At 40.0% G+C, this 63,119-nt stretch overlaps 1 protein-coding gene across 2 annotated transcripts; it reads right to left on the bottom strand.

Annotated features, from left to right (window-relative positions):
* Positions 1-9,884: 9,884 nt before the first annotated feature.
* LOC143032729 (uncharacterized) lies at positions 9,885-48,845 on the bottom strand. Of its 2 annotated transcripts, XM_076197664.1 has the most exons (18): positions 48,808-48,845; positions 45,611-45,705; positions 41,499-43,163; positions 39,475-39,658; positions 38,259-38,381; positions 37,881-38,121; positions 37,155-37,736; positions 35,145-35,302; positions 32,614-32,783; positions 24,877-25,172; positions 22,678-24,735; positions 21,241-21,337; positions 20,998-21,101; positions 18,417-18,587; positions 18,161-18,302; positions 17,084-17,257; positions 13,824-14,317; positions 9,885-13,545 (listed from the first exon to the last, which is right to left on the bottom strand). In XM_076197664.1, the coding sequence occupies exons 2-18, from the start codon at positions 45,700-45,702 to the stop codon at positions 13,355-13,357; spliced, it is 6,942 nt and encodes a 2,313-aa protein (XP_076053779.1). In that variant the 5' UTR covers positions 45,703-45,705; positions 48,808-48,845; the 3' UTR covers positions 9,885-13,354. The 2 variants fall into 2 exon arrangements, with proteins under 2 accessions (XP_076053779.1, XP_076053778.1); XM_076197663.1 differs by having other exon boundaries at positions 22,678-25,172.
* Between the last annotated feature and the right edge of the window lie 14,274 nt (positions 48,846-63,119).

Below are 63,119 nucleotides of genomic sequence, written 5' to 3'. Positions count from 1 at the left end.
AGCAACGGGTAGGCATCTCAAAGCTCTGGTTACTAGCGTCTTCATGGGATTTATTGAATCTGAGATTCTAAGTACTCGATGTCCCTCCCTATGTCTCCACCATGTTGACATCTCCGAACAGACCAAATACTTTCAGGAGCTGCAGGATCTAAATCAGCAATTCATTAATGACATGTGGAACATTTAAATTTACTACAGAAGAAAATAACGATGAGCGGCTTCCCTTTCTGAACATACTTGTTACGCTAAACATCCCAGGCTTCTGAACTATAGTGTACAAAAAACCCACAAGTACAAAACTCTGCATTAACGAAATCAGTGTCTCCTAGACCAATGTCTCTCAATCAGGGGTTCGCAAAACCTACAAAGGGGGCCGCAAGACGGGGAATTCAACATGTCAGAGTTGATTCTATCATGTTTTATTTTTTATATGATTCATGATACAATGTGTCTTAATCGACAGTTCCATTTTTCTAGCCTTTCCCTATCCAATTTCGTATTAAGGGGTCCCCTGAATATATAAGTGAATGTAAAGGGTCCACAAAGCTTGAAAGGTTAAGAAACACTACCTGGGCTCCACCACCATTGTCTATGCCAGGGGGACCATTACTCATTGTTTCTCCTCGAAGGACACTCACCTACAGCTAGGAAATCGTACTCAAATTCTTGTCAACAATGATTGCAACACTGACATATCCAGCATAAAAGAATAGATGAATGATATGCTCATCAAATGGAATCATCAAGCATTGCAACAAAAACACATGTCCGCAAGACAGACGAGAAAAGTACCAGTCACCATTGGGGTCTTATAGACCCCAACCAACGCTTCACCCTTAACATCTGCTGAAAAAAAAATCCAACTTCTGCTCCTTGAAAGACCCGCCGTGACCAAGACCCCCCCCCCCCCATGGAAGAAGACCATATCACCTATCACCACAGGTGCAATTGCGAGGAATGTAGACCCCACATTTACAGCATGGCAAGGGGAAAACTGAATAAACGGGTGATTTATCACCTACAATCCGGGGCTATCAAAATCATTATGTATTTTTCCCACTATACATTAGTCTCACCTCACACAGAGAAAATTAGTAGACGGTGCAATAATCACTGGCAGGGACCAAGACGCTTGCTGCCGTTAATTTTTAGAATCCTTATACATCGTAATGAAGCAACAATCCATTAACATACAAACCGAAATTTTCCAGATACTCCCTTCGCCAGAGAGAACCAAAATCGGCAACGACGTCGAGCTATCTCTGTTTGATATTTTCCGAGTACACTATTGTCAATGTTGAGAAACGCCAATAAGAGACGCCACCTCCTGGTCAAAATCACCTTTGAAGATGGAACGAGGGAGTTCCGAAACGCCACGTACATTTGGAGTGTTTCCGAAGAAAATTTACGAAGATTATCGATAAACTGAACACAGCAATGAAAACGTGAATACGGTTAAATAGGGCAGATAAAGCCAAAACATTTAATTTCGTATTCCCTTAGAACAATATACACAAATATATATGTACACACACAGACATACATTCAATTTATCAATCATAACTATTTCCATTTTAATTTCTTGCAAACAGAGCATGTAGCTCGATGTAACTAACAGAATTGGTTGGAGGTGTTGAAGAATATCATATAAAAAAAAAGATGGAACGAAAATATCGATTAATGGGATGAAGACAATTTGTAATAAGGTCAATACTGTTTCCCCACTTGTTCACAGAACCTTAGATGATTGAAAAAATGTGGTTCGTAGCCCAACCAAGATTCGGAGATACATTTTAGCAAAGGATGATAAAAAAGACGAACATACCGATCAACATGCTTCATAAATAATGTGTTTGCATCGCCAAATTTAGTGTTTAGATTAAGAATTGACATATCTAACAATATTTCCATCACATATTGCATCCCCATTAATGTGTCATATTTTTTACTCCGACTTTACTGACTGTAACTGCCTCTTTATTGATCAAATCTCTTGTCTACAGTTTATGTCTCTTCCTAGTGTCTGGTAGTGCAGGAGAATCCATAGTTCTGTGGAATAACGCGGATGAGACTGGACGATTACATTTTAAAGTCGAGTTGTCGTAACATTTGAGTACTGGCCTCCGCTTTTCTGCAACACAACCGTTCTCTTGTTGAATGAAGGTTTGCAACAAATCTGTTTCGGGAGCAAGTCTGTCCAGTATTTTTCCATTTATATTTTACGTCACTCCCGAAAGTCCGATTTCAATGATCCGCAGGTGTCCTTTAATTCTGTTGCCTCCACTGCAGAGCTTCCATTTTGACAATGTTCCTGTTTCGTGAGGAAATTGCAAAAGACAGTACCCTTTATCATATAAATCATCTACGATGTCTAAATATTCTGCCCTTTGTTTAGGCGGTTCTCATGATCCATCCTGATAGCCTTCTGGTCATTTGTAAAGCGGACATTTTTATGGGTGTCCTAAAAGGCATCTCTCATTAAATTAATTTCAATTAATGTTCCTACTTAGTACGGGCGATAACTCAAACTAACTCCGAAACTGCGCATTTACTCAAAATGCCATTTCCTGAATAAATACACCCATTATTTAGTTTATTGTGTTGCCATATTGTTCATTAAAAGTATTTTTATTTCTGTTGAAAGTTCCTGCACATAACTTCTTGAGAATCACTTTAAAACATCGAATCTATTCTGTATAACTGAATTTTTAGTACTTTAGACTGGAGTAATACCTATTTAAACAGCAATTTTGGTGCACTCACTCTCACACCAGATTCCGGCCAAGCTATCGCAGCCAAACTCGTACAGTGCTTTTTATCCACCTGTCCACTCCTTCAATAAGTATCCTAGCAGAAATACTTAGCCCCACCCACCAACGAATACCATGAGACATTGTGAAGCCGCCATCACAAGCCCTCGAAGTAAACAAACAACCTGCCTACAAACATTTTACTTGTAGGCAGGTTATTTGTTGTAATGGCGGCTTCACAAAGAGGTTAAAATCTCCTAGGATGCGCTGGGGGATGGGTCTAAGTGTTTCTGCAGGGATACTTACTGACGGAGGGTTAAAGAGAACAGGTGGTTATAGATCATTGTACCTAAGAGTTTGGCTGCAATAGCTTGCTGGGAATGTGGTGTGTGAATGGGTGGACCAAGATTGCCGTTTGAGTAGATATTACTCCAGATCTGATATGTAAAATATTAGAAATTAATGTTGTAAATTAAAATACATTAACGTAATATATTTTTTCTTGGTGGAAATAAAAGAAATGCTAAAAGTTATATACTATTTTAGAGCGACAACTCGGATGTTGGCGAGCTTCGAGACGCCATGTTTGTTTTTTGTTTGTTGTGGAAGACGAACTAACGGAAATCTAATAAAGTGGCCTATGCTAAATGCATACTCCATAGGAAATTATGTTAGGTTACAGTTTACACTAGACCACTTTATTAGACTCCCGTTAGTTCGTCCTCAACAACTAACAAGTTACCTGACTAGTACAGTGGTAACTCGCTGACCTCGTAATCACAGGGTAGGCAGATCGAGCCTCACCCGGGCCCGTGAACTTCAGCTGTTTATTGGAGAGGTTACTGCCTTGGCTGGACACCATGGTGGGGGGTTGAGGCTTGCCTCGGCAGACGGTCGGGGACCCGTCGTGGCGTCGGTTCGAACCCTCACAGCGGCGCAGAGGTTAGGAAAGGCATCCACTCTGAGTAATGGGCCCCCGACCGCTGTTCACCTCAGGACCTGAGTTGAATTGGACATCGCTGTGTGTGGGAGTGGGGGGTGGGGATGAGGGCTTGGGCGTCAGGGAGTCACTGCTTGAGTAGGCGGGAGTAAAAGTAGACGTGTGCAGAAGGATGTGTGGCAATTAGGCGGTTAGAGTGTGAGTGACAATTAGGCAGTTAGGGTATAGGTGGTGTAGCACGCAGTTGTTAGGAGTCTGGAGAGGAAGCTGGTATCTATTCACAAGAAGAAAGTCCGACATTGGATGAGTCTTTTTTTTTTTTTTGTGAGCTGAACGGGTCACAAGATATGTAGGCGCGTACCCTACATCATGGCGGAGACTGAGAATGTCGGCGGAGAATCCTTTTGGCTTGGATCTATAGGCATCAAGCCTTTCGACGGGAATGGAGACGTGGTGGCGTGGCTAAAGAAAGCAGAGTCGGTGGCTAAATTGAATGATGTCGGGAATGTGACGAGCTTTATAGCGCTCACTTTGAAAAGCGATGCATTAGTAATCTACCTCGAAATGCGGGAGGTCGATCAAAAGGACAGGGCGAAAATACATGCCAGGCTGAAAGAGGCTTTCGAGCAGAATATGTTCAGCACATGTAGTCAGTTATCCGAATTAAGATGGGCCGGCGAGCAAGTTGACGTATTTACTAGTGTATTGCGGAAGCTAGCAGGACTGGCTGGGTGGAAGGATGCGGGGTTGGAGTAGGCAGTTAAGTTAAAAAATGCATGGGTTTCCTGACAACATATCTGCGGAATTGCAGCAGATAACGGAAATCAAAACAGCAAGCATGGACACCTTGGTAGCACGTGCTAGAATTCTGACAAATGCGGGAAGAAGCAGGCACCTGGTTGTAACCACAGCTGAACGCCTTGTTGCAGCTTCAGCTGAACGACCGGCGGGCAACTTTGAACAGTATCGTTGGCACGAGACGCTTGACGGAAGGCAGAGAACATCGAGTGTTCAGGTGTGACTCTAGCAGACGCAGGGAGGTGCCAATGACGATGAGATGCTTCAACTGTGGGTGGAGGGGCCACTTTGCAAGGGACTGTGGAGAGATGTCAAGGCAGATACTATGTTTAGTGGATACTGGTTATTCGACCTTGATTGTAACGGCCGACTTAGCTGAAGGATTTAGAAGGGAAGATATACGTCTAGTGACAGTCGATGGAAAGGAAGCGAGATGTGAAAGCTCTTAGGAAGTCGAACCGGTGGTGGGGGACATCCCGTTAAAACTGAGGGTACTTGTCCTCAGAGCGATTATGGATGGAATTGGAGTGGTGGTAGGGATGGATGCAATCTGACAGCTGGGCGAAGTTAAGTTTATTGATGGGCAGGTGAAACTTGATTGGGCCAATGGCCAGAAGAACAGGAACCGCCGAGCGCCGGCAAGGGGCTTAGGAATGGCGGCGAGTAGAGAAGAGAGCAGTATTACTGTAGAGCGTGATCATGATGAGAGACGCTCGCGTGGGAGGCGCGTGACGAACAAAGTGGATAGAGCTTCGCCTTATATGATTGAGGATGAAGACTTTCTCGTTACATTCGATGGGGTCAGCTGGAAGGTGGAGTGCCATCTAAAGGGAGGAGTGCCTACATTGAGCAACAAAGTCGGTTACTGTGAACATGCCCTCAGAGAGGGAGTGCGAGAAGACTTTGATAAAAAAGTGCAGCGGTGGATTGAAGAAAGCATCCTGGGGCCTTGGAGGAATTCGGTGGAGAACGGAGTTTTGCCATTAATGGTGGTATTGCAGCCGACAAAGACTAAAGCTCGCCCCGTCCTTGACTTCAGGGAGTTGAATCCTTTTATGCGATGTCGCATGGGTGATGGTTTCGTGCACGTGTGTAGCGAGACTCTCCGTAGGTGGCGGCAGATGAGCGGGGTGTCGACAATTGTGGATCTCAGGGCGGCGTACCCGCAGGTTCATGTAGCAGAGAAGCTGTGGAGATACCAACTATTGAAATGTGTGTGTGTGGGGAGGGGGGACATATTGTTTCACCAAACTAGGATTTGGGCCATGCTCAGTCCCGCGGATTATGACGAGGATCTTGAAGACAGTGCTGAAGAAGGATGAAGTGATTGAGAAGGGTACGGATGATATTGATGATATAGTAGTAGACGACACCGTCGTGCTAACGTCAGAAGTAATAAAACACCTAGCACGATTTGGACTAGGGTCGAAGGAAAAGGAATCGATGGACGGAGGGACGGTGTTGGACTGCGGCTAGAGTGAAATGAAAGAGGAAACACCATGTTCAAGAGAGGCAATGATATCCCGGACGCAACGGACGAGATGAGCAGGAGAGAGCTCTTCTCCTTATATGGCTAACTGATTGGCCACTACCCGATAGCAGGATGGCTCCATGTAGCGTGCAGCTATAATAAGAGAAGGTCGGGAGGAGCGTGGGGAGACAAGGTTGATGAGGGAACGCTTGCAATGATTCGCAACGTCGCACAGCGATTGGGATGCGACGACCCAGTGAAAGGACAATGGAGTCCTCAGCAACTGGATAGAGGAGTGATATGGTGTGAAGCGAGCAGCATAGCCATCGGCCTGGTTCTGGAGACAGGAGGCGCGGCCGTTGCAGACGGAGCTTAGCAGCGAAAGAGGGATGATTGCCATTACATTAACGTGTCGGAGTTGGATGCTGTTGTAAAAGAGGTCATCCTGGCATTGAGATGGAGGCTGCGAGAGGTTGAAATCAGGATTGATTCAGCCACAGTGGCGGGATGGATCAACGCGATGCTGACCGCAAAGAAAAGTGTGGAGACAAAAGGAGCGGCAGAGGTTATTGTGAAACGGCGACTGGGGATCTTGAAGAAATTGCTAGACGAACTCAGTCTGAAGGTGAACGTAGTCAGAGTGCCATCGGGAGAGAACAAAGCGGATGGAATAACCAGGGTGAAGAAAGGTTGGTTGAAAGTGCCCGACGGACGGGCAAAGGAGACGGCCGAGGAGTGTGCAGCAGGATCACTGGTCGCAGAGTGTCCAGCAGGACCTATGGGCGCGGAGGAACTACACGGGGCACACCACCTTAGAGTTGACAGGTCACTGTTCTTGGCCAGGAGAATGAACCCGAATATCACGAGGAAGGAGGTTCAGCGATCTGTAAGATCAGTCGAATGACCCAGCTCCGAGACCGTATGATTTGGGAGAAATCAGCTTGAAGGAGAATTGGCGGAGATTAGCGGTTGACGTAACTCATTACCGAGGGGGTATGTACCTGTCAATAGTGGATTGTGGTCCTTGAACGTTTGACATCTAGAAGGAACTAAAGATAGAGACGGGAATTTAAATTGCGCGTGTGTTGAATGAGATATTTCTGTAAAGGGGGCCAATTGAGGAAGTGTTAATGGATAATGGCACCGCGTTTCGATCGCAAGTGCTGAAGGAAATGCTGGACAAGTGGAGCACAAAGCGCTTCTTTAGAGCTGCCTACAGGCCAAGTGGAAACGGGATAGTGGAGCGACATCACCTCACCATCAAGACCATCACCGAGAGGGCACTAATGTCGCCTGTGGAGGCAGTCTTCTGGTATAATATGTCTCCCAGGTCGGGACAAGATGAAAAGTAGGTCCCTCGGGCCATATTCAACTATGAGTGGCGACATTCAACCGTAACGCAGACACTGCCGACGAAAGTCGAGGAAGAAACTGGGTCGGTGCGAGTTGAGGTGTGGGTGAAACCACACGCTAACAAAAGTAGCTCGCAGTGGGTGAGGGGTGTTGTGACAGACGTGAATTCGCAGAGCAATGTTTCTATAAATGGAATGCCGGGGCATATCTTGGACCTACGTCGGATAGTTGACTGCGGAGAAAGCAACACAGAGAGCATCGGCATGGTAGCAGGAGACGCGACGCTAAGGCGACCGCAGCGAAACAGACGTCTTCCGGGATGGTTAGAGGACTATGACGTGGGAGATTGGGGAGATGAAGAATAGGATGATCTTGAGGGGTCAAGGGGTGGGTGTGGTGTGAACGTGATGGACAAATGTACGGAATGTGTGAGATGAAGGGGGAGACCGTTGGCGCCCCCGGGGGGCTCGGGCGTCAAAGAGTCAATGCTTGGGTAAGCGGGAGTGAAAGATGTGTGACAATTAGGAGGTTAGGGTGTAAGTGACAATTAGGCGGGTAGGGTGTAGGTAGTGTAGCACATAGTTGTTAGGAGCATGAAGAGGCTGGTCTCTATTCACAAGGACATCTGACATAGGGTGAGTAATTTTTTTTTTTTTTTTTTTTGTGAGCTGAAGAGGTCACAGTAATGTGCCTACCTTGAAACATGGAAGGTCTGAGTTTGATCCCTGATAAGTGCACAGCACCTTCATTCTTTCCAACCCCTCTTCCACAACGGAATACATCAGAGGTGATGTAGATCAGTGTTGCATATATATGCTAGGGCCTGATTAGTATGATCAAACTGGTGACACTGATTTCAGACTTCATTCACAACCACAGTCACTCCCATATTCCAGAAACTTCATCCGTACTTTTCAACATACAACCTTACCAAGCTGGATAAAGCCACTGTGGTGAGGTACAGAGGTTGTATGATGGCCAATCATTGCACACCAGAAACTTTAGGAACGGAGTACCACAGGGCTCAGTTCTATCCCCCCCCTCCATTCTGTAATCTATACATGTATGATATACCCACACCTGGCACCTCAGAAATACAAATAGCTTCTTACAGATGATATAACATTTACATGCACACATTGTAATGCAGACAAAGGTGCAGAAATACTACAACCCTACCTTGACACACACAGCACCTGGTTCACTAGAAATACTCAACATAGCACCAACCAAATCTACAGCCTCAATTCTCACCAATTGGACAGTGGGACACAAATGCATAACATGCCTCTTTATCAACAGCACACACACAAGCACCCAAGACTCATGGTGTAACATATGATACATCCATGTCATTCAAACAACATATCACAAACATAAGGACAAAATGCACACCTAGGCTTAACACGCTTAAATCAATTGCAGGAGCATTTGGACTAAACCAAGAAAATCTTCCTACAGTATACAAACAATGCATATGCTCAGTGATGAATTATGCAAACCCCACATGGGCCCCTAATCTCACTAAGACATACCACAACACTACAGACCATACAAAACAAAGCCCTATGGACAACTACAGCCTGCACAAATACAACAGCTACAGATCATTTACACCATAAAACATAAGTCCTCAAAGTGAAGGATCACCTAGACACAAGAGGCACTCAAACAATTGCTGCAGCCTCAACAAACACGGCACACCCAGAACACTACATAGAATACCCACATATGCCAAGAAACATCAAAACAACACCCAAATACCTATATCACACACAAATACTCTCTTCTCTTCCTCCACAACCATCAGCCTCCAGAAGCATATCAATAATCATATCACTCCCTGCTCCATCAACAAACTGAGAGACAATACTTTGCTGCATGCCAGACCCTGATTTCCCTCTGAAAGGACATGTCCACCTAGCCAGAATGATGTCTGGCCACCACCCAGCCCTTAAAAGCTACCAAAGATGAATGACCACATCCAGGATGCAACACTTCACCCCATACAATAAAACATCTTATGAAAGGATGCATTTTACACAATCACACATGCCAACAACACAATATACACTCTATAAGGGATCTGTGGGAAAACAAAGTTCCTCAAGGAGGCAGGACTGCTTTCAGTCTAGGAAACAACAAAAACAACAGCAGATATATCATCCCTCAGGGCAGTCCTGCAGTGATTTCGCCCCCCCCCCAAAAAAAAAAAAAAAAAAAATACATACATACATATACCAAGGCTTTTTCCCCCTTACAAGGGGGGTAGCCAAAAAGAAAAAGGCATAAAATCATTCCCACCCATTCCATCCCTGAACACACTCCACCCTCCCCTCTTATCTTAGCACCTCCTGAATGATGGGTCATCCCTGCACCTTGTCCACTGCCCTGGACATAAAAATTCAATTGGTGGTCAAATTTAAATCTCTTCTTTACTACTTCTATGGGACAATTTTGTATCCAAGTTTGAAAACAGTGGCTATTAGTGATGAAATATCATTCATTTGTGGTGCAATACAAAATTTCTAAGACAGATGAAAATAAATGGAAAATGATACTATTATTGCCTCTTATACGTATATTTTAACAAAATATAAAATATGAATTTATTTTCATGTACACTGATGCACATTTGCATAAACTTACAGAATTACCATTTAAATCTTTTGTTCACTTCTAATATAAAATTGTAATGATCAATGTATACCTCTGATTATAACTTCACCTATGTACTACAAAAATTGATATCCTAGCAAATAAGGAAGGCCTCACAAATTAAACTCTGTTACCAATGAATTTGTACACAGACTTATTAATATATGTCCATTCATATAAGAGCATTGTAGTCAATAATTTATGCCTTATATATTTCAAAGGTTATCTATAAAGACCTATTAAATTCTATAGGGCGGATGAACACTCGAATTACACAAGTAATAAAACATTATGTAAGATACGGTTCAGTGGTTTGCATCAACTACAGCATTGGTCAGTTTTCATTCTTAAGATTAAATGACCATTGACAGGTGACAGAACAAAAGGTAGGTTCTATTCTGATGTAAGCTACTTAACAATCCCTTACATATTTAAGTGATGAAATTATGAGAACAAGAATCCTATTCCCAAATTAATGGAAAAAGGGAATAATGAAGTCATGAAAAACTAGTGCTAAATTCTTATTTGTATGAGAAAAAATATTAAAGGATTAACCTATCAATGATAGTGAATAGTGTTTATGAAGAAAGATAAATATAAGTATACATGGGCCAAGATGGTTGGTGGGAGGGTAGGTAATTGAAAAGGCATTTATGGATTACATAGCGGTGCCCAAAAGGAGGACTGGAAGAGTTCTGAATATGTGTTCAAAGAGGGCAGTGGGTTGTCTGACCATTATTTGAAAGGGAAATCACAAGTGGAAATTATGTGGGAGTAGAAAAAAAGGGGAGGCAGGTGCTCAAAATGTGCAAAGATGGGTGTGAGATGAGGAAGGTGAGTGGGAATAGGAGGCAGTGAATGGTGGGATGAAGAGGTGAGGGCAGTGGTCTCAGAAAGAAGGCAGGTACACAACAAATTTTTGCAAAGGAGAAACAAGGAAGCATATGAGAGGTACGAGGGCAGCAAATTACAAAGTAAGACAGGCCAAGAGATAAGTAAATATGTGGATATATGAAAAATTTTGAGAAATAGGTTGAGTGAAGGAATAAAGTGCCTACATTACTTGCTGCATTGCTCTTGACCCAGGCAGTGGGCAAGGATGGCTCTTCATCCATAAGGAGCTAAGATAAAAGGTAAAAGAAATGGGCATTGGATGGGTGGAGGATGGATGCATGCTTTGGCTGGTTTCCTCTCTTATAAGAAGGAAAAAGCCTTTTGGTATATATATTATAGTATGGAGTGGAGACTTAGATTCTGATGGAGGCTGAACATCCAAAATGTGTTTGAAAAGTATGGTAGGTATTATGAGGCTGGACAGGGTACAAAATGTGAAAGGCATAGACTGGGATCAAAAGTGATTTGTCAGACTGTGTAGATCAAAGAGTGCTGAGATAGTTAGGGCAAAAATAATGTAAGAAGTGGATGAAGTGAACCAAAGAGGAAGACCAAGAATGAGGTGAATGGATGTGGCAAGGGTGGCAGAGGATGCAAGAGGAATATGTCAACCAATGAAGTGTGATGTGAATGGGAAACACGTGTAAATGAATGAAGATTTGATATGGTTCAAAGGGATGTCTTTGTCTATACCATAAATTATTCCCAGTGAACGAGAAGAGGCATTGCCATGTAATAAAGTGATGGGAGTAATGCAGCTTTGGTGGCTATGCTCTTAAAGCAGTGTCTTGGAGCACTGGCTTTTTATGTATCAAGTGATGTGATGAGGGCCAAAGATGACCCTTCATTCATGAGATGTTCAGATGGGAAGGATGAGTAACATATGTATATTGCATGAATGTTGAATGGGAGTAAGGTAGGTATATACTTTGACTTGGCCACCATATGCTTATAATGGGGAAAAGGTCTTTTGGTACATATGTAATCTATCAATGCATAGTAATTGTTTCCAACTTAATGTGAACAAGTCTTTTTACCACTGCGGTTTTTTCGATACAATATGAATGAAGTATATAGCAGACCATCTTGGATCATGTTAAAATGAATATGAACCAAATCTGAACTGTTCTAGGTTGGCCTGATGAAAGGCAGGATCACTCAAGTCAGGTCACCATCCTGTAGCCAGACACACAAGGGCAGCACAGTATACCTAAATGTCTAAATCAAAGGGGTGGATGTGGTGTTCCTAAGTATACTTTTCTTACAGGTAAAAATATGTTATTTTCAATACCATACCTTTACAATTTCTATGTCCAACAAACTTTAACAAATAATCATAACTACCTGAGCAGGATCCAATGACAGGTACCTGCATGAGGTGATCCTGAGGAATGGATACCTGTCATATCCCTGTTGCCCATCTTAACCCTGAGGGACTTACACACAAGTCTCCAGAGTGGGCCGAAGAATTCTCTTTATAAACTTTAACTGTGTTTACTCCATCTTTTCACAAAAGGAGAGCTGTAAACTGGTGACTTCTCCCTTCCCACTACAACAAACCAATGACAAAAACAGTCCTACACTAACATAGACCCAAGTTTCTTTCCAGAAATCTAAGGGAGGGTTTGAGGACCACTGCCAAGTATTGTGGGTTTACAGTGACACCTTAGGCAAAAGTTATTATTAATACCTGAGCAATTAATGCCCCGTTACTCTGAATTGTTCCGTGACAGGTGTCTGATCTACTGTCCAAATACACTTGACTGTCCCAGAGTTTGGCAGAGTGTAGTAAGCTTTCGTCTCAAAGAGCTGTTTCAGCACCAGAGAATGATAGAAACCAGCTCAAAATCATCACTTAATTTGGTAACTTTCTCAAAAAACGAAGTGCATTTATAAGGCTTGTGTCAACTGAAAGTATCTTCCCTTCCATATGGGATGGATAGATATAGATAGATTATCTCCGTGTTGAAATACCTCTGCTCCCCAAATATCTTCTATTTATTTCATGCTTCACTTGTCTGATGTTTTACACATCCTATGATCCTACCTTTCCCATTATGAAGATGGTCCTCCTTGATGACCATCCTGTAAGACCACCATATATATATAGGTGCCCATCACTAGTCCCTCTTGCTGGCTGACCAATATGCATGGCAACATAAAAAGTGAAGTCCTTTTGCTAACCCATTACAACTAATGAACTACATTGACAAAAAAAACAGCATGGCTACTTTCCTTTTTCCAGTCCTTGTCTGTAAGTGCCATTTATAGTACAAGAAATGGGGATACACATGTTGCATGGAATCATAAACCCTCTTATGTGGTCTGTTTGCCAAATCTATTGTGCAACATTTAATTTACCACATTCTAATAATCCTGGATATATTACAAAAATCATTCAATTTAAAGACTATATCTAACATAAAAAAAATGCCTCTAGTTAACGGAGAAACACCACAAATTATGTACAAAGTAGGTAAACACATTGTTTCAAGTGTTGTTAGCATTTTGCTTCAAGTGTTCATAGTAAAGACCGATGAATTCAACTTGGTCCATGACTTTCAAGAGGTTGGATACAGTGTGCCTCCTTGCTGTATGATCCATCTGCATCATTAATTCATAATTTGTTGACACATTTGACAACAAATCAAGGCACTTACATATCTCTCCACTTGCATTAACTGGAAAAGAAAATAATTTTCTCAGCATTGTTTAAGTAGTTTATAATCTATCTATTTACCACCATGGGCTTCTTTCCCCTTCTGAGGGAGGTAGATGTCAAAGAATTTTATCATAAACTTGGAACTTTTCCAATTCTATAATACAATATCTTAATTAAAAAATTTATAAGGAAAAAATTACTTGGTAATTTTAAATCTTGGAAAAATTAACATCTACGCAAGTACAACAAGGTTGTTTATATATATCACCTTTAAGTGAAGTTCTACAAATGGCATACCTCTGCTTTCTGCTTCATGTGATGGCATAAGGCTGGAAAGAGCTTCATCTGACAAACTCTTATCTTCAATGCTCTTATCCTTGTTCTGCACAGAATTGCTAAAGGTTGCAGTTTCAGCTTGAAGTCTTTCTGATCTGTGCGTTGCGTTTTCATTTTCACATCCTTCCGACACATTAGTCACTTTTTTACCTTCTTCCGACTTGCTACTTTCATGTACTTGCACCTTTCTCTCTCTGTTACTTGTCTCCTGTACACCTATTTCTTCTGTTATGTTAATTACATCTTGGGTGTCTTTTGATAGGAGCTTTTCTAAACCAACTGGTATATCCTGATTTGGCTCATCCTCAATATTTATTGTATCATTTCCTCCTTTCAGATTTTCATTTTCTTTCACCTCCATCTTGGAAGATGTGGCATTGTTCTCATTTTCTGGCACATCCAGTCCACTAGACAGTTGAATTACATTTTCTTTGTGTAAATTCGTTCCATCCACACTGCAAAACAAAGACAATGCTGTAGTTCCAAAAACACTTGCTATTACTGTAGTTATATCTAAAACAATTTTTTTCCATATTTCTCAATCTCATACATACATATACCAAAGGCTTTTCCCCCCTTATAAGGGAGGTAGCCAAAAAACAAAGGCATAAAAACCACTCCCACCCATTCCATCCCTATCACACTCCACCCACTTCCCTCCCTCTTTATCTTGACACCTCCTGGATGATGGGTCATCCCTGCATCTTGTCCACTGCTCTGGGTCAAAAGCAGTGTTGCAAGACACAACACATCCACAGGAAGGCTGCTTTATCAAAATTGGTGACCCCCTCTCTCCGTCCCCTCATGCAGAAAAGGAGAAGACAGGGAGAATTCCCTTTGGGCTGTGTCAAATTTTTCTCACACATACTACCTTTCCCCCCCACACCCATTCCACCTCATGGATCACATCATCTATATACAACCATTCTCCATTCACCCCTATCTTCTGTCCTCTCCTGTCCTTCCTCAACAGACATTCCCCTATTCCCCAAAGCTATTCACTAAACTCAGGTATATATTTTACTCTGGTATATAAAACAATTTTATTCAGCTTACTGAGCATCAATAAAGCAAAGGGTATAAGCCTATCTAAACTACCCCTTTTGCTAAAATAACATATTCATTTGGATTTTACTCTGGTTTGTGCCATACAATTCGATTCAAATCAGGGAACATAAGAAAATAGGTATAATACATATATACATGTACATACACACATGTACATACTGACTAAGAGGTGATCTACTGACTATATATAGAATCATGAAAGGAATTGGAAATCCTTGACAGAAAAGATTGACTAAAAAATGACAATAGAAAAACAAGAGGTCATGAAAAGAAACTCAAAAAGGACAACTATAGAAGAGATAGGAAAAAGAATAGCTTCCCACACAGAATGCTGGATATATGGAATAACTTAAATGAAAAAAGTGTGTGCAAACTATTCACGATTTTAAGAATAAACTTGATGCTGAAAGATACAAAGACGGGTCACCATGAGCATAGCTCCCTTGTATAATACAAATAGGTAAATACACACACAATCCTCTAGCGAGTTTCCCTTTTCACCCATTCGTACCCCTCTCATACCAGATCCTTATCCTGATCTACTACCCCCCGTGTAGGGGGGAAAAAGCCTTTGGTATATGTATGTACCTCTTTCATTGTAAACTTGAAATTATCCCACTCCTTACACTGGCAAACTCGTTGGAAAAGTGAAAAAACAATCACAACAGAAGACATACAACATGACCAAAATACAACACATAAAACTCATTCAAGGTAGCAAAATGGGTGAATAGCAAGAAAAGGGATGCAATGGGCATGTTTATTAGTTCCTCTAATTTTCTACTGCCTGCCAATGCAAACAAAAAGTATATATAAATGTACTGTGTACTTCTGTTTGCATTCAAAATATAAACATTTCAATTTGGAGTAGCTAATGCAAATCCTTCAACTCATCACATAAGGAGATCTTACAATATGTTCCCCTCCTCATATTCCTACATACTGGTGACAGAAACAGTCCCACACTTATACAGCACTATAAAGTTTCTTCCTAGAGATCTATGGAATGGGTGAAGGACTATTGCCAGCTGCTATGGGACTGGGGATTTATAATCAGCATTGAAGAAGAGCAGGATGTCTGTTGAGCAAGGAATAGATAAGGCAGAAGATATGGGTCAGTAGAGAATAGTTGTGTATGGATGATGCTGTCATGCATGGAAGGGGATGGGAGTTAAGGGAGTGGTTATGTGAGTGTTATTTTGACACAGCCTGAAGGGATTTCTCCCTGTCTTCTCTTTTTCTGCACAAGGGAACAAGGTGGTTTTTTTTTTTTGCCAATTAAATGAAGTGGCCTGCTGTGGTTGTACTGTGTCTTGCTGCATTGCTTCTGACCCAGGGCAGTGGGCAAGATACAGGGATGACCCATCATCCAGGAGGAGCCATGAGGGAGGGGTGTTGAATGGGAGTGGAGTGAGTGGGGATGAAATGGGTGGGCGTGGAATCATGTCTTAAGATTTTGATCACCTCCCTTGTAAGGGGGGGAAAAGCCCTTGGTAAATGTATGTATGAATGTATTCCTTCTCTTTACCACTGACTTTTGTCAGCAGATGATGATCTGAAAAATTCCCTCCTACTCTCTTCAACATTGTCAAAACCTGTGTCTCTCTTGTCAGATTTCGATCAACCATACTTCTTATATCTCTAAAGCTTTAATGCCCATCCCAAAGTTACCTGTTGTTGGTCAATGAACACAATGAAGAAATTATATACCAATCTGGGGTGATTAGGATGAATGAGTACAGAGAGGAAGAGAGAGAGAGAGAGAGAGAGAGAGAGAGAGAGAGAGAGAAATTCCTCATTGTTTAAGTAGGAGTGAGAGGCATTAGTGTGACGGGAGTATACCAATGGCTATCCACTCCCACCCATTTCATCCCCATCACCAACCCTCCTCCCTCTTTTCTTGGCTCCTCCTGGATGACAGGTCATCCCTGCATCTCACCCAGTGCCCTGGGTCAGAGGCAATGTAACAAGACAGCACATTCACAGCAAGGCTGCTTCATTTAATCGGCAACCACCCCCCCTCTCCGTCCACTCATGCAGAAAGAGAAGACCGGGAGAAATCCCTTCAGGCTGCGTCAAAATATCATTCCCACATATAGCATATACAAAAGAAAGAAAACAAATAAAAGAAACTTCTTAGGCTAAATACGTACTCCATCAAATTTCTTTCACTATTTTCACTTCTAAATTTCTCCAGAGCTCTTTGGGTGGCTGGCACTTTTGGTGTACGGACAGGTAAGCTGACCACATCTGCTTCTGTCAGCTCACAAAACTTCCCAACTGTAGTGATACCACGCTGCTGCAACAGAAATATCAGCCCCTCCACTCTGAAAAAATACAACGCAAAAATTCTTAATTTTCTGAATGAGATGAAAGGATGGAGTGAATGGGGCCTTGGGTACAAGAGGAATGTCTGCTGAGCAGATAAGGGAGAAGGAAAGACTGAGGTGAATGGAGAATGGATGATAAATGGGTGTGACCCAAAGTTATGTTTCCTCATCTTTTCTATTTATGTGAGAGGGGAGGCTACCCCCCCCTGGTGTAAGGGGGAAAAAAACCTTTGGTATGTGAGAGGGGACAAGGAGGGAGGGCCACCATGAAACTGAATGAAGTGGTGGGGGCAAACTAGCTTGGGCTGTTGGGCTCTGCTCTGGATGTACTGTGCCTTCTTGCACTGCCTCTGACACAGGCAGTGAACAGTGGGGGCAGGGATAGCCTTTCATCCACAAAGAGCTAAGATGTGAGAGAAGCAAATGTGTGTTGGATGGGTGGTTCATCCATTGGCTGGCTACCTTCCTTATAAGGGGAAGTAGCTCTTTGATATATAGATAAAAGTATAACTGTTAAATCTATCAATCAATCAACCTGTTGGCCCTGGTCTCTCTTGCAGTAGCCCTGCAGCCTCCAGGAAATCAGCAACTGCCTCTGGGTGGAACCACAAGTCATTTTGAGAAGTGATATTGCATTGTCTGGGTATTGTTAGTGTGGTGCTGCTGTGTCCAGCCTGCAAGAGGCTGCACCAATTGCTTCAAAGATGGTGAGAAGAAGAGGCTGCCTCCCCTCTAAAAGAATTCATCTCTCAAAATCCATCTAAGTAGCAACAAATAGACAAAACTTATCCCCACTTTCCCAAAGAGATGTGGCCCTGAGGGGCCAGCACCTGGTCTTCTGACTGAGCCAGATAAAGAGATAGAGAATGGAGGAGGGATTGATAAATTAGAGTTGCTTACAGGGAAGGTGAGGTCAGATGCGATGCCAACAAATCAATGGGCTCCTGACAGCCAACCAATGAACTACAGATAGGCTGACTGCACTTGATGGATGGTGACGTATCTTGATCTTGGGAGTCCATTTCCTCAGAAACTTGTTTACCTGAGAAATAAACAATAAACTGGTGAAGCCATGTATTACTGCAACACTTTAATACAAAAATATGTGTATAGTGCATAAATCGCAAGCTCTTCGTGTTTCCCTATCTCTACTTACTCTTCACTGCAATGGCTGCTGCTTTAGTCATGTCAAGCCTCTTTTGTGCACGCATGTGGAATTTGGGTGATGGTGGAATCTCTACTCTTTCTGATACTGGTGGGTCGGCAAAACTAACTCTTCTTCGTTTGCTTTGAGGCGGTGAGGGAGTTTCATTTCCAGTAGTTGTACCTTGGAAATTTGTATACACTAATTAATCGAGTCAAACATCAGTAATTACATAATGGAAAAAAATATTATACATATACCAAAGGCTTTTCCCCCTTGCGCAGGGGGTAGCCAAAAAGAAAAAGGCACAGAAATCACTCCCACCCATTTAATTTCCCATAAAAAAAATATATATACCTGTATATATATATATATATACATATAAAATAAATAAAATAATGATAGAATGATAAAATTATGGGGAAACAAAATCATAATATATAAAATCAATTAAAATTGATAAGGAACTTGGGTTAGAAGGTTATGTGGAACGTCTGATAATGGGAGAAGCAACTATAGTGGAGTGGCTAGTGAGACTGTTTAATGTGTGTAATGGAAGAAAGTATACTGATGAACTGGAGGAGTGCATTCACATTTCCACTAAATATAGGAAAAGGGGACAAGTATGAATGCAGTACTTTTAGAGGGATTGGTCTATATGGGGGGACAGAGAGGGGGGGTCGCCGATTTATTGAAGCGGCCTTGCTGTGGATGTGCTGTGTCCTGCGACACTGCTCCTGGACAGGGTGCAGGGATGACCCATCATCTAGGAGGTGCTAAGATGGGAGGGAGGGTGGAGGGGTGTGGAGTGTTTTCGGGGATGAAATGGGTGGGAATGTTTTTGTGCCTTGTCCTTTTTGGCTACCCCCCTGGTAAGGGGGAAAAAAGCCTTGGTATATGTATGTATGTATTAATGTTGAAGAATGAACGACAAAAAGAGTGGTAGGGTGGTGAGATAAATACCGCGAATTGTTGAAGTTTTAATTACTGACGTTTTGCTCTTAACAGAGCTTCTTCACACTCTGAAGAACCTCTGTTAAGAGCGGAATGTCAATAATTAAAACTTCAACAATTCTCGGTGTTTATCTCACCACCCTACCACTCATAGTCATTAATGTGTGAGGGAAAGTGTTAACTGGGAGGATAAGAAAGGGGAACTGAGGACTGTAAACTTCAATGGTGAGTGGTTGGAGGAAGTAGAGTTTGAGGTAGCATGTGGCAGTGAATGGTGTTGTGGTGAATTAAAGATCACCCCCCACATTAGCACCTCGTGGATGAAGATCCCTGTTCCTCACTACACTGTTCAGGTCAATGGCAATGCAGCAAGGCACATTTCCACAGTAAGGCCTGACAGCCAAAGCTGATTTATCCCAATTATTTCATTATATGGTGACCACTTCTCACCTCCTGAAGAAATATATTGAGCTGACAAGAAAAGGAGAGGAAAAATGAAAAATGAAAAAAAAAAAAAAAAAAAAAAAAAAAAAAAAAAAAAATATATATATATATATATATATATATATATATAGACTATATTATGACAAATACGACTGAAGGTGGAAGAAGCGGAGACTTTCATCAAACTCAAATATCCAAAAGGTCTCTTATGTAGGTTGAAAAAAGAAAGCCAAAGAAACAATTAACAAAAGTAAAGATAAAAATAAGAATGATAATAAATGTAATGATGAAACCAGATACATTACAGTACCAAACTCTAATGTCAATTCACACCTAGACACTTTTCTCCTAAAAGCGGGCATTAAAACCAGGATATCAGGTATCAAAGTAGGACATTTAGTAACACGTAGCTATAATAATCCCACTGACGAAAACAGTGTTGTTTATAAAATCCCGTGTAAAAGCTGTCCCTCTTCATATTTTGGTGAATCTGGTCGCAGACTTAATAAAAGGATAAATGAACATAACAATGATGTAAAAGCCCATAGAACATCTAACTCCATAGTAATGCATGTGGATAAACATGGCCACCTTCCAGACTGGAACAACACAAAACCGTATTAAATAAAGGATCATCCAAGAAACTAAGGAAGACAATTGAGGCAGCATACATTAACACTAATAACAACATAGATCATAGAGAAGGCTTTATATGTCTAGCAAAAGCCACAAGCTTATTAATAATAAAAGAATACGCAAATAAAATAGTAAGCTCTCCGAAGCGTCCCATGAGATGACCCGTCCATGTATAAAATCTCCTGTTATGTTTGAGTTGTTAGCTTTGTGATCAAGACCCTGCGGGTTGAAACGTTAAAGCATGAAATTCTCCCATTACTCCTCGTCTGCTTCTTCCACCTTCAGTCTTATATATATATATATATATATATATACATATATATGTACAACACTGAATGGGTCCCAGTGATTAGAGATACATTTTAACAACCACAATGCACTTTAATTCTAAGCCATCAACATCGGGAAAACCAATGGGGCCACATGCAGAAATTGAAATGTGGTACTGCCGAGGACTCAAACTCAGCGATCACATGACAAGTGCCTATATATATATATATATATATATATATCAATCAATAAATACAATTCCATTCTAAGAACTTTAAAATTTACTAACCAGCCTCCCCCTCTTCTTGTGCTCTCTTCTTGAGGATACTCGCACTTGGTGATGCACCAGGTGAAGGTCTGTGACGGACCCAAGGCCGTATATCTTGACCATCTCTGTAATCGTGTAAAGGATAAAAATTTATGGTAAGCTAAGAGTATAATCTTATGTCCTGACACTTCCTCAAAAGTCTTCTTTATCATATATAACAATAATTTTTAATACACTACAACCCAAGTAATTAAAAATTCGTACATATCAGTGAATTTTCTTTTCCGATTAGGTGGTGTGTTTGATGGAGAACTGTTCTTACTGCTGGGTGATCCTCTCAGAACATTCTTGTCTCCCTCATCTGCAAGATACGACAAACGCTACATACACATGTAGGCAATGATGACTGATGATTCAGTTTAATGTCATGAACTCCCTATCAGGTGGCTAGGATGGTGCCCCTTACTGAGGACGTTGTAGATTGAAATTAAATGAATCATGCCCTTGGTCCAACTCATTGAGAGCAGGGCTCGAACTGCCCTCTCACCCCAACCTCCACCTTAAGTAGTGATGTGACCCATTTGCTCATTGAGTATCAACCAATGTTGGTAAAATAATCAAATCCTAAATACCCTAAGCTCCTTTTATACAAAATGGTACTTTTTTTTTTATATTTTTACTATGGCTGCCACCAACCTATCTCATACAACTCCATGGCACTATCAGTAGTGAAGAGGCCTCAATTAACTCCTTTCATATCAATTAGTACTTTTCCTTTTATTCCTGGTTTACTCTCACATTTTTGTGGCAGTGAGAGAGAGAGAGAGACAGAGAGAGACAGAGAGAGAGAGAGAGAGAGAGAGAGAGAGAGAGAGAGAGAGAGTGCATGAGCATTAAGAAAAAACGAAATTGCTCTAGGGTTTCTTCCTTAACCATTTAAAATTACTCCATATCCATTTTTTACCTTCTCTCTTCCTTACTCAACAGCTATTCTTTTTACATGTACTGTATACACATACACTAAAAAGCCATTTCCCTTTTGTAAGGGGAATGGCCAAGTTGGAGCACACATCCATCCTACACCAAACTTATTGTCCCTCCTACCTTAGGCCGGCCACACATGTGCAGTTTAAACTGACAGTTACAATTGTTCAGTTGTAACTGTCAGTTGAAACTGCACGTGTGTGGGCATCTCAGTGATACTGAGATACCTACACACATGCAGTTTCAACTGACAGTTATAACTGAACAGTTGTAACTGTCAGTTTAAACTGCGCATGTGTGGCCGGCCTTAGCTCTTTGTGAACGAAGAATCATCCCTGTCCCCTGCCCACTGCTTTGGTCAGAGGCATAACAGGAAGCCACTGTACCTCCACAGTAGGGCCCAGTTGGTTTACCCCTACTGCTACAATTCCTGGCCAACCACCTCTCTGGCAAAAAATTACTGAGCAAACAAGAAGAAATCCCTTTGAGCCATATCATTTCCTCATCCATTTATCACTCTCCATTCACAACTATCTCTTGCCCTCTTTCTTCCCCGAGAGACAGGCATTTCTTACAACCAATACTCCATGAAAGTACTCATCTTAAAAAACACAGAATAAAAATATAATTAACAAATTACACTGTATTTTTCTCTACAATTTTTATGTTAATATTAGTTTACTTTCTATATCAAGAATATAAAAAACTACCACATACCTTTACTTGGCGAGTCTACCTCCTCTGCAGTTCCACGTTTTTTTATGTTTCTTTTTGCACATGCCACAAGCATAGCCGCTCTTGAGCCTACTAATTTCATGCCTCGTTTCTCATGTTCAGGAGTTCCCACAAGTGACGTAAATTTGGACTTTCCAGGTTTTTCTGGCGACTTTTCATCTTCTTTCTGCACTTGTATTGTAGTTTTTTGTGTAGCATTCTCTTGATTTGGTATTGATATCTCATCAGTCATCTCTATCTCATTCTTATTTCCTTCCTTATTACCAACTATATTTACAATCTTTTTGTCTTCATCTTCATGTAATACACTGCTTTCCTGTTCTTCACCACGGCAATCACTTTCACTACTTGTGATTTCAATAACACTGTCACATTCTTTCTCTTTCACATACACTTTTGAACCTGGGCTGGTCACCTGGCAATTATTTTCTTCATTTTGAGCCTCTTCCTTATTGGAAGTTGATTTTGCTGACTCCATGCATAACTTTCCTGTAACTATCTTTTCACACTCCAAAACTTCATCTGTAGATCTGCTTTCATTTTCTGAACTATTTTCATCACCTACATCTTTTCTGGTATAATTTTCCACATCATCTGGACCCTCATGCATGTTCACAATTTCAGCTGAAGTTGTACATGGTACTTCCACTCCTCTATCTTCCTCATATACAGTGTCTTCTGAAACTTCAGAACTTTCTGCTATACCTGTTCTTTCTTCTGTTATCACAGTCACGAAATCTGTGTTTACATTTCTTTCATTTATTTCAGTTGTATCATTATTATCTACTTCATTATCATCTTTTTCTTCATTTATCTCAGTCTCTGAAGTCAAGTTCTGTCTCTCAGTAGATTCAATTTGTTTGACTGCATCATGGAAAGGTTTGGATGAAACTTCATTTCCATCATGTGAATTTTTTTCAGGAGTTGGAGGCAATACTTCCACCTCCATTTCTACTTCTAATGCTGATCGATTTCCTTGTCCTAGAGAATTTAGCTCATTTACTTCACTCTGAACAGATTTAGTTCCAAATGAATCACTAATCTTTTTCTTAACATTTCTCTTCCCTTGCAGGTATGAAAGCTCCTCGTTTGATTCAAGTTCTTCATCTGTTCCCACATTCTCCTCCTCATCCTCTAAGTATTCTGCTTCAATACTATCATCTTTACTGCTTAGTTCTGTGTCAACTGAATCTGTGGATTTCGAACGTTTTTTATGAGGAATTTTTCCAGGAGGCGTCATTGGCTCAGGCATATCCTTATTTGGTGCAACAATCTTTCGTCCAGAGCGTGTGGTTTTTGGTGGAGTAACAGAACGTTCTTCACTTCTAAAACCATTCTGTGCTCTGTCTTTCAACTTCTTCTTTGCAAGAAAGGCTTCTTTACTATTTAGTTTTGTGTTGTATTTCATACTATTGCTATCATCACAAATTTCAAACAGCTGCTTTCTTTTCTTTTTGTTGGTTATGATTTCCTCATCTCCAGATAGCTCATGAATGGTACTGTCTGTTAAATCCTGAACTGTAGCAACTGATAAATCACTATGTGAACCATCACTGGGAATGGTAACATTATTTTCCATGTCTGAACTTTCATCAAAGAATGATTGACCATGTGAATCTTCATTTTTGCAAGTATATTTCTTGGAATCTTTTTTATTTTCCTCATCTGAGATGCTTACACATTTTTTTCGTGAATATGTTCTTGGGGTGTTGGATCTTGAAACATTAAACTGTGATTCTTCATCTTCTGAACCTGATATTTCTTCCTCAGGTTTTCTTCCTAAGTCTGCTAACTTGGATGGTGCATGAATTGAAAGTTGATTTTTTTTATCTTGCACAGCACTTGGAGAACCGCATGTTTCCCCTACCACAACACGATGATTTCTTAGCACTTTGGAATGTTTTTGGACAACTTTCTTCTCTTCTTCAACTTTTAAATCAAGTGTGGTTCTTGAATTTTTTCTAGTTCCTTTCAGTATCCTACGGACATCCTCAGCTGTTTTCTTGCAAGGGGTAGATCCCTTCCTCCTCCTACATTCATCTGTTGAGGATTCAACTGCATGTAATACCTCACAATTTACAACTGAAAACAATTTCTTAAATTCAATAGTGGTTTTTCTAAGTTCCTCATCCAATTCATCATTATCATACTCTGTGTTTCCACTGCTGTAGCGTTTCTTACCCTTCCTACCCTCTCCATCCTGACTGTTTGCTCCAGGGTCCTTGGCTGCAACTGCATTCACTTCCCCATTTTCATTCTCCTTGACCTTCAAAGAGCCCTCCATATCCATGCTGTCATCCAACAAAATCAACGACTTTTCTTTTTCCTTACCCATAACCACCTTCTTATTACCAACTTCACTTGTGGATTTGATTGGCAATTCTACTTTTGAGACATCTTTATTTTCATCATTAACTAATGACCTCTCAAATGACAGCTTCTCTAAATGTTTCTCATGGGACATGGAATTTCCTGAGCTGCATGCGAAAAAGAAAAAACACAAGAATCAATGCAAATATATATGTTAAACATAAAACCATAATACATATCTATCAAAGGTTCTTCCCCCCTTGCATGTCAACATTATGTCCTTTATTCTAGGTTACCATCATAACCTTACTCTTTGAAACATTAACTTTTAGATTCATCCAACAGCAGAACCTACCAAACTTGCCTCTGCCTTTGCTAACAAAAGTGTCATCTGCACACACAAAGCTGTTAAACTTCATTTTAGCCCATTTTCTTCCATCCACACTCCTTTAAACATTACTTTTTTATTCACCTCTAATTTCTCCATCCATGATTATGTTAAATAGCCAGTGACATTATAAACCCCTAACCCAAACATTTTGGTCTCCTTATTTGTCACTCTCACACAAGTTTTGCACCCATTATAAAAGCTCTTCTCCCAACTCCAGTCTCATGGTCTTCCAAACAAACTTCCAATCTATGCTATCATACACATTTTCCAGATTCACAGTTGTTGTTGTTGTTGTCGTTCCCTAAACTGTCTGTCCAAGCAGTCCTGTCTCCCCAAGGAATGCTACAGCCGAAACTGGGTTTTCCCACAAATCCTTTATAGAGTGTATGTTGTGTTTTTAGCGTGCATGATTGTGTATAATGCAGTCTTCCATTATGTGTTGTATGATATGGGGCAGCTGTTCACAATGTGGTCATCCAGCCTCTTCTGGTAGCTTAGAAGTGCTGGGTGGTGACCGCACTGCAGTCTGGCCAGGTGGACTCTGTCCTTTCGTGGGAGAGAGTTTTCAGAAGGGTGGATATCAGGGGTCTGGCATGCAGCAGTGTGTTGTCTTTCAGTGTGTTAATGGAGCGGTGAGTGATATGATTATGAATATGTTTCCGGAGGCTAGTATTTGGTGGTTGTGGAGGAAGAGAAGAGAGTATCTGTGTGTGATACAGGTCTTTGGGTGTTGTTTTAATGTTTCTTGGTGTGTGAGGGTGTTCTGCTATGTAGTGTAGCGGGTGTGATGTGTTTCTGGTGGCTGCAGCAAGTGTTTGTGTGCCTCTCATGTCAAGGTGGTCCTTGACTTTGAGGACTTTTGTTTCATGGTGTAAATGGTCTGTAGGTGTTGTATTTGTGCAGCCTGTAATTGTTTTTAGGGCTTTGTTTTGTATGATTTGAAGGGTGTTGTGGTGTCTCACTGAGATTAGGAGCCCATGTAGGACTCACATAATTCATCACTGAGTGTATGCATTGTTTGTATATTGTATTAGTTTCTTTGTTTTGTCCAAATGTTGTTCCAGTGATTGATTTAAGTGCGTTAAGTCTAGGTGTGCATTTATTTTTTATGTTTGTCATGTGTTGTTTGAAAGACATGGATGTATCGTATGTTACACCAAGAATTTTCGGTGTGTTTGTGTGTGGTATTACAGTGTTGTTGATGTAGAGATGAGGTATGTATTTGTGTTCTTTTGTCCAGTTGGTGAGAAGTGTTGCTGTAGATTTGGTTGGAGCTATTTTGAGTCTGTTTGTGATGAACCATGTGTTGAGTGTATCAAGGTATGGCTGGATTATTTCTGCAGCTTTGTCTGTGTTACGATGTGTGCATGTGATTGTTATGTCGTCTGCATAGGAAGAGATTTGTATTTCTGAGGTGTCTGGTGTGGGTTAATCATGCATGTATAGATTAAAGAGCGTGGGGGATAGAACAGAGCCCTGTGGTACTCCATTCTTAATGTTTCTGATGTGCGATGATTGGCCATTATATGACACATAAGCATTCCTACCTGCCAGATAATTGGCCAGCTATCTTTTGGTGTTATTGTGCATGTCTGTGTTATATATTTTATTTGTTAGGTTGTGGCGGGGGATAGCATCAAAAGCTTTACCAATGTCTAATGTTATAAGAAGTGTTCTGTGGTGGGGCCTATCTGAATTGATGCCATCTAAAATTCTTTGTGTGAGGTTTATCAGAAGAGTGTTGTGAGTGTTGTCAAACAGTGTTGTGAGTCAGCAAGGGGAATATGTGGTGTGACAAGTTGAAGTATTAAGCGTTCAATGACTTTAGAGGGGGTGCAGTGAAGTGTGATTGGGCGGTGCGATGTTGGGATTGTTGGGTCTTTGTTTGGTTTTGGAATGGTGATTATTTTACCATGCTTCCAGATGTCGGGTATAGTGTTGTGTGAATAGCTGTAGTTTGCAATGTTTGTGAGTGCGTGTATACCTTGTGGTCCAATGTGTTTTAGGTGGATGTTACTTATGTTATCAGGGCCACAGGCAGATGAGTGCTTGAGATTATGTATTATGTGTTTTGTCTGACTGTCTATGAAGGGTGTATAGTTTGAGTCTGTGGGAAAGTCTTTCTTACGTCGAATAGTGCGTCGGTCGTCAGGGTGAGAAGTGAGATGGCTTGTCTGTGCAAAATGATTTATGAGTGTGTTTGCTTGTTGTCTGTTTGAGGGTAGATTGTCTGTTGTTGTGATTATTGCTGTGTGAGAGCGTGTTGTGTTACTGTTGGATAGTGTAATGCTGTTGAGTGTTTTGTACAATTTGCTGGTGTTTGTTTTGTGATCAAGTGTATTGATAAAGTTTTGCCATTTTTGTTTTTTGTTCGTGTATTTTATTGGCAATCACAGTGTTTAGTGTTTGTATTTGGTCTGCTATGTTTTGAGGGATAGGTGTGAGGGTATTGTGTTTAAGTGTGTCTCGTTGTCTGATGAGGCCTTGGATTTCTGGTGTGAAGTTGGGGTTGTGTGATTTTCTGTTGTCTCTAGGGATGTATCTCTTGTCTGTGTTTTGTATGATTGTATTAAAAGTGTGCACAGCATTGTTTATGTTTGTGATTGGTGTACTGTTAAGTGTTTCAAAATGTTGTTCTGTCTCTTCAGTAAAAGCTTCCCAGTTAGCTCTCTTGTAATTGGTGTATGTGTGTCTGTGGCCAACTGGGGTGCATCTTGTTTTGGTGGTGATGATGATTGGAGGGTGGTCAGAACCAAGGGTTCCGACCACTCTCCATGATGTTCTTGGGGTTAGGTAGGGGGAGCAAAAGGTGATATCAGGAGAGGAGGGAGTGTAGAGGGCTTGGTGTGGGATATGTGTATGATTATGTGTGTTGTTCATGATAGTCAATGAGTCAAACTGAGTCTGTATATCAAGCCCTCTGTTTGTGTCAGGGTTGTCGACATACCAGGCAAACGACTTGGTGTTGAAGTCACCACCAATGATCAGGTTGGGGATTGAGGCTAGTTGGCTAAATTGAGGCCTGAAGGTGTTTGGAACTGTGGGGGATGATTGGGGGGGAATGTACATGTTAACTATTGTCAGTGTGGATTTGTTGCCTGTGCGAATTTGAATGGATTGGATTTCTGTAGTGTTATCTGTGGTAGGGAGGATAATTTTGGTTGTGGCACTTGTGTCCACAAAACAGATGGAGTGGTGGATCAGGGTGATGAGTCCACTGCCATTGCCGTCGGTCCGGTCTTGTCTGATGGTGGTGTAATTATGAAATGATGGTGTTTTGTGTGAGTGTCTTAGTTTTGTTTCTTGTATAATTGCAATGTGTATGTTGTGTTGTTTAAGAAAGTGTTCGAGTTCATGTTTTTTCGTGTTAATACCGTCAATGTTGTGTTGTAATATGTTGATGTCATGTGTTCTGTATGTGTTGTATGTTGCCATTTGGAGTTGAGGTTGGGGTGATGGGGAAGGTATAGGATCTGGGTTAGAGGGGGGGAAAGGAGAGATTGGGGACAAAGGAAGGGGAGTACTGATTGGGGATAAGGGCAAAGGGAAATTGGGAGTGGGTAAGGGTGCTGGCTGTGGTTGGGGAGGTGGGAGTGGGGTTACTGGAGGGCAGGTAGAACATGTCCAAGTGTTTGTGTATTGGTTTGTGTCAACAAGTGTTGTACAAGTGAGGTGGGCCCAGTTTTTGCACATATTCCACTGAACTGAGCCCTTTGTCTGTCTGCTTGAAGTAATGGGGTTAGAGCATGTTGGGCATGTGTATTTTGTGGTGGGCCCAGGATTGCTCTCTACATCTCCAGTTAAAAGTAGAAGAAGAGGGGTGATCGCCGGAAAATCACCCCTCAGTGCAGAAAAAATGTAACATTGCATGTTGAGAAAAAGGATTGTGGTACTCCCCAAGGCAGTCGTAGTTCCTCTTGGGGATTGGTGCCACCTGCGTAGAGCCGGTGGCCAGGGCTGGTTGCCGTCGTTTGGCCCCCAACTCTTGGGGTTGGGGGGTGGTCCCACGACGTAGACGCTGCGGCTCCAGGACCCAGATTCACAGTTGCATAACTTTCTCACAAGCCTTCTTGATGAAAATCTGATCTATGCAACCCTTATATATATATATATATAAATATATATATAGATAAATATATATATATACACACATATATATATATATACACACATATATATATACATACACACACATACACTTATATATACACAAACTAAATTGAGATAAGATAAACACAGGGGGACATTAAAAAAAAAAAAAAAAAAAAAAAAAAAAGATAATAAATAAATATCACAGTGGTGAATATCTGGAACAAACTGGATAAAACAATAGTGTGTGCAAAAACTATACACAAATTTAAGAGCAAAGTGGGAGGTGAGCCAGCTGTCATTTGTGGACGACACTGCGCTTGTGGCAGGATTGGAGGAGGGATTGAGGAAGTTGGTGACAGAGTTATGAGATGTACAAGGGGTGAAAGTGGCAGCAGACTGGAAGTGAGCATTAAGGGTGAGCGACTGGAGGAAGTGGATAGTTTTAGATACTTGGGCGCAAATGTGGCAGGAAAAGGTGGAGTGGAGGTGGAGGTAGAATGTAGACTGAGAGAAATGAGTAAATGCTTTGGTGGATTAAAAAGTGTAATGAGGATTAGACATTTGGGAATGGATGCTAAGAGGAGAATGTATGAAGGCGTGACAGTGCCAACAGCACTGTATGGAGCAGAAACATGGAACATAAAAGGGGAAGAGAGAAGGAGTTTGAATGTGTTTGAGATGAGGTGTCTGAGAAGTATGATGGGGGTTACTAGGCTAGATAGAGTGAGAAATGAGGAGGTGAGGAGGAGAACAGGGGTGGAAAGGGAGTTGGGAGATAGGGCTGATGAAAGAGTATTAGGATGGTTTGGACACATGGAAAGAATGAGTGAAGAAAGACTGGTAAAAGAGGTATGGAAGGCAGATGTGGAGGGAGTGAACACGAGGGGATGTCCTAGGATGAGGTGGATGGATGGGGTGAAGGGGGCTTTGGGGAAGAGGGGAATATCTGTTGAGGAAGGACGGGAGAGGACAGAAGATGGGTGAATGGAGAATGGTTGTATATGGATGATGTTATGATGCATGAGGTGGAATGGGTGGGGGGATAGGGGGTGAGGTAGTATGTGTGAGCAAAATTTGACGCAGCCTGAAGGGATTTCTCCCCGTCTTCTCCCTTTAACCTCTTCAATATGGGCCTTAAATCTCGCGGGCAGCAGCCGATACCAGCCGTACGACGTGTTGTAATAATACTCGCATCATAAAATATAGTCACCGCTTATATCGATCGTTCTCTCTTTCACCCGTGAATTTTGATAACCATAGAAAATGTGATTACAGACAGTTTAGAGAGTATGTCATTACGGAGGGGCAACTACAATAAATATAATCAAGACGCCGATATGGCAGCCTCGCGTATCCACTTGCTCCTCATGACGCCTACGTATGTGGCACCGTATGGAAGGGGTTAAGCATGGGGGGACGGAGAGAGGGGGTCGCCGATTTTAATGAAGCGGCCTTGCTGTGGATGTGCTGTGACTTGCGACACTGCCTCTGACCCAGGGCAGTGGACAAGGTGCAGGGATGACCCGTCATCCAGGAGGTGCTAAGATGGGAGGGAGGGTGGAGTGGAGTGGAGTGTATTTAGGGATGGAATGGGTGGGAATGATTTTATGCCTTTTTCTTTTTGGCTACCTCCCTTGTAAGGGGGAAAAAGCCTTGGTATATGTATGTATGTAAGAGCAAACTAGACACTGTGAAATACAAAGACAGGACACCATGAGCATAGCTCCCCTTCCCGTGAGATACAACTAGGTAGGTAAACATGCACACACACACACGTATACATATATAAAATAATAATAATAGTAATAATAATAAATAAAACAAAATAAATATAGTTTCTCTTCACCTCACAATCCTTTGTATTATAATTCTACCATACAGTACACACTTTACCTTTGATGATTAAAAGGCTAATGCCTCTACAGTTCTTACACTCAAGGTTGCAACTTGGTTGCCCTTGAAAACTGTCAATATGCAAGCCTTCTTCCAGTCTTCAGGCACTTTCTTCACAGCACACATTACACTCCCAAAACCAAATAAATAAAAGCACATGAAAAAATTGTATCTAAAAACTATATCCATTAATGGAGAGGCTGACATTACCTAATTCTATATTGATCTTAGTAGCTGGTCAGTACAATGAATGTTTGACAACTCATCACATGAAATACAGGTTGGGCATCACTAGTCTGGTATTTACTATTCCAACAGCTTCAATGGTTTGGGCCAGTGATTACTTTTCATGACTGCTGCTTGACTTAAAAAGAATTGTTGATGTTGCTACATTACCTTTGACTATCATTTTACTGCCTAATAGTAGGGCTGATGAAAGAGTATTGGGATGGTTTGGACACATGGAAAGATTGAGTGAAGAAAGATTAGTAAAAGAGTTGTGGAAGGCAGAGATGGATGGAGTGAACTTGAGGGGCCAATCAAGGGTAAGATGGCTGGGGTGAAAGGAGCTTTGAGCAAAAGGGGAATGTTGGTTGAGCAAGGGAGATGGCAGGAGATAGGGGTGAGTGAAGTATGGCTGTTTATAGATGATACTTTGATGTCAGGAAGGGAAGGGGTGGGGGTAGTAGGGAGTGGCTGAGAGTGAATTATATTTTGATACAGCACAAAGGGATTTTGCCCAGGCTTCTTTATTTTCTACAAGGGGGTGGAGCTGTGGATGTGCTGTGTCTTGCTGCATTGGTTCTGACCCAGGGCAGTGGGCAGGATACAGGGATGACCCGTCATCCATGAGGAGCTAAGATAAGAGGGAGGAAAGGGTGGTGGGTGGGAGTGGGTGAGTGCCTTTGGACTTGGCTGCCTTCCTTATAAGGAGGAAAAAATTCCTGGTTTACAGACATTTTCTTCTACCTATTTTATGAAACAGTAATAGTATTGTAGTATTATTTTACTAGTAGTATTAATTTAACCAAATAATTTTACACTCACAAACGCTTCCTGTATTTTTTTATTTTACCAGTCTTTCTTGGCTTGGAAATGTCCAAGTACTGGTCTAGTTCCATTCTTGCCACATTAGTGAGTCTCAACCTGCATTATATCTCTCACATGCATGGATAGAGCTTGACAAAAACAGTACATACTTGAAATAACTTTTCAAACATGCAGAAACTTACTCATCGGATGCCAGTGTTGTAAAGCCTTCTGGCAGTGTCATTTGTGATGCCTGCTGAGAAAGGTCTGAATATAGCGCAGGGATATCACTTCTCCTCTCTTTCATAACCTCAACCTGATGCTCAGTTAATACTCTACGGTTTACTTTGGGACTTTCGATCTTCACAAAGTCCTGAAATCAAAATAGGGTTGTATTAATATTTCATTGTAAAGCCCTACATTTAACTATCTATCCTGGAAACCAATGACCAGGACCTACATGAGGAGGTCTTGAGATTTGGATATCAAAGGATCATCTCCTTGTTGTCTGATTTCAAAACCTGTCAACACCCTTCCTTAGGAGCTAACACACTGTCTCCAGATCAGGCCCAAGATATCAACTTAGACAGTATTTTCCTCCTCCTTTTAATATTAGAAAAGCTAACAAATGATGACTGCTTCCATCCTCCTACTCGTACAAGCTAGTGATGAAACAGTACTACACTACTACAATAGACAATAGTACAACTCTTCTCCCCAGAAACTGATGAGAAACACTGGCTGAAGGTTTCCAGTTAGTAATCTTGAGGATGTTCACTGGGCAAGTGGGTTACAGTGTCATTACTTGTGATGGAGATCGAGGTGATGGTGGTTTGAACCCTGCCACAAGAAAGTTGGATTTCGGGGAAGGTTCATTGTATTCCAAACTACAAAGTACTCTTGATAGAGGGTGTTTGCAACATTAAACTGAATCATATCTCCGGGCAACACTAATCACTATCATTCATTCTTTCTAGCAATAACCAACTCCGCACTCTCAGTTCCACATATCTGTTAGCTTTTTGGCCCATTTTCACATTTAGTAATCTATTCATTCTTTTAACATCTGTAACTTTCTCCAAGAGGGTGGAGGGGAGTGGAGTGTGATAGGGATAAAATGGGTGGGAGTGGTTATTATGCCTTTGTTTTTTGGTTACCTCCCTTATAAGGGGGAAAAAAGGCTTTGGTATATGTATATAATTTTCTCCAAACACTTATCTCTAAAAACATTCACTATCTTTTTCACTCATTTTCCAAGTCTCTTTTAAACAACACTACTTCATAATTCTTTTGGCATTCATCCCTAAACATATATTTTTCATTACCTTTTTCATTCCACCCAGACATTTACTCACTTTCTTTACTACTCCTCCATTCATTGCCACATATAACCCCAGGTACTCCACTTTTTTGTCTTTTGTCTTTAGGATGTGTGCCCCGTGGGGCTACAGGGAGAAGGATGCCTAGTCCCTCTCCCCGTCCCTTTTTTCTCGCCTCTTACGATCCAAGTGGGAAACTTGGGATGAAATGGGTGGGGGTTGTTTTTATGCCTTCCCCTTTTTGGCTACCTCCCTTGTAAGGGGGAAAAAGCCTTGGTATATGTATGTATGTACTCCACTTTTTCAAGCCTTTCATGCTTTACACTCGCAAATAACCTGCGACCATCATAATCATTCCTTATACATATCACCAGTTATGCTCACAATCACATGTAACTTTCTTCTCTCACACAGGAACCTATGATGGGTTCCTGCATGAGGTTGGGAGCCATCTCCGTCACACATTTTCAAATCCCATCAACCACCTCACTTCCATTTGAAGGTGCAGCCCCAGAGTGCTGCTATTCAGTCATTGGACTGGGCCCAAGATCTCTCTTAGTCAACTTCATTTCCATCTTTAACCTCTTCAGTACAGGTCAAATTCTTGTGTGCAGCATCGGCTGCCTGATGTACAATGATTCGATGATGCATCACAATATTCGGATTATAAAATATAGTTACAGCTGTATTACTTGTTCTCTTTCATTCTGAATATTAATGGTTTAATAATATGGTACATTGCAAACTCCTCCCATTGGAAGGCTAGGATAGTGCCCCTTACAGAGGACTTTATAGCGTGGAATTTAATGAACCATGCCTTTGGTTCAACTTCGCTGGTGGCGGGTATCGAATCGCCATCCCCTCAACCTTTGCTGCAAATAACGACGCCCTAACCCGCAGAAAAGGCAATCAAGCCAGTTCACAGAATATGGGGGTCACTCAGCTACAACTACAAAATAAATATAATCAAGATGCCAACCCCAGCATTCTCATATACTCACTCTTGCCTTATGACACCTACATAGGCGTCATAGTATGGAAGGGGCTAAACACAAGGAGAGCTGACAAATGGTGACTACTCCCCTCAAACTACTTTCTGCCTGTGACACAGAAACAGTCCTACACCAATACAACAAAGACATTAGTCCAAAGTTTCTTTCTAGAGATCTATTAAAGTGCCTGAAGACCACCGACTGCTGCTGATGGGTTACAGGTTTCTTGTTGCCAAATCTAAAGCAACAACCAAACTGAAATCTCTCACATACCTTTCCAAACTCCATCATCAAGAACAACAATCTCTTGCCAAGAAACGTATGCTAAATCATGACTAAAAATAGAAAACCTAAAGGCCATATGAACATCTTGAAAGATAGAATCACTTAAATGTCTAATTATGCAAAAATATAAACTATTACCTCATCTTTCATATCCTCAAGGCTTAATTTTCTTCCTCCACTTTTTTCTCTTGAAACTGGAGTACCAAACTTGGGACTCTCTGCCTTAACAGTTCCGGAAAAATGCTTCTTCTGAGCCATAATTTTAGTTACACTGCTGTTATCTGGAAAACTTCCCACTGTGAAAGACAGAAAAAAGTAACATTAAAAATCCATAAACATACATATACCAAAGGCTTTTCCCCCCTTACAAGGGAGGTAGCCAAATATAACTTTAGAATAAATAGAAATTTTATTACATAACCCCATCATGCAAGATATCAGCCATGCTGAAAAATCCCTCTCACAACAAAAAAGCCACACTAGTACATTTAAATGCAGCCCACCATCCCACTGAATAGGCCCAGCCATTGAGTACTGTTAGGTTTTGATGATGTATATCTGAGACGGAGACGGAGAGGGGGGGGTCGCCGATTAAATGAAGCGGCCTTGCTGTGGATGTGCTGTGTCTTGCGACACTGCTTCTGACCCAGGGCGGTGGGCAGGGTGCAGGGATGACCCGTCATCCAGGAGGTGCTCAGATGAGAGGGAGGGGTGTGGAGTGTATGTAGGGATGAAATGGGTGGGAGTGTTTTTATGCCTTTCCCTTTTTGGCTACCCCCCTTGTAAGGGGGAAAAAGCCTTGGTATATGTATGTATGTATATCTGAGAAATGGTTCTTTTCAATGTTCATGCCACAGGTCACTCACTATTACTGGCCCCATTTAAAACCAAAATGGCTAAAAGATGATTCTCATGTCTATTTTGTAGAGCAAGTATCCATTGTTAGTCCCTATCAAAACGCATTAATTGCAAAAGGAATAGAAATAATAAATTTCTCTAAATTCTACCTATATATATAACATGAGCTTTTCCCCCCATAAGGGAGGTAAATTCAAATCTTAAATATACTTATATACTGGATAGCAATGTCTCAAATCCCACCTAACTTAAAAACCAGGTGATATAATGTATTTACAGATTTGACTAATACAACCAGTGGGGCTCCACCAAGGGCTGTTAAATGTACTGTATACATGGATGAAGTGGTACAGGAAGTTAAATGCATGTGTGATGGGCGGAGATTGTTAGTGAAACTGAAGGGAAGTGGGAGGTAAACCAGTTGTATCATGATGACACTGTGTGTGTGGTTTGATTTGAAGAGGATTTAAGGTAGTTAGTGACAGTAGGAAGTTGAAAGTAACTGCGAGTAAAAATAGGGTGATGAAATGTATTAGGGGTGAGAGTGGCAGTGTGTTTGAGGCAAGTAAATATCTAGTGGGAATGAAAAATGTCACGAAAAAATTGATATATGAGGATGGATGCAAATAAAATATGCCTACGATGCTGAGATGGAGGCAGAAAGGAGAAATTTAAATGTGTATGAGATGAAATGCTTCAGAAGTACAGATGGGGTTACAAGGATGGACAGTGTGAAATGAGGAGGTGAGGAGATCAGAGATGGAAAGGGAGCTGGGATATAGGGCTGATGAAAGAATACTGGGATGGCTTGAGCACATGGAGAGAATGAGTGAAGAAAGACTAGCAAATAGTGTTGAAGTCAGAAGTGGATGGAGTGAACTTTGGTGGGTGGGGGGACCAAGAATACGGTGGATGGATGGGATGAAGGAAGGAGATAGGTATGAGTGGAGAATGAACTACTAATTGAAACAGACTGAAGGGATTTCTCTTTGCCTTCTTTATTTACACATGAGGGGGCAAAGAGGGAGGGTTGCCATGTCAATGAAAATGGGGGTAAACAAACTTAGGCTGATGGGCACTGCTGTAGATGTGCTGTGCTATGTCTTGCTGCATTGCTTCTGACCCAGGGAGACAGACAGGCGTGGGATGGGTGCATGCCTTGGCTGGCTATCTCCCTTCTAAGGAAGGAAGGAAGAAAGAATGAGAGAAAGAAAAAAAGAAAGAAAGAAAGAAAAAAAAAAAAAAAAAAAAAAAAAATTGGTATATAGATAGACAACTGCAGTGGCTTACTTGGCAAGTTCTCATTTGGATCTTCATTACTGGAATCCTGTGTGTTGATGCTGGTGTCCATAATGCTTGCTGGTGGAAGTTCACAAACATGAAGAACTTCAAAGAGGTCTGCTGGAATCTTGTAACGGCTTGTAGCGAAAGTAGACAGCCACATTTGCTTGCCAGTTTGCTTTACAGCTTTGTTTGATGACATGAGGGCTGCTTTGAACAATGGAGCAAGCTGGTTCAGCTGTTCATTAGAATTTTTCTTTCCTAAGTGATTATTGATAAGGTGAGAGTAACTGGTCCACATGTCAATGAATTTCTTTTCTACACTTGTTCCAAACCTCGCAGCTGGGTTAACTTTCAGGACTGCAGTTATTGGTTCCACCATGATGTGAATCAAAGGTCCGATAACCTTGTTCAATTTTACATTATCAAAGATCTTCACAAGGGAATCACAGACCTTGCCAGCTGTCTGCTGTCGACTGGGTGATAGCAAACGACTAACGAGAGTTAGCAGCATTCCTAATACATTAATGCAACTAGTAAGATTATACATAGCACCTGGTTTCTTCTTGGGCTTGGCTGGACTTTGGATTTCTGTAATTACATAAATTAACATTTAAATATTATACCTTCCATCTAAGAAACATGCTTAAAATAACTTATGGAGTAAAAACATCTTCATAAAAACTATGCAAACAGAAGTAAAAATCAAGTAAAAGTAACCCATAACAAACTTACGTTTTGTGGATGACTTCCCAAGCTCTCCAAATCTAAAATTAATAATAATGCAGTGAAGAACAGATGCCAGCAAACCAAGTGAACCAGCATACATTTCTGGAGGTCCAACTGCATTGTCCCGAAGGAAATGCAAAAAGTTCAGCCCGACATACTCTGCTTCGCTATTTGGTTCAGCGGTACGAGCAAGGGGTGTGAGCTCAACAAACTTCGTCCATAACTCACACCAGAGCATTGCTATGTGCTGAACATTACATGAAAAACATCATATTAACATACATGATTAAACCTGTATATATATATCATTTCTTCCTATATGCTCTGTTACATCTAAACTATGAATTACTATTGATTAACCACATTATTTCTGTTCATACAAACCTGGAGTGAATGTTCCTCAACTTCTGCAAGACCGACAAAGGCATGTTTAATGGGAAAGAGCAATACAGCATACATACAGCTCCAGTCATGCTCGTTGCTATCGCCTTCATCAATTATCCGTGTCTGTTAGGAAATCAAAATTTGCATATAAATAATCATTTACAAAATAATGACAAACACATTTACAGGTAACTTTTGATATAAGTGACACATGCATATCTAGACATGTCATACAATACAATTCTTGCACAGTGTAATGTTAATTTTCCCATAAGAATACACATAAAGTATGAGGTAGGGTCAGTCAGTCAGTTGCCTCAGTTGGATAAAACCCATGGCTCTCAGCAGAAAGGGAGTTGGGTTTCCAAGTCACAAAAATAAAATCTTATATTACATAGATATTCTAATCATGACACCTTACAGAAACACATAAATAAAAATCACTACACATTACAGAAACATATAAACATCACTAATCAAAATACTTAAAAGCCAACAATTCTCTACTAAATCACATATCCATGACATATCGCTTGTTTGCGAAAACGTCGTCATAACTCAAAATATCGAATTTTTCAGGAGAGGCATTTTAAAGTTTCAAAACGCTCTCAATATTATAAAAAGCCCTCAAACACCATAGGTGGAAAAAATTTTGGAGCATCAAATACGCCTCTAAAGTTTATAGAAGTTGGAACAAGTTGGAACATGTAAGGTTATGTCGTTGGGACATTTAGCACTCCCTAGCGGTCAATTTTTGAGCTACAGATATGACACTGTTACCAAAAAAATCCGTGTTTGAAGATGAATATGTCTGTATAGATAACTCAAAAATTCAGTTTTTTGAGTTATGACGACGTTTTCGCAAACAAGCGATATGCCCAAAAGAGAAACCACCCCGGAAAATACAAGCCAAGGTCACACCCAGGACTAAAACAATATTGGCCTGGAAACAACAGAGGCCATGTACTCCAGATGAAGTTACTACACTGATGGCACAGAATATAGCCTTACACCACCCTTCACTATCCCTGTGTGATCTATGGACCAGGTTCCTCGTGTCCACATGTCTCTTGTTAGAAACATCTGAGGTTTGACTGAGGAACCTATTATTACTTTACAGATTATTCTGCTTCTAACTACATAACAGATCAAATGGTCTAAAGTCAGTAGGCTCTGTCATTGTAATGATCATCTGTAAATTACCCTTATTACTCACTTCAACAACATGGTGTATCAGTTCAGATGCAATGGCAGCCCAACACCTGCAGATAACCTTTGCTTTGGCATTTGACAGGTGAGCAACAGAACCCTCTAATTCAATAACCACACTATGCAGAAAGCGAAGTTTTCCGCTGGCAGGGTTGCTATTTTTCAAGATTTCTTCCCATATGCTAAAAAACCTGTGAAAACACAGCAGATGGCATTTATATAAAATTACATGCTGATATATAAAAGTTCTTCATACAGAACGTCAAATAATTATTTTCGTATGTAACATAAAATTCATAATAATCTATATATATATACAAAGGCTTCTTCCTCATTATAAGGGATGTAGCAAACCAAAACATGCATCCACCTTCCACCCATCCCACACCCATCCGCTTTCCTTTAAACCTCTTCAATACAAGCCAAATATTCATGTGTACATTAGCAGTCTGACGTAAGATGATGCATCACAATACGCACATTATAAAATATAGTTACAACTGTTATACTTGTTCTCTTTCACCCAGAATGTTTGTAACTACTGAAAAAGTGATCAAACTTGTTCACAGAATAGCAGGATCACTCAGCTACAACTACATACATACATATACCAAAGGCTTTTTCCCCCTTATAAGGGAGGTAGCCAAAAAGAAAAAGGCATAAAAACCATTCCCACCCACTCCATCCCTAATACACTCCACTCCCCCTACCCTTCCTCTTATCTTGGCACCTCCTGGATGACGGGTCATCCCTGCATCTACAACTACAAAACAAATATAATCAGGAAGCCAACACTGGCATCCTCACGTATCCACTCGCACCTCATAATCATATTCAAGGGGTCAGAAATGTCTTAATTCTTGTGGATGAATGACCATCCTTCCCCCCGCTGTCTGGGTCAGAAGCAATGCAGCAAGACAGAGCACCTCTACAGTAGGGCCTGACAGCTGAATCTGGTTTATTCCCACTATTTCATTTACATGTCAACCCTCGCTCATCACCTCAGGAACAAATATAAAAAATGTGAAGAATTTTTTTCAAGCTGCATCAGTTCATTCACAACCATTCTACACTCGCACTCATCTCCTACCTTATCAATTCCCTGTTCAACAGACACTCCCCTTTTACATAAGAATCCTTTCACCCCATCCATCCATCCCATTCTCAGTCTTTTCCTTAAGTTCACTCCATCTAACTCTATACTCCTCACTTTTTGTGCCTAGTCTTTCTTCACTCATCTTTTTCATATGCACAAACCATCCCAGTATTCTTTTATCAACCCTATCTGCCAGCTCCGCACTCTGCCTCACCTCTTCATTTCTCTCCCTATACATCCTTTCAAATGCCACCATACTTTTCGTACATTTAAATATCTTCTTTCTGCCTCCCTTAAATTCCAAGTCCCTTCTCCATACAGTGTCACAGGCACAATCACCCCTTCATATAGTCTTCTCTTAGGTGTCCATCCCTAGATACTTACTTCTCATGACATTTTTCATCTCCAAAGACATTTACTTGCTAGGGCCAGGTATCTGAATGTGGTGGTCCTGCACATTGGACAGCAAAGCGGCCTCAAAACCCGTCAACCCCTCACCTCCATCAGGAGGTGCAGCCCCGAGAGGCTGACACTAGGTCTCTAGATTGAGCTCATGTTCTCTATCAACTTCAACTGTATTTCTTGCATTTTTTCAAACATGGAGAGCTGACAACTGCTCTCCGCTCCCTACAACTTTCAGCCACTGACAAAGAAAGGGTCTCGTAGTGATACAACAGACAACAATTGAAAATGTCTTCCCAGAGAGATCTATAGAAGGTTTCAGGGACTGTTGCCAGACACTGTGAGGCTGGTTTTCCAATTGGTGCAACTCAATGCAACAATTAAACTGATTTCCTTACTTCCCTCACTCTAGTTTTTACCACCATCCCAACTTCTCCGTTCCCTACTACAATTAATCAATTCTTAGTTGCTTCAAGTTTCATTTAATGGAAGCCTTACAATCTACAAAAACTCACAAAATTGCTACTACTTACCCTTCTCTTTCAGTTGCCACATCAATGAAAATTGGTTGACAAAGCTGATGAATGATGTGGTTGCTTAGTGTTCCACTCATGATGTCTTGCAATTTTTTATTGGAGGCAATGTGATACTGCCGAGAATTGATGATGCTTCTCGGAAGGGCCAAGTTTCCCACTGTTACTATTTCAAAGAATTTATACACAAAGTAGCTCTGTGAATCTCCTATTTGACAGTGTGACTGCAATGTAGCCATCATGGTAAACATTTCCTTAATTGGCTCTATCATCTCTTTACGGGTCACATCCAAACTTTGGTAATGATGTAGTAAACATTGAAATATAAAGGCTCCAAGTCTGGCTTGTTTATCTTCTTTTGAGTTCAGCCTTGATATAGCTTCAAAAACACAGTGCAGCATCAAATGATAATTTTTAAGAAAAATTGATGATGAAATTACTGGTGTATCTAATGGTGCAATAACTGCCTGGGTTGATGTGGGTGGTTTAACCAAATTGGTACCTTTAGACAGAAGATTAGCCAACACTTCTGTACACAAGATATGAAGTCCACTGTACTTGCGACCAGGAGAGGATGCATTTCCAGACATGAGAAGAACTCTATCCATCCGACTTGCCATGGCATTATTAGCATGAGGACTACTTCCTGATCCAAAACAGAATCTGAGAAATGGTACCACCACCAACTCAAAATTTGAGGAGCACTTATCACGAAGCTTGTGTATAAAATGCCACCATGCCTTAAATTTAGCTCTTGCTGTTTCTTCTGTTCTTGCATTATTATTCTTGAATGGGGCAATCAGAAGCTTAAGCCTCTTAGGATTTGACAAAACATTTGGGTCCAGAGCAAAATTATCGATGAGTGCACCCCAGCAAGCAAATGCTTCCACTCTTATCTCTGGCTTTGTACTCTTGAAACCCTTTTCCACTACTTCTAGAAGTCCGTTTATAAGAGGAGTACCTTGGTGTAACTCTTTTCCTAACAATGCGATTATCAACTGCCACACTTCCAAGATATCTGCCTGATCGGCTAATATTATTTTCTTCATTTGAACATTATATTTAGATTTGAGATCTGGAATTAGATCCTTGATAATCTTCGAATCAAATGCTGATACGGAGTTTTCGTTAGAAAACAAGTTTTTCCCCCGCTGGATACACAAGAAAGCTGCTGCTCTTATTTTCTGCACTTCATGAAAGAGTTTGGGAAAGACTTCTCTGAACCAAATCTTAACATGAATTGCAATTTCATTTGGTACAATATCAATTAGGCCCAATAAGACATTTATAGATTCGTAAACAATTGAAGGAGACGACTGATCAGATGTAAGAGGAACCATGACGACCTGCAGTACTTCTTTTGTGTTTACTTCCAAAACTTTTTCACTGAATCTACTTAAACTGAGATTACGTAAAATAACGGCAAGCTGTTTCTTGTCTTGCACCTCATGTACACCCTTTAGCAAGTGGCCTAATGCCTCCTCCTGTTGTTCTTCATTCATGCCCTTTACAAATTCTGTAATTGACACCAAACATCCTAATGCCTCCATAGCTTCTGGTGATGTTTTGTCAGTCAAGTCTTTCCTGATGTTAGCTAAAAGAAGTTTAGTTAATCTGCAGCTTTCTGGTGAAGTCCAATCATGTTTCTGGTCAGTGTCGAGTGTTCTGAAACAAGAAAAACTTAATGAAGATATGGGAGAGAGAAATGAAAGAAAAATATGCCAAAGAAACCAAATGAGCCATGAAATAAAACCTTCTATGATGAACATTTGATTCTGTAAGGAAAACGAAACTAAATATAAAATTTGAATAAATACACAAGTAAATACACACAAAACATGAATTCATAATATGCATGTCAAAAATGAGGTGGATAGATGGGGTGAAGGGAGCTTTGAGTAAAGAGGAATGTCAGTTGAGCAGGAAGGCAGAAAGCAAGAGATGTGAGTGAGTGGAGAATGGTTGTGAATGCAATACAAATTGACTTGGCCTGTGGGAATTTCCCCTTGACTTCTCTATTTTTGAACGAGGGAAAGAAGAAGGAGGGCCACTGTTTAAGTGAAATAGCTGGCCTTATTGTGGATGTACTGTATCGTGCTGCACTGGTTCTGGGTACTTGGATGACCCTTCATCCATGAGGAGCTAAGATGAAAAGGAAATGGATGATGGATGGGAATGGGATGGGTGGGTGTTGGTGTCTCATGCCTTGGCTGGCTACCTGCTTACAATTGTGACAATTTACAAAAATAGTTGAAGTTGACAGAGGACTCTTGGAACTAGTTCAGAGACCAACTGCCAACCCCTAAGAACTGTATTGTCTGATGAAGGTGAGGGGGAGGGGGTTATTGGTTTTGAAAATGGGCAGCTCCATTGTCTATCTAGCAGGAACACCACATGCAAGTACCTATCATTGGTCCCTAGGGTATCTGTGCTGTGTGTCACTTGAACGAAAACATGTTATAGTCAAACTATTTTAACATGAGCCTTTGGGCACAGCTGGGTGAATCCCCAGGAACCTGTGTTGTTGCCATATCACTCTATCACATAAGAGGGACTCACTATCTCTCTCTCTCTTTATATATATAAATTGTAGAGTGGGGATTTAAAAAGTGTCATGAGAAATAAGCATCCAGGTAAAGATGCAGAGTGGAGATTGTATGAAGGGGTGATTGTGCCAATGGCTTTGTATGAGGCTGAGACAGAACAGAGGAAAAGTTTGAATGTAGGCTTTGTATGAGGCTGAGACTAAAACATATGAATCTGTTTTCCCTAAAAAAGCGTAGACTCAGAGGTGACTTGATACAGGTCTTTAAAATTCTAAAGGGAATTGACAACATCAAAAGTGACCAAATTTTTACATTGAATGAGAATCAGACAAGAAACAATGGTCTCAAACTGTCCGGAAATAGATTCAATTTGGAAGTAGGTAGAAACAACTTTGCCAACCGTGTAGTTAATGAATGGAATAAACTTCCTGCACAGGTAGTGCAATGTAGTTCAGTTCAAAGCTTTAAGAATCATTTAGATAAATACCTAATTAAGATGCTGTAATGATTATGATTTATCTTATATTATTTGTTTTTGTTTTGTTATCATTTGTCTGTCTGATTTTCATTTATTATTAGTTATATGTAAATTTATTATTATTTACTATTTACATGTTTGTTTATTATTTAACTATACCTATGCATTTATTTATGTATTTTATTTGTTATTTACATTATCATAGTTTTTATTTATTATTTTATTATTAATATGATTTTTTTTTTCACATCCGACCTAGATATGGATCAAAAGGTCTCCTGTCGGCATGCTCCGCCTTTGCAATCCTTTGTAAGTTTGAATGTGTTTGAGATGAAATGTCTGAGCACTATGGTAGGGGTTACAATGTTGCATAGTTAGAAACAAAGAGGTGAGGAGGAAGAGAGTGAGAGTAGAGAAGGAGATGACAGATGGGGCTGATGAAAGAATACTGGGATAGTTTGAACACATGGAAAGAGTGAAAAAAGATTATTAAAAGAGGCCTGGAAGGCAGAGGTATAGGGAATGAATCTGAGGAGACGATTGAGGATGAGATAGATGGATGGGGTGAAGGGGACGTTGAGCAAGGAAGGGTAGAAGGCAGGAGATAGGTGTGAGTAGAGAGTGGCCATGTATAGATTATACTGTTATGCAGGGAAGGAAGGGGCAGCGGATGAGCAGGAATGAGGTGCTTATGTGTGAATGATATTTTGACATAGCCCGAAGGAATTTCTCCTCCTCTTCTCTTCTTGTTCTGTATGAGGGGATGGAGAAGGTGGGTGTCCCCGATTAAAGGAAGTTGATGGGTTTTAAATATGTGCTGCCTCACTGTCCATATTTCAGGACCACCATATTCAGGTAGCCGTCATTGGTCCCTTTGGAAGATGAGCAGCTGAAAGATGATACTCTTTTGTTCACCTTCCAGGACCACTACTTCCAGGTACTTGTCACTTGTCAGCCTTTGTCTATGTTTTGTGAATCTGAAGAGGTCGCATGATAGAATAGATAGGAAAGGAGTATGGGAGGCCATGAACATAATATTTCTTTTTCAGGGTGCAAGCCTTAGAGAATTTCTAAAGTTACAAACTTACCTGACAAGAACTTCATATGCTTGAATGCGTTTGTTAGCATCTTTACACAGGCACTGTTGGACCAGTGTGGCAATACTGTTCTCTCCACTCATCCCCTGTTGAGTTGAAACAATAAATTTTACTGACAATTCTTTTTTTATTCAATCAGAATTTCACAATATCATACTTCAATATTCTCTAAGAAAATGGTAAAACCTTTATTTCTACTAATCCTACCATCCAATTACAATCAATTTCCATATAAACTTGTTATAACATGAGATATCTTGGGCCCAGTTTGATGAGCAAGTGTTAGCCTAGCATTTCAATATGGAGGGAATGATATTGATAAGTTCTAGAGATGGGTAAAATGGAAATCAGTCTTTCCCATGTCTATCTCATTAGATTCATTGATTGATTTATGAAATTTTTGGCTTGAAGGCCAAGCACTGGAGCTGGTAGGCCATTCAGCACATACTTATCATATACAAATAAATTAATAAATCAAATAAAACAGTAAAAGCAATAAGCACTCATAAAAACACACCAATCTTTCTCATTGAACCTCCTAATGAAGGTACCCGTAATTGGTTTCTAAGGCTATCATAAAAATCATTACCATTATGCAAAATATTGCGACAACAAAACCCGTATTTATTTGTTACCAGTCACCAAAAAGGCAAATACCCATTCTAGATAATGTTACAACCTAAATCTTTAAGTATTTGTTACCAGTCACTAAAAAAGTGAATTGCCATTTGAGATACTGTTACAACCTAAACTCATTTGTATTGTATTCGTTCATGTCTTGTGTTTATATTTCAAGCACATAGATAATGATATGCTGCATATACTATATACCACAATAATCTATTAATTGAAGTAAGCCAATAAGAACTGAGTGTACACCACTGCATTATAGTGTAAACAAGATCTTAGAGTGAAAATATCAAACATAATCTCTATTAAGCTATAACAGTAAGTGCTCTACTGGGTAAGAAAGCAAACATATTGATCAAGCTTCATTCTAATTGTAGGACTGGTTGAATGCTCATATAACAAGCTCCAAGATACTTTTTCATGTACTGTATACAACTTGTTTCCAATCTTGGCAGTACACACGTATAAATAGAACTCGCACAAAACTAAGCTTCACGAGATACTTTGGTTAAGACAATTGTATGAATACTTATGATGATATCTTTGTCACCTCGTTGAAACAGTGTGGCTATTGGACAGATATTCTTCTAAAAATCTTATTAATATTTTGGAATATCTTTCCTATCCCAACAATACGCTAATCTAATGTATCCAAATGCTTCTGAAAACTGGAACTAATGACAATTTCAGCTGTAGCAGTGTCTTAATTTTCCATAGGTCATTATATATAATTGCCGCCTTTCTAAATTGTATTCCCAATTCTTTACATTTTTGACCCGCTACAAAACATCACGACAGTTACAGTAACAAACACTTAAGAATAGTGGTAAGCTTACCAAGTGTTCTACTATAACCAAAGCTGCAACCTGTTCCTTAAGTACTCAAATTGCCTGGGCAAATAACATTCACTGGTAGTCTATCAATTTCCCTGAATTCCAACCCATATAATATTCACCGCTTATTCTTAAAGAACAAGTGAACACCTCACGAATATACAAGGATGACTCAATATGGAATGATACTAACTTTGGGTGCGCCACTATGTGTTGTCAATCAGTTTATATATTGTACATGAAATATACTTTACTCAGATATGTCTTAAAGAATTGCCAACCAAAAGAGAGGTACACCCAGCGAACTCCTCTCTACAAAGGATTACAAAGGATTACAAAGGCAAAGCATGCCGACAGGAGACCTTTTGATCCATATCTAGGTCGGATGCAAAAAAAAAAAAAAAAAAAAAAAAAAAAAAAAAAAAAAAAAAAAAAAAAAAAAAAAAAAAAAAAAAAAAAAAAAAAAAAAAAATTAAAACTATAACAATGTAAATAACAATTAAAATACATAAATAAATGCATTGGTATAGTTGAATAACAAACTAACAGGTAAATAGTAAATGATAATAAATTGACATATAACTAATAATAAATGAAAATCAGACAGACAAATTATAACAAAACAAAAACAAATAATATAACATAAATTATAATCATTACAGCATCTTACTTAGGTATTTATCTAAATGATTCTTAAAGCTTCGAACTGAACTACATTGCACTACCTGTGCAGGAAGTTTATTCCATTCATTAACTACACGGTTGGCAAAGTTGTTTCTACCTACTTCCAAATTGAATCTATTTCCGGACAGTTTGAGACCATTGTTTCTTGTCTGATTCTCATTCAATGTGAAAATTTGGTCACTTTTGATGTTGTCAATTCCCTTTAAAATCTTAAAGACCTGTATCAAGTCACCTCTGAGTCTACGCTTTTTTAGGGAAAACAGATTCATGTGCTTAAGTCGATTTTCGTATGATTTATTTTTGATATTTGGAATCAGTTTTGTGGCTCGCCGTTGTACTTTTTCCAGTCTGTCAATGTCTTTAATGAGATTCGGTGACCATACGGAAACAGCATATTCCAAATGTGGACGAACTAACGATTTATATAGCTTGTTAATGAGTGATGGACTTTTGAAATCAAAAGATCGCGCAATTAATCCCAGAATCTTATTTGCTTTCTCAGAGGCTGAAATACACTGCTTGGATGATTTGAGGTCGTTACTGATAATTACGCCGAGATCTTTTTCACTATCCACTTTTGTTAACGAATTTCCAAATAACTTGTAATCGTACTTGCTGTTATTTTTACCTATGTGCATTACCTTGCATTTACTTGTGTTAAATTTCATTAGCCACTTTTCAGACCATTGCTGTAATTTATCTAAATCTTCTTGAATATCTACAGTATTACTTCATCAGCCGATAATCTTGCTTCATCTTAGCACTCATATGATAATCAAATGTTTATTGGCAATTTGTCTAACATAAAACACACCACGGTAGAAAATCTTTCCTTCCAATTGTTAATATTAGAACTACCCCCACGTTTAGTACCGACGGGTCCGGACCCATTTCCAATCTTAATTCTTGACATGAATTGAATTCAGGCACGAATTTGTTTACTACAAACAGCCACATACATCATAACTACTATCCTCGAAATCTTATGCCGGAGAATAATACACTAGATAATTAATACTAAGAATTGTTTAGCCTTCCTACCTTTCCCCAATGTAAACAAGTCACAGTACAGAAGAAAAGCGCGGGAATGGGGATTAAAGAAAATAACTGGCAACTCGTGTATTTTCAGTCCTATACACTAGTTGACTTATATTTGCACTATATAAATATGAAATATTCTGTCACATTTTACTTACAAAGGTTTAATGCAATTCACCACCAACACATGCATACAAACAATTCGATTACTACCCACCGCAAGTTCAGGCGCGTTTCTCAAAAATGTAAACATAAACAAAACTTCTTGAGCACAATAAGAACGTTTATTATTCATATAGTTATTCATCCATTTATTATTTTCCATGTGTTATGTACTAATTCATTTATTTCTATATTTATTAACTAATTTGTTTATTATATCATTCCTCTATTTTACTGCTGCATTCCACCGGTAGAGGGTTACTCACCTATTACGCAATTTATTTATTTTTTGTTTGTCCATATATTTGTTTGTTTATTTGTGTATAATTAGAAAAACAAATTCCTTGATAATGCTTACACGTAAATCATCATAGTCTTCGTTTACATGTTGGACACGTGATTGACAGTTAAAAGTCATACAAATGAATGTTCAGAACTCGTATATGATCGAAGAGCATTGCAGTGACATAACAACAGTGAAGCGTCCAAGTTGTCTAATATGAATGGGTGTACAGATCAGCTTATTACTCGTGTACAATCCATTACATCTAATATACATATGCATACATATATACATACATACATATATTTATACAGGAAATATACCCCGTTTGGGTTATTGGCTGCATGTTATTGAGGGTTTAACAGTTGCTTAGTAACATGCAGGTGATACAAGGGTCTATATGGGACGGACCAGACACACATAATTTTGTCTGTGATAGAGGAAATTTCTATTCATAGATGGTACTTTATTATACTGCGACTGTCCCTCCGTTATGCTGTCCCTCGCCCCACTCTTGATACGGTTGTACCACTTCTCTGAATGCTCATTTCCTTTTTTTTCGCCGAACCCTGTGGTGGGGGAAAAGAATATTGTCACCAAGTATTCCCACTTGAGTCGTAAAAAGCGAAAAACAAACAAACAAACAACGGGACGCGGATAGGACTAGGCATTCTTCTCTCTGTATCCCCAAAGGGAGCATTAGAAATAAAATAATAATAATAATAATAAAATAAATATATAAATAAAAATAAACAAATTAAAACACAGAATACAACAGATAAATAAATAAACAAGCAAAATAGAATGAAATAAAAATAGTAAATAAATAAATGAAAAAAAAGGTGTCGCCTACCTTTGCCACTTTCGTCACTTTCTCCATTGTTTCCTTTCTCTCCACTTTTAGTCCTGTCGACTCTTGTGGTCCTCACTTATGGATATATCAACTCTCTTCCTCTTTGTTATAATCATCTGTCTAGGAGAATTAAATTCTTTAGTTTTCTATATCTTTTTTCAGTTAATTCTTATACAGCTTGCTCCATAGGAATCCCTCGAGAGTACGTATGCAAGATCCTAAATGAGCTTTGCAGTGACGTAGTGATTTGTTTTTAGTCCAATAATCTTTAACTTTGTATTTAAGATCCTCCTCAAAGGGCATGATCTTACAATCGTGAACCAATTGAATTTTCTCCTCCTCCACCCTTTCACCAATCAGATTCGTTGTTACAAGTCTACATGGCAATATTGTTTACTTAAATAAGCTCGAATGTCTGCATATATCACTTAGGTTACGAAGGATTCAGCAATTCATTCGAACTCCTGGTCATTGTTTACAGATAAGAATTTTATTTGCTACACAAGACGGAAAGCGAACTTAGGCAACTCACTCACTCGCTCGCTATATACTTTTTTTAAACACCTAACCCATGAAATGTGACACCCGTCTTCTACCTCACTTTCTACCTTCTTTTTTTACCAGCCTCTTACAGAGAGGTTGGGAGGAGTTTTCCATCCAGGACACTAAGGTTTGGGTCTTTTAATGTGCGTTGATGTGGTTCAGATGAGGGTAAAAGGTAGGAGACAGGCAGTATGTTTGTGAGAGGAAAAATGGATGTGTTGGCATTGAGTGAAACTAAGTTGAAAGGGAGGAGCGAGTTTGAGTTTGGGAATGTAGTTCGGAGGGTGTCAAGAGTGAAGAGAGGATGAGGGATGGGAAGGGGTAGCTATACTAGTAAGTGAAGAGATAGGGAAACGTGTGGTGGAGTGGAAGGATGTTTCTTCAAGGTTAATGTGGATGAAGAAGAAACTGGGAAGGGAGATGTGGGTTTTTGTAAGTGCATATGGGCCTAGTGTTGAGAAAAGTGTAGAGGAAAGGAAGGCTTTTTGGATAGATTTAAATGAGTGCATAGAGGGTTTAGGGAGAAATGTCAATGTAGTGGTATTGGGAGATCTTAATGCTAGAGTAGAAGATGAACCAATAGACGGAATGGTTAGGAAGTGTGGAGTTCCAGGAAAAAATCGTAGTGGAGAGTTGATGGTGGAGATGTGTCTAGGAAGAAAGTCAAGCATAAGTACACATGGGAGAGGGTGGTGGATGGAAGGGTGGTAGATAGAGCGTTAATGGACTACATAGTGGTAAACAGGAGAATAGTAGGAAGAGCTTTGGATGTACATGTTCTAAGGGGAGAGAGAGGGGGAATATCAGATAAAAAAAATTATGGAAGATAGGTTTGGAGTGGAGGATAGATGGAGAAAGAGGAAAAGGACAGAAGGTAGGGAGGTGCTTAGAGTAAACTGCTTAAATGAGAAAGAAAAGGAGTACAAGAAGCTGAGAGAGGAGTGGGAGGGAGTGAAGGATAGAGTAGAACTAGGAATGGAGGAGGAATGGGGATGGTTCAAGGAGGGAGTCACAAGTTGTACAAAATTTGTGTTTGGAACAAGGAGGATAGGAGGAAATAGAAGGAAGGGTAGTGAGTGGTGGGATGAGGAAGCAAAGAAGGTTGTAGAAGAGAAGAAGCAAGCATTCACAGATTAGTTACAAAATAGGACGAGAGAATCATATCAGAGGTACATAAGATAAAGGAGGTGAAGAGGAGAGCAGATGTGAAATGGTGTAAGAGTATGAAAGAAATGTTTTAAAGTAATAAAAAATGTTTTGGAAAAAATATCAAAAGAGGAAGATGAGGCGAATCATGTAGAGAAGAAAATGTAAAAGGTGCTGATGGAAAGATGATAATGGAAGAGACGGAAGTGAGAGGAAGATGGGCAGAATGTTTTAGATAGTTGCTAAATGTGAAGGAGGACAGAGAGGGAAAGGTAGTTGCAGTGGAAAGCATTAAGAAAATTACAGTGATGGGTGAAGGAAATGGAGGAAAAATACGGAAAGATAAGGTGAAAGGAGTTGTTAAGATGGGGGAGAGTAGGTAAGGCACCTGGGTTAGATGGGTGTCATGTGGAGTGTCTAAAAAGGGAAGTACAGTGATGTTGTGTTGGCTGGTGAGGTTGTCTAATGTTTAAGAGAGGGTAGAGTGCCAGAGGACTGGGGGAGTGCATGTATAGTTCTACTTTACAAGGGAAAAGGGGGCAAGTGTAAGTGTAATAGTTTCAGAGGGATCAGTTTGTTGAGTGTAGTTGGAAATGCTCATTAGAGGATATTGATTGAGAGGATTAGGAGAGGAACAGAGGGAGAAATTAGTAAGGAACAGTGTGGGTTTAGGAAAGGTAAGGGTTGCGTGGATCAGATATTTGTAGTAAGGCAGATATGAGGGAAAGCTATAGGAAAAGGTAAGGATGTTTTTGGGGCCTTATGGACTTGGAAAAGGGTTATGACAGGGTAGGTAGGAAGGCACTGGGTTGGAGGAAAGCTATTGAGAGCAGTCAAGAGTTTTGCGAGAGTAGCAAAGCCTGTGTTAGGATTAGAAATGGAGAGAGCGAGTGGTTTGAAGTAAAGGTACAACTGCGTCAGGGATGTGTTATGTCGCCATGGCTGTTCAATGTGTATATGAATGGGGTGGTGCGTGAGGTAAAGACGAGGAAAATGGGTAGGGGATTTCTAGATGATTAAAGAAAATGGAGGGAAGTAGGGGATAAGCCAGTTGTTGTTTGCTGACGACACTACGCTTGTGGCAGGATCAGAGGAAGGATTAAGGGAGTTAGTGACAGAGGTTGGGAAGTGGATAGGTATAGGTGTTTGGGGTCGCATGTGTCAAGAAAGGAAGGATTGGTGGAGGCAAATTGTAGATTGAGAAAAGCAAGTAAATGCCTTAGGGGATTAAAAAGTGTCATGAGAAATAGACAACTGGGAATGGATGCTAAAAGGAGATTGTATGAAGGGGGTGTTTGTGCCAACGGAATTGCATGGAGCAGAGACATGGAATTTAAAAGAGGCAGAGAGAAGAATTTTAAAAGCGCTAGAGATTAAATATCTGAGAAGTATGGTAGGGTTTACTAGGTTGGATAGAGTGGGAAACGAAGAGGTGAGGAGGAGAGTGGGAGTGAAAAAGGAGATGACAGATAAAACTGATGAAATATTATTGGGATGATTTGGACACATTGAAAGAACGAGTTATGAAAGACTGGTAAAAGCGGTGTAGTGGGCGGAGGTAGAGATAGTAACCTTGAGGGGACGACCGAGGATGATATGGATGGATGGGGCGTTGAGCAAGAAGGGAATGTCCATTGAGTAAAGAAGGGAGAAGGAAGGAGATAGGGATGAGTAGAGAATGACTGTGTATGGATGATACTGTTATGCAAGGAAGGAAGGGATGGGGGGTGGGGTGCTTTTGTGTGAATGGTATTTTGACGTAGTCCGAAGGGTTTTCTCCCCGTCTTCTCTTTTTTATTGCATGAAGGGACGTGGATGTACTGTCTTGCGTTTGGCTCAGAGCAGTTGGCGGATGCAGGAATGACCCGTCATCCATGAGGAGCTGAGATGGGAGGGGTGGAGGGGAGTAAAATGGGTGGGAATAGGTACGTGCCTCTGACTTGGCTACCTCCCTTATAAGGGGGAAAAAGCTCTCGGCATATAGATAGTATGTATGTATATATATATATATATATATATATATATATATATCATATATTAATACATACATACCTAAATACACACACACGTACACACACACACACACACACACACGCACACACACACACGCACACACACACACACACACACACACACACACACACACACACACACACACACACACACACATACATACATATATATATATATATATATATATATATATATATATATATATATATAAAACATCACTTTGATTACGCTTGTAGCTCTTGGTACAGTAGTCTGAGCAGAAAAAACCAGTCCCGGCTACAGGTTACACAAAATAAGATAATTAGATTCATACTAAATTTACCTCAACGTAGTCATATTGGTATTGAAGAATTTAGCAAGGTAGGCATGTTACCTGTAAAATATCGTGTCCAGCAGCTGAAACTAAACCAGGTTTACACTGTCGTTAATAATTCTGCTCCCTTATATGTGAGCTGTAATTATACATTATCGGCTGAGAACCGAACCCGGAACAGTCAAGAGTCTCTTATTATACCTCATGCAGGTCCCTTCACCAAAAACAGTTTTCACTTCACAGGTGCTCAACTATGGAACTCACTACCTGTGTCCATTAAGAGGTCAAATAGCAAGGTTACCTTCAAGAAAAAAGTCAAGGGTTACTATATGTCTCAGCTATGGACAGAGAACAGCCTTGATTTTATGTACTACTAGCTTAGTGAGGGATACCTGATTCCATGAGTAATACCATCCAAATCTGCGTTCACTCATAACTGTTCTGACCTCCTCCCCTTTTTTTTTGTTCTTCAGAAGTTTAGTTTAATATAACAATGATTGATGTTTACAAATTGGTTTCCACCTTTGTTTTGCCAGTCATAATATGGTATGTGTCTCAGGTAGGGTCCGAGAACAGTTATGATCTGATCTTTTTCCTCGTTCTCCTTGTTGTTTTACTCATTCGAGTACTGGTCCCCTGTACCCTACCTCTGGTGCTTCAGGTTATAATGTACTACTCCCTAGTGCTCATAATAATTGCTCACTCCGTCCTGAGATTCAGGTTAAATGTTAGATCTAATTAATAGGTGACCCTAGCTGCAGTGTAGCATTCACTATAACTACATGTTGTTACAGATGTAGAATATTGTAGTATATCATTAATGGTACTACTCTGATACAGAACTCACTCATACATGTTGATACAGCTGTAGAATAATGCAATATATCATTTATGGTTATACTCTGATATCAGTACGTACTCACTCTTACTGTTTTGTTACAGTTTAACATTATTTTGTTGTTCCTTTGCTTATTGCAATGTTCCTTTTTGTGATGGTGCTCAAATTTGTGGTCTCAATATTCCTATGTGTACAAACATTTTAGCAATATTAGCAAAACTATAACAATATTTATGCGTCATGTGTACTGACTGGTATTACTCTTGATTGTCTCTGGTCCCCTTAACCCCCTACGTATGTTGTCTGTGTGACTTAGTGTAGAATAAACAATCTGATGAGGACCACAATGGAAATAAGCGTACATGCTTTTTGTGTTATCCTCGGCAATTTGCAATTATTATTCCGAACTATGTGTTGCTTGTCAGATTATTTGCACTTGATGTACATTGATTCATTGCCAAATAAAGTCTATCTATCTATTTATATATATTATATATATATATATATATATATTATATATATATATATATATATATTATATATATCATATATTAATACATACACACACACACACACACACACACACACACACACACATATATATATATGTATATATATAATATGTATATATATATATATATAACATATAATGTATATGTATATATATTGTATATATAATATACTATAGGTATATATATGTATACATATGTAGTATATATATATCGCAATGGGTTAAGTCAGTGTTTTATTTGTAACGTATCGGCTAGCCCGACATATCAGTTTCCGAATATGCTTCCATCGAGCTCCTTATTAGTTTCGATCGTGTTTGCAAGGACCATTTATAGGAACAAGTTAATGTGGTTGCTAAGATGAATATATAGTATATATATATATATTATATATATATAACTTATATATATAATATTTTTTATATATATATATATATATAATGATCAGATGCGCACCTACTTTTCAGAGAAGGTATAGTTTGCACACAAGCAAATTTCTGCGCACACTCTCAGGAAAAAAGAAAGAAAAATTAGAGGGAATATTCACCACCAATGATCATTCTCAAAAAATAATTAAAACATTCATACAAATCAAGAGCTTTGACGTCATTGATCATGCGGCTTTCAAAATTTGACAATTCTTCTTTCTTTTATGGAATACTTAATTTTCATCACAGAATATTCATATGCTTTCAGTAATTCTCTATCATATTTTCTCTATTTTTTCCCACACATTCTTGATTTATGTTTGTATGACAAACAAAAACAGGAACCAGAGCAGTACACTTTCTGTGTCAGAAGGGGATGACTACAGTAGATTTTGATTTTGAAATATCTGTGGATCCTGCAAACACACCGTTTGTTAATTTTTAACGGATATTTCTTTTTTTACAACTTTTGGATGGAAATACATTATTAGAAGATATTATAGGATACAGTAATTTGAAGTGAAATGTGAAACTGGACTACTAGCTGATCAAGAAAAAGGAGAATTTTACATTAAAATTTTCAATTAAGTTTTAATACTAGACTTATGTGATTGGCACCGTCATTAATTGACTTTAAAACTTCTTTTTCACTGGAAGTCTCAACTATTTTTTTAGAAATAATGCGCGACCTGAGAGCGTAAAATTTATCCATGAAGTCAACTTTAAGAATAGAAGAGAAAAACATTATGAGCAGGTGCATCACGACCGACACCACGACGACACTACGCCGACACCATGACGACACCATGACGACAACACAAACGACACCACGCCGACACCTCGTAGGTGTCGACTTGGGGTCGTTGTGTTGTCGGCGTGGTATTGTCAAAAATGCCGTCAGCTTCACACTAGTAAAAAATTACCGTCAGCTTTATCGTAGACGTCGGAAACAGCTTCACACTAGTCAAAAATACCGTCATCTTTATCGTAGACGTCGGAAACAGCTTCACACTAGTCAAAAATTCCGTCAGCTTTATCGTAGACGTCGGAAACGGCTTCACACTAGTCAAAAATGCCGTCAGCTTTATCGTAGACGTCGAAAACGGCTTCATACTAGTAAAAAATACCGTCAGCTTTATCGTAGACGTCGGAAACAGCTTCACACTAGTAAAAAATACCGACATCTTTATCGTAGAATAAAAACAGCTTCACACTAGTCAAAAATACCGTCAGCTTTATCGTAGACGTCGGAAACGGCTTCATACTAGTCAAAAATGCCGTCAGCTTTATCGTAGACGTCGAAACAGCTTCACACTAATCAAAACAGCTTCACACTAGTCAAAAATGCCGTCAGCTTTATCGTAGACATCGGAAACAGCTTCACACTAGTCAAAAATGCCGTCAGCTTTATCGTAGACGTCTGAAACGGCTTCACACTAGTCAAAAATGCCGTCAGCTTTATCGTAGACGTCGGAAACAGCTTCACACTAGTCAAAAATGCCGTCAGCTTTATCGTAGACGTCGGAAACGGCTTCACACTAGTCAAAAATGCCGTCAGCTCTATCGTAGACGTCGGAAACAGCTTCCCCCCCCCTTCACACTAGTAAAAAAATGCCGTCAGCTTTATCGTAGACGTCGGAAACGGCTTCACACTAGTCAAAAATGCCGTCAGCTTTATCATAGACGTCGGAAACGGCTTCACACTCGTCAAAAATGCCGTCAGCTTTATCGTAGACGTCGGAAACAGCTTCACACTAGTCAAAAATACCGTCAGCTTTATCGTAGACGTCGGAAACGGCTTCACACTAGTCAAAAATGCCGTCAGCTTTATCGTAGACGTCGGAAACAGCTTCACACTAATCAAAACAGCTTCACACTAGTCAAAAATACCGTCAGCATAATCGTAGACGTCGGAAACGGCTTCACATTAGTCAAAAATGCCGTCAGCTTTATCGTAGACGTCGGAAACGGCTTCACACTAGTCAAAAATGCCGTCAGCTTTATCGTAGACGTCGGAAACGGCTTCACACTATTCAAAAATGCCGTCAGCTTTATCGTAGACGTCGGAAACAGCTTCACACTAGTCAAATCGGCTTCACACTAGTCAAAAATTACCGTCAGCTTTATCGTAGGACAAATTTAGATTTAAGAAGGAAATAGGCAAGAATTGGTTTACAATTAGGGTGGTCGATGAATGGAATAAACTTAGTAACCACGTAGTAAGCGCTGATACTATCAGTTGTTTTAAAAAAACGATTTGACAACTTTATGGGATGGGGATGACAGGTGGTGATGGATACGGAGCTGCCTAGTGTAGGCCTTATGGTCTTTTGCAGTCTCCTTTATTTCTTATGTCTTATGTTCTTATGTAGACGTCGGAAACGGCTTCACACTCGTCAAAAATGCCGTCAGCTTTATTGTAGACGTCGGAAACAGCTTCACACTAGTCAAAAATACCGTCAGCTTTATTGTAGACGTCGGAAACAGCTTCACATTAATCAAAACAGCTTTACACTAGTCAAAAATGCAGTCAGGTTTATCGTAGACGTCGGAAACGGCTTCACACTAGTAAAAAATGCCGTCAGCTTTATCGTAGACGTCGCAAACGGCTTCACACTAGTCAAAAATGCCGTCAGCTTTATCGTAGACGTCGGAAACGGCTTCACACTAGTCAAAAATGCCGTCAGCTTTATCGTAGACGTCGGAAACGGCTTCACACTATTCAAAAATGCCGTCAGCTTTATCGTAGACGTCGGAAACAGCTTCACACTAGTCAAAAATATGCAATCAGCTTAATTCGGGTTTTAGACATCGGAAACGGCTTCACACTATTCAAAAATGCCGTCAGCTTTATCGTAGACGTCGGAAACAGCTTCACACTAGTCAAATCGGCTTCACACTAGTCAAAAATTACCGTCAGCTTTATCGTAGACGTCGGAAACAGCTTCACACTAGTCAAAAATACCGTCATCTTTATCGTAGACGTCGGAAACAGCTTCACACTAGTCAAAAATTCCGTCAGCTTTATCGTAGACGTCGGAAACAGCTTCACACTAGTCAAAAATACCGTCATCTTTATCGTAGACGTCGGAAACAGCTTCACACTAGTCAAAAATTCCGTCAGCTTTATCGTAGACGTCGGAAACGGCTTCACACTAATCAAAACAGCTTCACACTAGTCAAAAATACCGTCAGGTTTATCGTAGATGTCGGAAACGGCTTCACACTAGTGAAAAAGGCCATCAGCTTTATCGTAGACGTCGGAAACAGCTTCACACTGGTGTCGGCGCGGTGTCGTTGGTGTAAGGCTGTTCATGTTTACCTTGGTTTGTACTTTGTCCGACTCTCTATCTGTGAGGCCCAAGTTTGGACCCAAATCGTTCGGTCACCTTCGGATTTTGGGATAATTGATATGGTTTTCTCCTTTGAGATTTTTTTGGGATTTTGGGTCCTTTCGGTCACTTGTTCAGATTACCCGCCATATCACCCACAGGCCGAGGGGCGTCCAGGGCTGCCGTTTAGTCCAATTTGACACCACCCAGGGAAATGGTATGGATGCCACAGGCCCAAAAGTGAAATACTGGGTGAAAAGCCCAAGTTTGGAGGGGTGCCACCGCCACGCCCATTTGTGTTAAGGGAGGGGGGGGGGACTGTTTATGTTTACCTTGCTTTGTACTTTGTCCCACTCTCTACCTGTGAGGCAAGTTTGGACCAAATCTGTCACCTTTGGATTTTGGGCAAAATTGATATGGTTTCTCCTTTGAGATTTTTTGGATTTGGGTCATTTTGGTCACTTGTTCAGATTTACCACCATATCACCTACAGGCCGAGGGCGTCCAGGGCTGCCGTTTAGTCCAATTAGACACCACCCAGGGAAACGGTATGGGTGCCACAGGGCCCAAAAGTGAATACTGGGTGAAAAGGCCCATGTTTGGAGGGGTGCCACCGCCACGCCCTTGGTGTAAGGCTGTTCATGTTTCCCTGTAGCACACTGCTAGTTACTTCTCTCCATTCTGATTGTGTTCTCATTTTTCTGTCCTCGAAGAACATCTCTATTCAAGCAGTTTACTTTTAACTCTGCCATTTTACATTAAGTTTTCATTAAGGTGGTCTCCTGTGAAATCTTATCAAAAGTTTTCTTCATGCACAAATATACACAGTCCATCTTATCCTTCTCTCTTGAAGAGGAAGAGTTTCTGTAACTGTCATTTCTCACTTCTTCCATTTCTTATCTGCTTTAGTTTCCTTTTCTTCCTACTCCCTCTACATTGTTTTTGTATATACATATATGGATATGTACATATTTTATGTATATATGTAACATAGTATATATATATATATATATATATATATATATATATATATATAATATATATATATATATATATATCAAGGACTACTATTACACAGGACGTGCGCACTCAGGGGGGGATTCCTGGCTCCGCTAGCGGAGGCCATTGCTTTCTTTGTAACCTAACATTATATATTGGACAAATATATCAAAACTAGAAACCTAACACTATATATATAGGACAAATATATCAACTATTGACTTATTCGATGCAGTATAAGTTAATATAAACTTTTAGAGTGAAATAAGAAAACCATTTTTAAGGCAGCTGTTATGCTTTGAAATGCCCAAATTTGGCCGCACTTAATATGTATTATTGTAATGAGGTTAGTGGACAGTTATTTATATTAATCATTATTTACATTTGAGTTCATTGTCTTGAAAGGGAAGACCAATTTGGCTGCCTTATCAGTACCGAGGCGGTTCCTTAATTTTGTGTGTACAAGTCCAAAGGAGGAGAAAACTCTTTCAACTCCTGATGATGATGCTACTGCAGTTAGGAGTTCACGCACTGATAACAGAATATCACTGTCTAACATGGCTGTATGTGAATCCCACCACTCAATAGCTGTCAGGGTCTTGGCCACCAGACTCGGTAAACTTGAACGCCTGGAAAGGAGGTGATTTTGCCTGAAACTTCATACTGACAGGAACAAGTGTTGTATATTTCTCATTGGTATACTCCATAGTAATATTCACCTCTTCTGCACTGAGCATTTTTTCTTGAAGTGCTGGTGCGGGGATGAAGCATGTTAGCAAGTATGTGAGCTTTGGTGATCAATTGTTCATACCTTTTTTCACCAGTTTTTCAGCTTGTTTATTGTTTGTGAAATGGTTCTTAAGTAATTTCTTACAAAACATCTACGGCTTGAGCAATAGTGCACTTGTCAATCTGTATCTCATCCAGAGCCTTTGCCATTGGCTGCAATTGATTCAGTAATTCCTCAGTCGAACGTTTTAGGCCTAAATTTAATACTTTGTTTCTTACTTCAGTATCAATAGCTTTCCCTGTTGACTTCACAGATCTCTTCATTAGGAATTGGCCAGTTATTTATATAGGCCTAGAGACAGTCTGACATTGTGTTCCACTTGTGTCCTGGGGCATGACTAGACACTGACTACCTTCCTGCCGATACTTTTAAGGCAGCATAATGATTATTTCTAAAATATTTACTAAATGGACCAGGTGTTGTTTTACAATATCAATCTCAAGGTCATGAGCCAGTAGTGATTTAGTAGGTGTGCTGCACATCCGTATATGTGAGGATGGTATGCTCAGGTTCACTCGATTCTTCCAAGACTTTTCTCATCTTGGTGACATTTGCTGCAATTGTCTGTCACAACACTTCCAATGTGACAACCAAAATCTTGTTCAGCCTTCTTGATCAAACTTTGTACAAGTTGTAGAAGATATTCAGCAGTGTGAGGTTTCCTTGATGTGTCTATTGTGTCAACTAAATAAATCTGACCGGTGGATGTTGTTAGAGTGCGCATATTGAAAGACAATACATTTTCATTATTCAGGTCATTCTGCACACTTTATAAACTCCTTTTCATACACAAGATCCAGGTACTTATCAGCAGTATCTTTTCTGGATGGATGAATATAATCTGGCCTCAGGTTTCTGAACATCTTGAGAAAATGAGGATGCTGAACAAGACGAAATGGTGAATTTGTAGGAAATATATAATTCTTGCAACTTCTTTGTCGAGATTTTCCTTTTGAGAGGGTGAGGTTTTTATGATAAATCTGTCCAGAGATGTTGATGGACTTTCTTTTAGATGAAAAATGATTTAGCAGAAGTGGCGCTGTGGAGGAGTCTGATAGTGACCTTTTTAATGGTGGAGTCAGGTATGGAGATGATTCAAGTGGAGCCGATGATGGAAGGGATTGAAGCTGTTGATACAACAGATCCTGAAATGAAAACAGAAATTTTTAGCATTTTTGCATAATTTATGAATGAATAAATAAATGAATGATACAGTATGATTTAGACTATTTTTGAGTACAGTAGTTCTTTTTTTAGATAATGATCATATTCACACAAGCCACTAAATTATTTGGAAATAATTAACAGGATATGAATTAGGTGGGCTTGGAATTCAGCCCACACAGGGATTCAGTCCACTTTTAAATTCACTAAAAAATAATGGGTTACTTGGGGTTAGGTTAGGCTAAATCCCTTTAGGCTGAATCCCATGTGGGCTGAATTCCAATGGAACCTATAAGATTTATTACACAATGTTGAATGGAATGAATTAACAATTATTTAGGCCCCAAAAGTTGAGTGGATACAGTATATTATAGTGATATAGTCATTACCCAAATTTAGAAGTAATGAAGTTGAAGTATCATCTCTTTAGGCCTTCACATGTTTATTGCACATGCTCTCCATTGTTCACCAAGTTTATATAGTTGCGTATGAAAAGGGAGAAATGCACACAATATAAGTAAAATTATTTACCTGGGTCATCAATTTCTTCTTCTGTATGCTGTAGCTGACCTTGGCATTTATCTCTGTGAGATTTTAATCTTGACACAATACCCTGTAGTTCTTGGCTACAGTCTTTGCATTTAGCTCGGTACCCTTTGCCAGAAGTTGTTGGTAGTTTTTCCAAAGCAGCAACTGACTCAGTGAGAAGCTGCTTACCTAGAGCAAGTTTCAACAAGAATCTTGTTGAAACTTGTTGTGGGCTGAACAGTGATATATATACTACATGTAGGCTTCTACCGTTCCTTGCATACTTGTGGTAGGTCTATATAACACTGCTCCTTATATTGATATGCTAAAAATGTCCTTAGCAATCAGATCGCACATCAAATAGCAATCTCACAATATTTAAAATCTATAAAAAAAATCTATTTAAATCAAGTA

Source organism: Oratosquilla oratoria, chromosome 14 (genome assembly GCF_046742065.1).
Source record: "Oratosquilla oratoria isolate Oo_2021 chromosome 14, ASM4674206v1, whole genome shotgun sequence".
Classification (NCBI taxonomy): domain Eukaryota; kingdom Metazoa; phylum Arthropoda; class Malacostraca; order Stomatopoda; family Squillidae; genus Oratosquilla; species Oratosquilla oratoria.
The sequence above is the reverse complement of the archived record's forward strand: the minus strand, read 5'-3'. Positions and strand labels throughout refer to the sequence as shown.

Excerpts from the sequence above, each read along its gene's own strand:
- LOC143032729 (XM_076197663.1), bottom strand. The coding sequence starts at position 45,702 with ATGAGTGGAGAGAACAGTATTGCCACACTGGTCCAACAGTGCCTGTGT. Across the intron at positions 43,164-45,610 it reads GCATATGAAGTTCTTGTCAG|AACACTCGACACTGACCAGA; the intron begins GTAAGTTTGTAA and ends TTCTTGTTTCAG. Across the intron at positions 37,737-37,880 it reads TGGGAAGTCATCCACAAAAC|AAATCCAAAGTCCAGCCAAG; the intron begins GTAAGTTTGTTA and ends ATGTAATTACAG.